Source organism: Peromyscus leucopus, chromosome 6, assembly GCF_004664715.2.
Source record: "Peromyscus leucopus breed LL Stock chromosome 6, UCI_PerLeu_2.1, whole genome shotgun sequence".
Classification (NCBI taxonomy): domain Eukaryota; kingdom Metazoa; phylum Chordata; class Mammalia; order Rodentia; family Cricetidae; genus Peromyscus; species Peromyscus leucopus.
The window spans coordinates 114,568,838-114,640,926 of record NC_051068.1 but is presented as its reverse complement, the minus strand read 5'-3'; the positions used below and the strand labels follow the sequence as shown (position 1 = coordinate 114,640,926).

The 72,089-nt window shown below is 38.5% G+C and overlaps 1 long non-coding RNA gene and 1 other non-coding gene across 2 annotated transcripts; both read right to left on the bottom strand.

Annotated features, from left to right (window-relative positions):
- Positions 1 to 25,553: 25,553 nt before the first annotated feature.
- Positions 25,554 to 25,660, bottom strand: LOC114709787. Its single transcript, XR_003736980.1, has one exon. It is a non-coding gene; the product is annotated as a U6 spliceosomal RNA (small nuclear RNA).
- Positions 25,661 to 26,921: 1,261 nt separating this feature from the next.
- On the bottom strand, positions 26,922 to 54,800 carry LOC119088137. The gene is made up of 3 exons (XR_005091710.1): positions 54,546 to 54,800; positions 54,016 to 54,095; positions 26,922 to 27,142 (listed from the first exon to the last, which is right to left on the bottom strand). It is a non-coding gene; the product is annotated as an uncharacterized LOC119088137 (long non-coding RNA).
- Between the last annotated feature and the right edge of the window lie 17,289 nt (positions 54,801 to 72,089).

Sequence of the window (72,089 nt, the reverse complement as noted above, 5' to 3'; positions counted from 1 at the left end):
GGTAAATTAAATTATTCTACATGAAGGCATTGGAAAAAGTCATTGCTAGATATTAAAAAGGAAAATGAGGAGGTGACAACATACAGATTTTAGATAAATATCTTCATTTACTACATGAAAGGTAAGTTTGATCGTGAGTTGGTGAATAAAATGAAGACTAAGAAGCCATTTAGAGGGTTATTATGGTAGTTCTGGGGACAGGCAATTGTCCTAGTTAGCTTTAATTGTCAACTGGATGCAGGCTAGAGCTATCGGAGAGGAAAGCCTCAACTGAGAAATTGTCTAGAGCAGATTGGCTTGTGGGCATGTCTGAGGGTGTTGTTGATTATTAATTGATGCAGGAGGGCCCTGCCAACTGTGGCCAGAAACATCTTAGACAGGTGATCCTAGACTGTATAAGAAAGGAGCTGGCAGATGAATAAATAAAGATTCCAAAGACTGAGGTTTCTCAGAATTTAAAGAACAAGAACCCTGAAAATGGCTTCCCATGATTATAAAAAGAGGAAGTTGTCACAGGAATAAGTAATGAGTTCTGAATATTTTCATGAGTGCTACACATAAACTCATAATAGTTCTGAATTCGGAGGGAAAATGGAAAGACTAGAAGGACTGTTTCAATGTCTCTAGTGACCATGAACCAAGGAGAAGTACACTGTAAAAGACAGTAATACTCGTGACCTCCGAGGACTAGGGGGGTTTAGTAGAATAAAGGAATATTGATTGACAAGGCACTCAGAAATTGAGAATACAGAGCCCATTCCCAGTTTAAGTCAGAAGTATCCCAAGTCTGAAAAATAAATAAAATAGAAAGTTATCCCAGTGAAATAGAAAGTGAATTTTTAAGACTCACTTCAGTTTCAGCTAACAAAAGAGGTAGAGAATGTATTTTGTGCATAGATTCAAGACGGAGTGGGACTAGAGAGATGACTCAGAGGTTAAGAGCACTTGCTGCTCTTGAAGAGGATCTGTATTTGGTTCCCAGAACCCACATGATGACATAAAACTGCCTGTATCTCCAGAGCCAGGAGATCTGAAACTCTCTTCTGGTCTCCATGGCCACTGGGCTTGCTTATGGTACATACATATAGGCACTCACAAATACACACAAAATAAAGTAATAGAATAAGTAAGTCTTATCAAAGCACAAGTAGGGAGCTATTTGTCCAGGAGACGTTCTGGAAGATGTTTGTGCATGTGATTCCTCAAGTGACTCCATGGTGACTGCATGATTACTAGGTCCGTTCTGTTTGCTCTAGAAACTCCCCTCAATATTGTGGCATGCTCATTCTGACCTCATTGCTCTCATCTCTAAAGCCTCAGCAAATGTTTCTACCTTTGTCTAAATCTTTCAAGGCCCAGTTTGAGTCATAGTTCTGTTATGAAACGCTCCCTGATTATAACCAGCTTTCTGGACTATTCTATTCAGTGCACCACTGTGCACTTTTGGAATGTATCAATGTGGGGTGCATCATTATAAACTGTGCATGAATCACTGTGTTGACTTTGCGCCTCTAAATAGCTTGCAAACCCTTTGAAAGCCTGATCTGTGTGGTAGCTATTATGTTGGCTTCAATTTACTGCCTCATCCTCTTGCTTTGAAGGAAGGGCCTCTTGCCAACTGTAGCTATATGTTTCTGTTGGAAATTGAGGTTGCTAGTTAAAATATTTACTCCATCCCTTCTCACAAAGAAATAACCGGGTAGCCAGATTTCAATTACTACATTCATTACCAATGCCTGGCTATCATGGTGGTTTGTCCACAGGATGATTAACAAGTGTCCATATCTAGAATTAGCCAAATGGAAGATGGGAAGGAAGGGAAGACTTCCTGTTTGTTTGGTTCCTATCATTCGGATGGAACTTCTCAGTTGATAATGGGTATATGCTATGGTGATAAACTCTGTGTATCAATGAGTGGGCCACAGAGCACAGAGATATTTGATCAAACATTGTGTGTGTTCTGTGTGTGCATGTGCGAGCTCATGTGTGTATGAGCACATGCATGTGAAAACCAGGAGACAACTTCTGTCATTCTGCAGAAGTAATTTACCTTGATTTTTTTTCTTGAGACAGGGTCTTCTGTGCTAAATAGCTTGCAGACTTTGGGGGCTGGAACATACTAAAGAGCCTAGGCCAGCTAACCTGTGAGTCCTGGAGTCTGTCTGGCCTTTATTCCCCAGTGCTGGAATGGCAAGCAAGCATCATTATACTCAGCTTTTGAAATGTGGATTCTGAGGGTGGAATCTGATAGTCCAATATTATCCCACACTACATAGAGTCGTCTACATGTTAGTACTTACAGAGTGCAACTCGTCTTTTCTGTTGCAAAAATCACTTTTTGTTAACCCTCTTAGTTTATATATATAGTGAATGATACTAGTTTGAAGTAATTAAGCAAATTGTGTGTGGCCACTCCCACACACACATTGTCAGATTTGAGTTAATTTTTGTTAGTTCATCAAATAGATAGTAAGATACATCTATAAGATAAGCTAGGTAGACCTGCTCTTCTCGCGCTGAGCGCAATTCTATTTCTGGCTCCTTGTAGTACTTCTTGGTGAGCCACCGCCATCAGTGTGGACAGTGTTTATGCCAGAATTGCTCTCTGCTCTTTAGGCGTAGAATCATAAGATTCTAACCTGTACCTCTTGTTCTTTTATCAAGTGAATTTTCTTCTTCTATATCCTCTGCACGCCTGTGCGGATCGTGCATTCTAAACCACCTTCTGGGCTTATGCTTAGTTATTGCACAGATCTAAGCATTTTTCGTATATCACCTCTCCATGGCATCAATAGTATTTCTCTCACTGAGACTGCCATTCTGGAGAACGAATCTCGGTGACAGAGCTTGTCAGAATACCTCCATGCTAGCTGTACACTCGCGCTATCGACTTGTGAAAACCTATTACTTGAATGATCTAAGCATAATGCAGATTGACTAAGAACAAGACAAATGCTGCTATCGAGAGGCAGAGAGGAAGAGATTCATAAAACTGTGAACACATAGGATTGGGTATATAGTCACTTAAGGAATGATATTAAAACTCTAAACTGCTATAAAAAAGACCAAAAACCCCATTCTTAGAATCTATTTATTTATTATTATTATTACACTGAGTCTAGATTTGGTAAAACGACACTAAATGATACTCATTCCATTTCATAATATATGCTCCTATCTTAAAGAGACTTGGTTATGACGTAAGTCTTTGAAAAGATTGATGCTTGTCGATATACCATTATAACCCATAGATCACTCACTCCATATAAGACAGCATCTGGTTTTCTAATGCCTTGTTACATCCCTTCGTATTACTATATACAATAGAGGGACGAGAAACAATGGCTGATTTCATAGGGGGCTAGGATGGTTGACTCTGATAGAATACTCTATGAGGATTTAGAGCAACAAACAGTATAAAGGTCTCACTAGGTTAGTCTTATTCACTGATAATAATCTACCCTGCTCATACGTCACAATAGTATCATACAGTTTATAATATAGCACTAAGTTAAAGTTGAACACAAATTTGTAATCCAGACTATCCACTAAGGAGATGGATCTCATACTATGAGAGATGTGGCAGTCACTAAGCTCTTACCACAAAAATAATGAGAGAATAATAGCACTGTACTGAATCATATTGGCTAGAAAGTGAACAAGATCGAGTAATTAAGCAGAGGCTCAGATTGTAGTGACAGGATTGTATCTGATAATGAGATTCTATTCTCCGATAGTCGCATCATAAGGAACGTGTTGGGGGCAAGTAACAATCAAATGAGATAAGAATTATATGTAAATTTAAAATTGGCGATATGTAGAATCTTAATAGATTCGAAATACGGAAGAAACGATAGGAAATGTGGATCATGTATATGAGAAGGGTGTCTGTGTTCACAGAAGTGAAAGACATATTGATAATCAGAATACCAGGGTCAAGTCTTATCTGTGAGTTATCTAGGGACAATAGTGATCTATGTATATAGTATCTAAGGGGTAAAGCAAGGTTAAGTAAAATCTTCAAAGTTGTGTTGCTAAAGAGTAATTATACTTATATAGGCGCACAAGAAGCTTACGATGATAATTGGGAGAGATAATAGTGCACTGAGAAAGATAGAAGTTAAAGGATAGCTTACAGAAGAGAAAATCTATATGCTACTTAGAATAATCAAATCTTATATTAGAAAGGGGGAAAGTGAAGTTAAGGTCAGATAAAGTTGTCAGATCTTAAAAGGATCCTAAGCTCGACGTCAATACAAAAATCTGGAGGAGCATATAGAGTGAGAAGGACACACCGGAGTGTAAGTAAGCGAATTCACACGGAATGCGGCTAGTTAGATACCCACTCAACTTTAATTGTAAAGTATGGAAGATGCGAGTTGACAATATTATGAGTTACATAGACAAAAAAATTAGAATCATTTGTATATAACCACTATTATAAAATTATTGCATACATCCTGTATAAGAATCTAAGAAATACTAGTTATAACTTTTCCCCACCCAATGCTCTCCGTATGATAACTTTAAGAGATGAGACATAGGAATGGAAATAAAGACATATGAGGGAGATTTTGTATTGATTTTAGGGAGTTACTTTGAAATCGAGTAACAATTGAATCATTAGAGAGATAATTGTAAGAAATTGTATGTAAACTCCATGTATCGATCTCACTGAGTCTTCCCCAATCACTACTAAAGCACGTCAGCGTAAGTTAATACGAGCTTTAGGCCAAGGATATTGAAAAGTCCAGCAAGGCGGCAGAGAGAGAGAGAGATGAAGAATACGGCTCTATTTTATAGTCGAGGAATACGAACACAAGTCTCTCAGCATGACACTTCGTGTGAGAGTAAAAACAGAAATTAGTCCTTAGACTGTCCTATTGTGGATAGAGTGGCACATAAATGATTAATCTGATCATATTGCATCGATGTCCTCATGTCCTCAGGCTTCCTCATGCAGTGCACTCACCTGTATCCATTAGTCCTTCATACACACACATTGCACACACATCAACTCAACAGGTCACAACCATTACACCAGACAACTACACATACACAAGCCTGCACACAGAACTGTACAATCAACTATAGGAAAGAAAAATGTCAGAAGTGGAGAAACAGATAAAGAACAGCAAAAGAAATGATGCATTGCTCTTTGATACTAGTTACTTGTATATTACTGATCGGTAGAATTTAAGGTTCTTTAGCGATTGGTATAAAACAACTATACTGATTGGGCAATTATAGGTTTTGTGTCTTCGTATCTATACAGAGGAGGAAACCAAACATGACTTTGGTATCGAGCTCTTTACAGGCGATTCGCCAGCTGACAATGAGCCTTAAGCAGAGTGTCATTTGTTTTGTGTATCACCTTGTCATGGTGGGGATGTATATAGAGAACAAAGATGAGCTAGATTCCACACAGGAGATAAACAAGTATGCTCGTCTAGACTATTATAGTGGCATGGAAGCCACTATAGAGAGATGAGGCACGATCATATCAGCTTCTCACGCGGTCACAGAGTAATAGGCATGACAAGCGATATTTACCAACACCTTACTCTTCGCTCTCTGGAGAGGGTTGGTTATTGTACTTAGATTAAGGAAGAGCATAGGATGAGAGCAAATAGACTGGGAGGGTATTTTATGTTTCTCAAATCGGAGCACATTAGCATAAGCATTAACCAATTGCGCACGAAAGCATGAAGTTCGACACTCTATGTATTCTATATATTTAAATTACACCCAAGACAATATTCTCTTGTATTTGGAAAAACCATAACTCTAAGTGAGGAGGGGTAAGAATGGGCGCCTATATTGAGTTCAATGAAATAGCGCCATTATCTAACTTAAAGCTTAGGTATCCTTATAAACATTTGCTCAATTTCAGTCACATTGACACTATTTGCACTCACGCATTATGTTGAGTAAGACTTACGTAATTTGTTGGTGGATGTCGAGTGAACTCTGAGGTCTTCTACAATTCACGCTAGAGCATATTCATACACTTACATTGTGGCTGACTTACAGAGTTAAAATCCACAACAGAGTAAGTGCATGTATATGGCTAACACTTTGTGCCTTACTTTCTAACTGTGCTACCGGAAATCGCTCATGAATTATGCTCAGGAGAGTATCTATAAAGCACTCTGGGTTACCCAGTAGGGCCACGGAAGAAAAATGGATTATTCTGAGGCCATTAACGAAGCAGGAGGGACATGACAGAGAAAGAGCCAGGTCCATACTTCACTCTCAACTACCTGTCTTCCACCAGGACTACCTTTGTCCATGCTAGGAATGACAGTTGACATTGGGTAGCCCCTGAAATAATGAGCAGATCTAAAGACTTGAAAGAGATGGCTGTATGGGCAAATAATTGTCATGGATGCGCAAATCTCATACAAATCCAACTATAATTTCACACAAAAGGGGAAGACGTATCCCTTATTTGCAATTGGTGAACAATTTTAGAGAGGAAATAATATACATTAAGTTGGAGGGCGCGATAAGACTAGTTCCGATTGAGGATAGAGAGGAAAGCAATACTTGAGCTCATGTAATCGCAAATTCATGTTGCCACAAGAGTCCACTTCATAGGTGCTCTACACTTGACTTTCAAAGTGGACTCTATGGTTGTAAAGTGATCTGGAGTTCATTGTCCTGATTACTACTGCAATTAATGTAGTACAAAATTTTAATAAGATAAGAAAATTGGAACACCTATTGAAAAGGATTGCTCCCTGTCGTATAGTTATTTCCGTGGGGTACAAAGTCTTCGAGGTAGGAATCAAATTAGCAACAACTTCATAATTAAATCATGTTTTTCAGAAATGTATCATGGAGATCGATTTCGCGCTTTCCGCACATACTCAACACACACACCACCCATAACTATCACACACCAAACTCACAACACACACTACGATACTACTTTTTCTTATAAAGCCTTATAGTGAAATGAATAAAAGCCAGATAAGTTTGGAACAACCACTAGATCACCATAAGTATTCTATCATAAATAGACTAATGATCAGCTAGCTCCAACCTAATCACATATACCACATAGTAATGAACGACTACATATACCAACATCTCAGTTTCACAACAATTCTAATTAATTTGGGATAATCCATCATAAGCATCCTAGAGATGATGTATAGTCCGCATAGAGAAAACTTAGGAATAAAATTGATGGCAGGTGTAGGTCTGTAGGAGGTGAGATTCAATACTGAGTGGTTCTATAAAAATGTACTGAAGACACACTTGGTGCACTTATATCTCACTACGCGTTCACTGCTTTGAAACACAAAGTGTGAAGGAACCTAGCAAAAATACAAGAGAAAGGATACAGACCACAGTCATAGATGAGTCGAACACCAAAAGATAGGCGTGATAGATAGACTTGCAGCTCAGTAGACTAGTATGTGTATACTAGTTAGAGTTGATATTCACAAACTCATAGGGTTGAGGCTGGCAGATAACGTACGGAGTATAAATATTAAAGAGATTTATAATAGTAAAGGCAAAGTTCAGATGGTTGCTCGCAATCGGATCGAGAGGTCTTGAGGGTTCATTCTGGCATTAGAGTTCTTTATCCTTGTTGTTGAGCATGGTCTCATTTGACTCAGATTTCTCTTCTTCCTCGCATAATCAGTTTTTAAAATATGATTACATTAATACAATATTCCACGAATAGTATTAAAATTCGTGTTCTGACGCACTGTATGAAATGTGTCAAGTCAAGTGACAAGATATCTCTTTATGTCCGTCTCAGTATGTGTGATATTTGTTATCTATCCTCTTCCTACATGTTCTTCATTTGCTCCACTTCTCTTAAATCTCTGAGTTTCGATATAATTTCTTTGTTATAAGCATCTGTACATCATCCATACTCTCTAGTGAAATCTAGGCGGGAGGTAATGGCAATCTTGTTTTCATCGCTAAAAGTGAACGTATATATCATGCACATTGTGTCTAGTCTAGTTAATGCTTGCCAATATTTTTGTTTTCTTTCACCGTGTTTTTTATTTGTTTATATTTATCTGCCGATACAACTTTTATCGCTGGATTCAGATCTATAATTCATAGGACACTCTTACTTCCTGGAAATAAGCATAAGAATACCAACATAAGTGTAGACATATAGAATAAGAAGAGTCCTACTGTGATCGTTTATATTATCTTCTACTCTATACAAGTTTATGTCTGATATATTCAAAGATGTGGGATCGCTTCTCTGAGTTGAGGATCCATTGTGGCGGTGTGGCTGTATTTCATATGCGTGGCTTACTCTCTATTAATGTTAGGAATAGATCCATCGCATATACGGCTACAAATTGGAGTTGCATTCTCCTTTCAAACATCGAGATAATCCGGGGTTATGATACTGAGAGTGTAGACCTAATGTTTGGCTCTAAGATTGGCCATTATATCACTTTTTGAATTCCATCATACGGAGGTATATTGGGATAGAGAGTATTGAGAACTGTATATTACACAGCTTCCCTATGCCTTAGAAAGGCAGTGGATGTTAATGGCTAGGCCACTACATCCCTGTAGGTTACTAGATAAGCTGGACATATCCATTGTTCATATTGTCCTTGCAAATGAAAATGTATGATACTTTGATTCGTAGTATCCTAAAATAATGAATATTTTGAAAGAACTAATCCTCGTAGCTCTCCTTATTGACTATATGTCTGGCTACCCTAATACCCTAAAATCCTTTATATGAGATTGGCTTCAGTTGGAGTGATATGCGCAGGGTGATGATAGGGAGCAGCAATATCTATTTAGTGGTCTTCAACATATTTAATCGCTGTCTCTCACTAGATTGAATAATAACTTTACTGTAGTGTATTTTGTGTTTGCGATTAATTTTAACAAAGGAGGACCGGTTTACAGAGTGTCTGGAATACAGTGTGGTATCGCCTCAAGTCCGGTCCGGGCGGTGTTTCTCTGGAGAACTCTGCTTGGTCCTAAACACGTCTACCTACATCCAGCGGCACACAAAGAAGCAGCTCCTTTCACATAATTTCCCTGATATCCTTCACTAACAAGCTCCACGTGATCTTGACCCATAACATAGAATTGGTTCTCTTATGTGATGTGTCTTACTTGAAGCCTCTAAGCGGAGGCGTGGACTCTTCTCAGTGTTCATAAGTGCTGCTAACACTGGCTTGAATCATGCACACTCATAAGATACATATGTTGTAAAATCCCAGGAGACACTTATATGTTTGGGTCGGTGTGTGTAGAGGGATAGAAGGTTTCCATAACTTGTGTGAGAAGGCACTATTTCTCCGAGAGCTTCCAAACATATCAAGGCTATTACTTGACCTCGCTTAGCAATATTAAACTATAGCAGCTATGGATTGAGAAGCATTTTTCTTATTAGTACAGCATTATTCGATCATTATAGTCTTGTGAGACAAGACGTTTTATCTCTACTCATACAGATAATCTTAAAAGTATAACTAGAGAGTATTCTGAACGTGGAGTAGAGAAATGAACACAACAGGTATGGAGACGAGTGTTGATAGAATGGTGAATAGCTGAAGGCCTAATGAGGTAAGAAGCAAAATATGACAGCAAACCCTAATTTAACACGAGTAAGTCTAATCAGAGGGCAAGGTTATATCTAGTATTTGATCCACTCTTAAGCTATGAAGTAGAAATGGAGGTAAAATGAAAGATATTGGAAGAAGAGGCAATGACGCATGTTAGAGTTCGAAATTTGAAAATCTCGCAAAGAATTCAATCTGGAGCAATGTAAATCTCTGTACGAATAAGTATTATCTTAAGAATAGGATGTATACGCATTTGTATTACTAATGGTTATAATATCAAGGTGCTAGTACAGGATCAGTGCTGACCTTAAGTATAGAATTTTCAAAAGTGTAATGTCTTAATTCTACAGGAAGAGTGGTTACCTGAAAGAATGCGATGTACCACACGTGAGAAAAGAAACACAAGATATGGTCATAAAGTTTGTAGCTTGAGTACAAAACAAGGAGCTCTACAACATTAAGGTAATATAGATAAACTAAATAATAGTCTATAGAGTGTTAGTTTTATTGCTATATAAAGCCATACGCATAAAGGTTTCACATTAGTCTATATGAATAAAATACTTATCAAATTTGTGAGAAATTTATGAGAATAAACAGAGTGGTATGTGGTGACTCAATCTCTGATTTATTTTTTTGTGTTATTACAAGAGTGTTGTGTGGACTGGTATTAAAATATGTCTAAATATGGTTTGTAAGTGTGGGTTCTCAAATAGAGTGCACATCTTGCGACATCATAACATCTATAATGCAAGTTACAATTTCTATCAACTATTATTCTCAATTGTTTAATTTTTAATTGAACAGTGGACTCTTTCACTATTAAACTGAAATAGCATATGTGAATATTGGCAAGACCTGTGTGTGCTTCGGAAGGAATGACTGCAATAGCCTATTATGATAGAGTGGTCTAAACAGCAAACTGAACAACCACAAGGATGGTGTATTAGAACAATTACTAAACTTAGAATGCTATATACCGTAGAAAGTATATCGATTACTCTTAATTCATTGGAATGACTGGAGATCAATAGAAGACTAGTTAAGATGCAAAAACACAAACTTATTGGCTGACTGAGAAATTAATTTAGTTCCATTCTAAGTTTCTATTTCAGATACTTATTTGGGACAGAGGTAACATATGACTACTACCATAACAGAGAAGTGGTTGGCTAAAGTCTAATTATTTATATACACGTCTCTCTTTTGATAGTCTTCATAATGTAGATTATGTATACTGAGTGTAATGGACTCTAGTGAGAGGTAATTAAGTAATACTGCCTGTTCACGTATCACTATATGTAGGGTGACAGTATCTGACTGTAGAGAGTGCGTACTCTGTACACTCAGAGGTCAGAGCAGGATGTTGGATGTCCCACTCTATCACTCTCCATCTCATTGTCTTGAGACAAGTTCCCTCACTAAACTAGAGTTAGGCTGCTAGCCAGCCAACCTCAGCGATCCTCCAGTCTCCAACCCTCACAGCACCAGGGTTACAAGTGAAGCGACAAAGTGTGGCCTTTTATGTGACTGCTCAGACCTAAACTCAAGTTCATTTGTGTATACATTAAGTGCTCACTCTTAACCTCCAAGCTATATCTTCAGGTACCCTTCCAATCCCCGAAACTACAACTTATCTTTTAAAAGACACTCAGACCCAGGTGTGTTGGTACACTCATGTAACCTCAGAATTCAGAAGGTGGAGAGGTCATGGAGAATATGGAGTTGAAGGCCAGCCTGAGCTACACAATTGCAAGTTGCTGCTTGGGAGTAGATGGTAATGGGAAACATATCACAGACAGGAAACCACTCAAGTACTATGGCAATAATCAAAAATTGAGGAAGTGGTGGTGTGAGCCCCTCCAGTGGGGTAGGAGGTGAAGTAGAACTGATGAAAGCAGTTGTGGTTCTATTTGGACATAGAGTTGATAGAACTGTTGTACATCATGAGAATGTTGTACATCATGAGAAAATGAAATTCAAATCAAGGATGAATCTTGGTTTGGGGACCTGAGTGAATGAGGAATGGATTTGGCATTTGGAATTCAGGAATTTGGAAATCCAGGAAAAGAAGGTGGGGAGGGGATGTGTTTAAGGTGAAACTAAGCTTCCTGTATGAGAGTGAGATGCTAATTACACCATTGGGAAATGAGCATCCTGGGATGTACCCACACAGTTGGGAAATGAATCCTTGGATGTAGAGATCTGGAGTTTAGGGACAAGTCAAGGCTAATTTGTAAGTATGGAAGCTGTCAGGTCTAGCACTCATTAAGAACACATGGCTAGATAAGTTTATGAGGGAAGGAGTGAAGAATGAAGAAAGGGAGGTTCTTGGAAGGGAGCATTAAGGTGTTTCCTCCACTGGGAGGTTGGGAACGTCCTATGACTGGAAACCAGCAGACAGCATGGTTGGAGGAAAACTGAGAGAGGAGTGCCAGGAGGTTGTTCAGAGAAACTGGTCTGGAGGAAGGAGGATTGAGAATCAGCTAAACAGCCAGTGTCCTCCAGAGAGCAGGAAGGAAGAAGGAGACGTCCCAGATTTGACATCCCAAGACCTAGTTCCTTGAGGTGATGTCTACCTTACAGCAGCCCGTGGGTCAGTTCTTCCCAGGGCTCCCGGTCGGTCTCCATGTTGCTCCTTTACTGTTCTTCCAGGCTGACAACTTCTAGAACATAATTACTTCTAAATAAAGAATAATACTAAGTGACCACTTTAAGGGAAGAGATGATTAGATCTTCACTTAATATAAACGTCATCAGTGTTATTACATAGGCATTTTGGTGCCTTTCTTGTCAGACCTTTTCTGGTAGCATCTACAGGAGCCATCGAAACAACATCTGTACATACACACCAGTTCCCAGATTGGCAACCATCCAAACCATCCACTTATTTCACTTCTGTCTCAGCATGTGAGAAAACTGAAATGGCAAGGTAAAGTGCTCACTGGCAAATGGAGCACCGGGACCCAAGGTGCTTAAACCCAGAACCTCTGATCTTAATCACCTCCCCACTTTTGATTTAGTGACTTTCGTGTGCCTGGTGCACCCTCAGTAAAACAAATTTTATTTTATTTAAAGCACCCCTCCCCAAGGGCACGCATTAATATTCTAAGAAAAAAAGTTGTAAATCTTCCATAAGTCCTTATGCTATCTATCTCTCTGAAAAAAAAATTTCATCTAATTCCCTCGTTCTTAAACTCCTTTAGATATGAATGTAATTGTGCACTTTTATTCCCATCCTCTGAGCAAGAATTCTCTCATTGTTTCCTGAAAAATGAGGGGGCTTTGGGTTTGGGTTTTGGTATGGGATAATATAGATATAATACAAGCAAACCTATGGTTTTCATTATGATATGATATACATTTCTTTACTGTTTACATCACTTCTCTGGTAAAGCTTTCATGGCTTGTATCTATAAACTTGGTTAAAAGCTAAATTATATTTTTATATCTGAAAGTGAGAGATGGCACTCTACCCATTACCTTTACTACATTTGAATCTCCAAAACTGTTAGGATCTGCCATTTCTACCCTTGTTAAATCACTGTATCTATATAATGTTTACACACCTCAAGTTCTATTTGGACTACATTGATCATTTTTCTCCTATGTAATATATGTGGTACAAATACTCTTAACTAGAGGGTTTAATATCATAGATTTTTAGATTCAGTTCTCCAATTTCAATGGTAGAAAATGAAAAAAAGAGATTTGTGTTTCTTTTAAACCAATGTAACTGGGCTCAACTCCATTTACCTCTTTAGAAGATATCCATTTCACTTTTCAGCTTAATGAAAACCAGAATAATATTTTAGTAGCCATGTAAATTGGACTCAACCATTATTTTTGGTTAATAAATGTTTTTTATTCTAGTTGTATGGTTTCTATCTCATCATAAAATGTACATTTTTATTCCAATGACTTTTTCAGAGACTATCCCTCAAAAACTAATAGGAACATTCTCATAACTTGATGGGTATTCAAACTCCAACAAGCTTCTCACTTTTCAAGTTGTTCAACAAATATGATTCAGAGCTGCCATCTTGAAATTGCCTTTTCAACATAGTGAATAATTTGGGAAGTTAAGTTTTCCTTATAAATTTTACAAAAGCATAACAGCAGATTTCCAGAGTCCAATGTGCCTGCTCTAAACATCATGTATTAAAACTGATGGACAAATATAAAAATATAAACCATAGCACATCTATAAATTTATATAACTAAATTCATCATTAGACATAAGACTATAGGTCAGATCTAAGTATTAACTATCCCCTGATTGTATAGCCATTCTCATCTCTCACCCTACCTTTTACCTCAAACGTTAGTTTTTATTTTTATTATCAAAATCACAAACAGTCTATATCTCTGGTTGCATTCATCTCTTTCCACTTCCCAGCTATCAATGCCCTCACCTTTGAGATGTTTACCAAGCACTTAATCTCTCTGCAAAGTCTGCCTTGGTGTCCCAAGTAGGAGCAGGTTAGAGACCACATAGCACTTTACAATCCTCTGATCATAATATTTATTACACTTGAGCATCCTGATTTCTTTGACTTCCATCAACATCCTAGTTTGGATAATGAGGACAGGGATTTATATTACGTATTTCATAACTATGTGTAAAAAATGAAATGTGTTGTTAAAACAGATAGATAATTAAAACATTTATATGATGTTAGAGTCTGATTTAAGAGTTCGGGCTTTCTTGAACTGAAAGAGCTGGCTGGGTTCAGATTTCAGCTTGAGCACTTAACTAGTTTAATTTATTCACCTGAGTAAATTACCAATTCTATTTGAATTTCAGGTCTTCTTCTATGAAAAATAGAGATGGAAATATATAATGATTTTTATAATAATGTGTATGTAGCACTATGTTTGGGATATAAGGGCATTCAGTAGATACCTATATTTCTGTACTATTGTTAATATACTGATATTAAGTAATAAAATATGCTTACAGATCAAGGTGAGAATTAATTTTGTAGTAGCAGCTATGAGTTTCAATGGTAACCTCAAAAAATAACCATGGAAATGTTCATTGAGTAAAAAGAGAATAACATGTTGAAATTATAGACATAGTTAATTAACAAAGATTAAGATATGGGTTGTCATTGGCCAATCCTGATGTACTCTTCTAAGCATCAAGGAGAATGAACATTGTCCCTTTGTGTTAATTATTGTTAATTGAATAAGTACAGATTAATTATATATACCTAAACTGAAAAGCAATTAATGGCAGCATTAAAATGAAATTACTTCAAAATAGAGAAGCTTACAAAAAATGTATCTAATCCAGAGAGACAAAGAAAGAAAACATCAAGGTAGACAGAAAAAAACAGAATTCACATAATATGGAAAACTTGAGAGCAAACACACACATCACAAATCATATGTATGGTATTAATTATGAACACAAAAAGATTTAGAACCAGCTAGAAACCAAACCTCTGGGCATGCCTGTGAGGGCTCATCTAGATTAGGTTAGACTTTGAATAGTCTTCAGAAAGGTTTTTCTAGATTAAGTTAATTGAGTTGAGAAGGGACATCAACCAATGAGCTGAAATCCTGGGCACAAGAGAAAGGAGAACAGTGGAGTACTAGCATTCACCACTTAGTTTCCTGACTGTGGATGCCATCTCATCAACTGCCTCAAGCTCCTAACACCATGGTTTCCCTTCCATAGTGGTCTGTACCCTTGAACTGTGAGCTCAAATGAGCCCTTCCTTTCTGAACTGCTGTTGGCGGGTCTTTTATTGCAACAAGCAGCTAACACAATATGTGACTACGTTGTGCATCCTACTAAAAAGAGACCTCTGAGAGTGATAGCTTTAGAAGTTAATTCCACTCTCACATAACAAAATAATTCTATGTGTATGAAAATGGAGGTCATTAACAATCAGAGGTTGTCTTATAATTTTAAGTTTTCTACAATGGACAGTTATTACTTTTTTAATTAGACAGAAAGTAGATTGAGTTAATGCATGTTAAACTTTCACTGGAGTACCTGTCATAGACTAAGCTCAACCTAAGCGCTGGCTTATAGTCCTGGTCATTGCTATGGCTGTGCCAATAACTTCTGAGTGGTATGTCAAAAATCAAGATATTAGGAATAGCTTCACAAGGCTTTACAGCATAATTGGTCATATTTGTGGGCAGTCTCTAGGGTGAAATCCCATGTAGTGATTTCAGTTACATGTGGTGTAACTCATTCATCATCATCATATCCCTTATTTGGAGACTAATGAGTGGCATATAGTAGATACTTACTTCCATTATTTTCACTAAAAGAGCAATAATGACATTTAAATTGCTCTGCAGTTTATAAAGTGACTCCAGCTCTATTTTGTGAGATAATAGAAAAATTAAGCAAATTATCATTTGTATTCTCTGTCCTCCCCATCGTGTACATTCAGCTATTGTGTTGATTTAATTCAGTCATTGGCTTGCATGTCAGTCCCTTACCACCTTTCATGGACACATATAAAGGTGAATGAAAGTGTGTGTGCTTCCTGTCCTCTGAAAGCTTATTTTTTATTAGTAGACAAGAACTAATGCTTTGCCCAAACTGGAGAAAATATGCTGAATTTAACCGAGCTTATGGTTTCAATGGGTTAGATTCCACAAGGCAAAGCAAAGGCATGACATTATGAACTAAGAGGTCACATCTTGACTCAAAATAGCACGTCTTTTCAAATTTCAATGCCTGGCCTCAGGGACATGCATTCTCCAACAAAGCCCTACCTTCTACCCTTCCAAACAACTATTAAACAGAGACCAAGTATTCAAACCTATGACCCTATGGGAGCCACTACATTCCACTCCCCAGCTCCCATAGGCTTATGATCATAGCATTATGCAAAACACATTTAGTCCAACTTCAAAAGTCCCCATAGTCTTTTAGTGCCTCAGTGCCTTTTTATATCTTTTCTGAGACTAAGTCAATCTCCTAATCATAACTGTTGAAAAAATCAAAAGCAATTTACATACAGACTTACAACATTCAAGGGCACAGAATAGACATTACCATCCCAAAAGGGAGGAATGGGGGCATAGTGAGGAAATACTGGACCAAAGCAAGACTGAAACCCAGCAGAGCAAACTCCAAATCCCATAACTTCATGTCTGATGTGGAAGGGCTTGTACCTCGCTCTACCTTTCCAGCTTTGCTGCCTGCCAGATTCATTTCTCCCTTCTAACACTGGTGAAATAGTCTCTTAATATATAGTATCATTACCTGAGTGTTCACGCTAGTTAGTAACAGTACTTACCATGGCCCCAAAACATCAAAGTTCTTTTGTGTGTATGGTGTGTGCAAGTCCGTGTGCATTGACACACACACATGCACAGAGACACATTATGGATGATATAAAAATTAACATGAATTATTATTTTTAATAAAAATCATAACTCAAATGTCTAACTCAAATGATAAGCACTTACTTAAGCATATAAATTTAAGGAAAGATTTACTCTGGAGACTGAAATACACATAAATAAGTTTATCTTTCTCAGTAAATCTCAATTACTTTATATATCTATTCCATTCTTAATGGCGTATGCAGAACCCGAGTATGAGCTGCCCTTCTGAACTGATCAAGCCCGAGTTTAAACCTTCTCCAGAGACTGCCTGCATCTGATTCTCGTGTCAGGTGTTCCTCACAGCTTCTCTCGCTTCTGCATTGCAACCATACATTCTACTGGGTCAGCTCTTAGGATAACTCTGCTTTCCCGTTTGTAGAAAACAGGGTCAAATATTCCTGTAGTCTTTCGAAATGTATGGATTTCTTTCTTCCTTTCCATCATGTAGGACCAGAAAAAGCAGTAGAAGAAGCACAGATGACCCACCCCTTCCCTTGATGAAATTTCAGAAACTCCTCATAATCACGTCAAAGATGTTCAAGAAGTACTTGTCTGTTTCGTGTCTAAACACAGAGTGAAGCGAGAGCCACCTGATATGCTGTAGTCTGTAAAACACATTCTCACTCACCAAATGGAAGCTTCTAGCATGTATAACAACACAGCACAGAACAGTTTCCGTAAGCAACAACTAACAGCCCTGCTTTACCTGACACATGGTTGGGTTGCTCTGTTGTCAAATACTATCATGCTATTACAAAAATCTTAAATGAATGAAGTGAGGATTTTCAAAGCACATTACCAATGGTTATCTGCTGGTATCCATGACTGCCCAGACTCTTCTTCCAACTAGCCAGGAACTTGGTTGTTTTGTACCTTCATTATTCACAAGCAAATCTGAGCCATGTTTCATTCAAACTGCTCACAAGAGGGGATCTTGGGAGGCAATTTTCAACCCTGTGATTTTAGAATCTATTAAACCTCTTGTTCTTATAATTATCTTCACATTTTCTCCATTACTTAATATAGATGGCAGAATAAAGAAGCTGCAATTTTGATTACAAGATTGTTTTAATCTCATTACTTCTTCATATGCACGTTTTCTCTTTAATTTCTAATTTGAAACATATTAAAATAATAAAAAATTTTCAATGATTTTAATATTAATTATTTGACAGGTCTAAGATCCTAATCTTTCAAACATCTTACTTATGTCAATGAAGCACCTACAATTTTAAGCACTATGAAAAAAAAACAATTTTAATTTATCGAATAAATGAAGAACATTATATTTAATTTGATAATGCAACAGTTATCAAACTGAATTTCAAGAGGAGAAATAGCACATTATCGGAACCCCTAAAATAGAGTTTCCTGCTCTTTGCTATACAGATAAACCTGGCATCATTCATTTCACGTTCATGGTACACACTGTGAGACAGACATGTGCCTTTGTCACACATGACTCTGGTCCGGGAACTGTATCATATTCTTAGACACAAAGGTCAACAATATGCTGGCCTCAAGAAGCCCACGGGCCATAAATTGAAGCATGGCTGACATGGTGAGGCGAATAACCGTGTCTGTGTCTCTGTCAGACCATTTTAGTAACCAGTGCCTCTTGCTGAGTTTGTTAGAGTGAATGGGAGTTCAAAGTAGATGTAGAAGTACATTTTGATGACTGTGGTATACAGTTATTTATAAAAACTTTTGAAGATTATTTGCTCTGTATAGATATGTGCAGTTTCCTCTGTTTTGATAGTTGACATTTGTGAGAGGTTGGCATGAGAGGGAAGGTGCAGGCCTACGAAGGTTCTATTTTCCTCTTCTGGATTCTGTGAAATACCTTCCTCTACTTCAGCAGCATAAGGTCTTTCAACTATATTTTATACATGTGCTTGTGTTACAGAATGAAGTCAGTGTATGCTCTGGCTTGCAAACTCAAACTGCTGTGCATATATGTGTATGTGCATATATGTGTGTTCATCTGTATCAAAGTGTATATGTATGTATGTATATATATAGTGTCTGTACATTCATTTAATTTTAACTATACTTATATGTAGTAATAGTCATAGAGAATTACATACAATCAGAAGATTCAAGTCTTGAAAATAGGGACAAAGATTCTCCAGTATATACTTCTTTCTACTTTATATCAGAAAGTTTGCATGCAGCAGAAATCAGAAGGTCAAATATGAGTAGAGTATATATCTCTTTTTTTTACTTATTAAGACAGTGAACTTGCTAGTGCTATGGCATTTCACAGTTCAAATTATTCCATGAAATTGCAGGGTTTGATTTATCTGCTCTTTTTTTCCCATAATTTTTTTTTATCATACTACAATATTCTTAAAACCAATCCAGAGATCCACACTAGCCTTAACCATACTTTCTCAGACTTTGAAATATACCTTGACTCAATCAATTTCATTTTCCAGGAAAAATCCATTACTGGTTTTAAGGAAGATAGGTAAAACAATCCCTCAGGGTCACCACATAGAAATTCTCTTTGGAGCAGTAGGATAAGAGCGGGGAGAAAATGACACCAGTCTCCACTTCATGTTATCTGTGAGATTCCCACATTACAGAAGTGATCAATGTATTAAATGCCATAATATTTTAAAACTCTGGCTATTTAGGTTGAAAAACATTTTTTTTCCAGGATTTCCACCAAACGACTGAGGAGATGCCAGTTTTGGCTCTATGTGTGGGAGCACACACATTTTTACTCACACAGGCTTTGACTCTCAGATGGGAGGGAGGGAGAGAGGGAGGGAGGGAGAGAGAGAGAGAGAGAGAGAGAGAGAGAGAGAGAGAGAGAGAGAGAGAGAGATCAGAGATGGTCACTAATAAACTTACTATGCAGGAAAAAGAAGAAAGCAAAACTCTTGGTTAAGGAAACTCTTAGAGAAGAAAGATGTTGTAGCCAGACTGTTCTCACCCAAGAAAAGGAGGCCAGGACAAACTATGAATTTCAAGTTTTTGCTGAGCTGCATAGACCTGGCCTGGGGTGCACTTTGGACTACCAGTCTGGAGGCCCAAGCTGAGTGAGCAGGAGATTTGAAAAGGTAAAAACCACAAGTTTGGTAGCTCCTGTTGACACAGCTGTGATGGCTGTTAGTGTGCATCACAGAATATGAACTTGTAATAAGTGTAGGGCACAGTTGCGTCACCATGGTGTAGCCATCAGCCAGTTCCAGTGTAACCGGAACAAAGCTTGCTTTAATTTGTCCCCAATTCATGATTGTGGTCTTCTTTCTTGTGTCAGTGGGTTTGATATCAGCATCTTATGTGGAAACTCTTTTTTTGGATTGGGTGTGAAGAAAGGAAATAATTCTGCCCATGAAATCAAAAGAAAAAACTGAGGAAAGGTGTAAAGCAGAGGGAAGAGTGTCTTCACCTGCTCAATGGATGAAACTAGACCCAAAGGACAGGAGATGCTTTCTAGAATTGCTAATAATTAAGACATTTAAGAACAAAGAAACTGATATTTCTTTTATAAGCAGATCATAGCACATTGGGATTTATCCACCTTTCCTCCACTTCATCTATGACTCAACTTCTCATAAATTCTTACATGACTGTCAGTATGTGAGGTTTTAAGAGGTTATTCCAGTGTTCAATTGTGTGATACAGCATGGAATAAAAACAGTTATGCAGGTGATCAGATGTAGAGAACTGAGTGAGAATGTAGCCGAAGCAGTAACCTATAGGAAAGAGGAGCCTTTGATCTCCAAATCTAAGAGCATGAAGAAAGAAAGACTGAAAATCCATTTCTAGAGAGACATGGCCAAGGTGACTCTAAGGAAACTAGACACTCAGATAGGACAACTTGACTCAGACACTTTTTTTCCATCATGGGCCCAATGTTTCATTATAACCTTAGAAATCAGTAGAAAACTAAGGAAGAAGAAGAGGAGTCAAAAAGAGAGAAAGGAGATCTTCAGCACTGACTTGATCTCTGATATTTTGGGATATTTCTTAGAATCAGAGACTTAATATATCATCCAACACTGCTCTCAAGACCCATTCTCATATGACTCCAAAATGTCTCTTGAACTAAGTCTAGGTGCATTATTCTCAGGTGGTTGGCTGATACCCTAGTTTGTGATAAGACATTCCTCTTATTACTTGAGGAGGGAAGGTTTATCTCATCTTAACAGCCTAAAACTCAACATGAAAGAAATTCAGGGCAGGAACTCAAGTTAGGAACCTGGATGCAGAAACTGAAGCAGGGGCCATGGAGGAATGCTGCTTACTGGCTTGCTCTTAATGGCTTGCTCAGCTTGCTTTCTTGTATAGGACAGGACCACTTTTCAGAAAGTGACAATTTTGCCATTGGGCTGGGCCCTCTCACATCAATGGTTAATCAAGAAAATGCTCTATAGAATTGCCTACAGGCCAGTCAGAAGGAAGCATTTTCTCAATTGAGGTTTCCTCTTCCAAGATAACTCTTGACTTGGGTCAAGGTGACAAAAAGCAAACTAACTGACTAACTAACTAACTAACAAACTAACTAACTAACTAACTAAAATAACTAACATGAATAACATGAACAACTGGTAATCCCATGTTATGTGGCTTTCTTCCAAATTGGAACATTTCCTCCATGAAGAAAGTTCATGAAGCCAATGAAGTCAATACATTGTACAAGACTCAGAAAGCTCTCAAAACTCATGTCTCCTCCCCAAGGTTACAAAACAGTCAAAAGTTGCTGGGGAGAGAAGACTGTCAGGTGGAGCTGACCAAATGTTGTTCAGGAGCTCTAAAGATGCACACTTTGTAGTGATCCAGCTGTTTGAGGGTCATCCATATTCCTGTAAGTAACGTCTCACCTATGTGCCAGTAAGTAACCCCAATAAATAGTGATCGTTTATTTGGTTTGTCTTTGGTGGTCTATGTGAGGTGCTTATGTGTTTGTTTCCATCTCTTAGGAAAAACCATGCAGTGTTCCAGAACAAGCTGATATGGGACCAATTTGAACTGGACAGACTCTCATCTGTTAAGGTACCAAGAAAAAGAAATCTTCCAGTGACCATAGCACCAAAGACACCAACAGTCATGTCAAGAACCATTGCTCCTTTCTTGTTTAGTACGTGCAGAATCTACTTATCACACTAAGAAAATTGCATTACCATCTCAGGGGAGGAAATCAAAGAGTGTGTTCGCTATAGTTTATCTTAGTTATTCTTTGCTGTTTACTGAATTGAAGAGTCAAGAATATGACTTTTTTGTCTCTGAATTTTGTCTTCATCAATATTGTGGAGACTCATGTTTATGACCTGAATAAGAGAATTGGAGTGAAAAATCAAACTAGTACCATGAAGAGATACATTGGTCAGAATTTGACAAAATCATGCTCATCTTATCAGTCACTGAGAATTGTAATTAACTCAGCTACAAGGATGTAAATCTCATGTTGTTTGTTCTAAAGACTGACAAAGCAAAGGCAGAAAGTATAACATTGTCCCTGGCCACAGTGTCCTTTCCTCCACCACCAGTTCACTCAGAAGGCTAAGGTATGCATAGAATTCCAGCCCAGTGAGCTTGCTCCCATCTTCAGGCTCTTATATCTCATTTATCTGACTCATTGGAGACTTCACACTTCAGTATGATATTCTCTGCTCTGACACCTTCTCTAAAGGGTTTTCCTGTCTTTCTATTTAAAATTATTCCCCAAATGTTCCAATGTACACAGTTTTTTATTTTCTACCTAGCATCTATCATCATTAAAAATTCACTTCTTTATCAACAATCTATTGATATTGTCTATATCTATTATCTATTGCTCTTACTATGTCTACCTGCCTACTTATCTTCTATCATCTATCTATTTCCATCATCTCTATCTGACCTATCATCTGTGGATCTATGCATCTAATTATTGTGTAGCTATTATTTTCAACTATATCTACCTACCTATCATTTGTAATTATCATATCATTTGTCTATCATCTATCTATCTATCTATCTATCTATCTATCTATCTATCCATTTGTCTATCAATCATTTATCCACCCTATATCACATATCTAACTTTCATTTATCTAGCTACCCATCTAATCTAACAATTATGTTTCTCTATGTAAAATATCCCTACTAGAATTTCTAAGAAGCATGGGTCTTTTCTGTTCTATTCTCAACTCAGCATTCATAACAGTATAACTATTATATAGTAGCTGGTCATGAACAAACACATACATTAAAGAGATTTGGGAGGGGAGGTTTCAGGGTATTGTTATTTGTTCCTGATTTCCTTGCTAATAACCAATGATTGCCATGCAACCCTCAAAACTAAGGAGTGAAACCTTCATCTAAGATAATTTTGTTCACTGTTTAATGAAATTCTGCTGGGAATGTAGTAAGCTTATACATAATTTTTAAACATTGCAAACTATATGAGTTTTGTTTTTCTTTTTTTCTTAATTAGGTCAGCCCTTCCACAAATTAAGATGAACTATTACATTTTTAGGAATGTAATGATGTATGATTCACCAAATATCTCAGACCCTTTTTCTTTGTTAAATAAAATCTAAAGGAAATAACTAATTAGTCAATTTGAATGATTTCCAAATAACATCACCAGTCTGTGTTTGTCTACACTATCAAGGTGAATAATTCATTAGCATTTATGAGAAGTGCCTGGAGAACACTAGCAGTGGGAGTAAAACAACCTGGAATGGTTTTTAAATGACCTTCCAAACAGCTTAGATTAACACGGGCATTATTCTCCCTGTACAAATCAAGTTAGAATTTTCCATGTGTCAGGTCTCAGAAGAAGGCCATGAAGAGGGCTGCTCACAGAGGAAGTGACCTTCTGCCTAATTTAGCAATTAGATTCTGCTTTGTTCCGTGTGTGTGTGTGTGTGTGTGTGTGTGTGTGTGTGTGTGTGTGTCCCCGAGTGTGTGTGTGTGTGTATGTCCACAAGTGTGTGTGTGCAATCATGAGTGTTTGAGTGTGTGTGATTGTGTGCATGCCTGTCTATCTGTCTATGTGAGAATCAGAGACAGAAACAGGAAGGCAGGGGGACAAGACAGTAAGAGTGAAGTCAAATGGGACACAGGAAAGAAATAAGACAGGCCTGAGAGAGAAAGAGATCAAAAGAAAAGGAGACATGGGCTACATTAAGGGTAGAAGGGAGAAGGCCAGAAGAAACAGAAACAGATGTGAGAAGGCAAGAGGAAGAAAAGGACAGAGGGAGGGGGGAAGGAAGTCACTGGTGACAGAAATGACAGCTTCTCCCTTGAGTTGGCACACCAGGTTGCCAAGCTCCCAGGAGTTCTCCCAGGTGTGCAGGGTCACCTGACTTACTGCTGATTAAAAGTGTAAATTGCAACACAAAGGGGTTAAAAAAAAAAAAAGTAATTGTCACGTTGTTTCTCTCCTGTGAGGTCACACTCTCTGGCTGTAGCTGAGCCTGCTGATAGGCACACCCCTCTTGTTTAATAAAATTGTATTAACTTTATCCCTGCCCTTGATTTGTGGCTTTCTCACGTTGTGAGGAATAAATAATAAATGATTGTAAAGTACTTGTACATATGAAATGCCACATAAATGCTTAATAATAATCAGCTTAGTCCAGGAAGCCAGGGGGCTTGAATAGAAATCATTGCATACGCCCATTCCTGTTTATGTGGCTAAAATCATCATCCTGTATGCCATGTCTCCTTCCAATCCCCCAGAAGATTTAATTGTCGCTCATTCAGGAATCCACTTCTCTGCAAACTAAACAACCTTTGTTCCTCCTTCCCCACAGTACTGTGACTCTGATAGCAGAACATAACTGCAAAGATTCTGCCTTTGCTCTCCAGCTTCAGCTATTTTTCCAGAAGTCCTACATTGATCTCAGTTCCTCCAAACCCCTACATGTCTGATTTTCAGAATCTTCATCCCAGGAATGCTTATTTCCCTCTGGTTACTTTTGAGGAAATATCTGCCACCTAGTCTTGGGTTTCCTTCAGTTTAGTTCGGGACGAAAGCCAGGTGGCTGAGTTGGCCTTTCCCCCATCATCTTCATTTCTGTATTTCTTGAACCGTTCATCCAGCAGCTGGGGATGGAAGGTTGTGCTAAGTGCAGAGATGCAATAGAGCTCAAGACTCTGTGAGTTTGCACCCCAAGACAAACAGATTAGTCCTGTTCAATGCATATAACTCCACAACCAGGGTAAGGTGGCTATCTTTAGGAAGGTAAGAAATGTAAGAGGCAGGAAGTACGATGTTTTGCCAGGGTTTGGCCTACTTTTTTTTTTTCCTTAAGTGTCTGTGTATATTCAATTTAATTTAGCTCAAATTCTCGTGACTGGACTTGTGACACAGGTATGGGAAGGACTCGGTCCCAGGAAAACAGCCTACGAGACCCTCAGCTTGCCGTGTGATGGTAGAAGGAGACCTTTTGCTACTTCTGTCTGCCAGAGTCTGAGCTTCGGGTTGGCAAGCATCAGACACTTGCTGATACAACTGATCATGTGGACTTGGAGAGTGTAATTTCAAAAGAAAGATGTTGTTAAAAGTTTTGTTAGTGTATTTAATGGCAAAATAACATTTGCTTTTTTATAGGGAAAATAGTGAAAATTAATAAAACCAAGAGACAAATGAGAAAACCATTTACAGTGACCATTAAAAATATGGAAAGCTTCACAAATTCGCATGTCATCCTTGTGCAGGGACCATGCTAATCTTCTCCATATCATTCCAATTTTAGTATATGTGCTGCCAAAGTGAGCACTGCAGTGACCATTTTTATTACAATATATATCACTTCATGTTGTTTCTCATTGTTTATATCATATATAGATGTGACTTAAGGCATGTGTCCCCTAAACCCTTAGTGTTACATTCCTCATGAATGTGGTTTTATTTTATGTTCTCTACTCATATCTATTGGTTTATAAGTTTTATTTTGATAAAAAATATCAAATATATAATTTTTATAAAATGATTTTATCACACTCTAGTGATGGTTTCATATTTTATTATGCATATGAATTATTTCAAATATTTACATATATATATATATATATATATATATATATATATATATATATATATATAAATTGCCAAAATAAACCTCCTCATGGGAGAGTTGCTGGGTAGAGTTATTACCTAGATTAAGGCTTTTGTTGCTTTACCAAGCAGCACTGATGGGAATTGGACTGGTTTGCATTCTTATCTCTGGTGTGTCAGACCTCTTCCAATACCCCTACTCCTTCTGATGCCCCATACACCTCTTAGTCAAATGAATTACTCTCAAGAAAGATGTACTGAAATGCATCGCTTTAACATTTTCCTCTTCTTTCCCATTTCTTCCCTCATGGCACAAGAATTAGTGAGCCTTGGGTTTTCCAACAGGTGGAGAAGGCTGAAGGGTGGATAATTGCTTTTGGTGTAACCATCAACATCCACGTTTAGTTTTTCCTGCTCCACTTCCTCCAATTCAATTAGCCTGTTCTTACCAGGGGGAGAGTTTTCAAAGCATCAGATGAGGTGCTACCTCATGATTAATAATTCATGACAAGAAATGAGGATTGGGAAAGGTAATAATGTCCTCCAAGCTGTTTTCTCTACCACTCTGTCGTTCTTATTTGCATTAAATGCTCTGTCTCAATCGATAAAGTAAACATGCATAGTTACACTGCCCCATAAACCAAAGATCCAAAACAGGTATTTGTAAGCTTTCTGAAGTCCTAAGTTCCTTCAAGAATCTTGCAGAAGGCTACAGACTCTCTCTTAATGGCAAGACTTGAGCTAGTAGCATGCACAACCCAGAACAAGCCCCTAAAGAAATTCAAAGTAAGTCAGATAAGACATTGGACATCTATGGACTCAGTCTTCTGCACGCAAATTCCCTATGAAATAAAGAAATTTCTTCCAAAGTGGTGTAATTATTTAGTCTTTTGTAAGTAGAAACGTGAAGATGGTTAATATAAGAACACTGTGATTTGGAAAAATGAATAAATTATAGGACAAATAAATTACAGGTGTTGAGGCATGGTTGATGGTGGAATTTATTTTGCAAAGCTACAGTCAAGGATGCATATTTTTTTCTTGCCAAATACTACCAGCCATAAAATGTCTTCAGCACCAGTCACACCCACTGCTTCATGCTCTGTTACTTGGCATTCTTTTAAGTTCTTCCTCAATTGTCATATCTCCACAGGCCATAACAGGGGACAACAGTCAGCAGCAATTCAATTTCAGCCTCCATCTGCTGGCAATAAGAACATAAGGGGGAAATTAATGTACACTCACACACTTGTCATTATAACATCCCAAATTTGTTTTTATAGTAGGGCTTTTCTCCAAGGAAATTAAAAATATATATATTCTCAAATTTCTGATCAACAACTCACCTTGTGTATGACTAAAATTATCTCTGTTTTGAAGATGTAGAGATGCTGAAAACATCCAGTCAAGGCAACAAAGCATTTCCTGGTGCAATGTAAGTATTAGGAATCCTCTCTGGAAAGCATAGTGGTATTTCTTAAAAGGCTGATAGTCAATGTCCTAGCCAGAAAGCAGGCTATATAACAGATCACCATGTTATAAAAACATACAATGAAATATTTGCTCTTTTACCCAGAACAGCATCTCTTTTTTTTTTCTTCATGTATGTAATTCTCCTCTCCTAAGCACAATACCTATAATCTCCCCAACCAGCCTTGTGATTGTGAGAAAGTTGGTTAAATTTACTTGCCTCTACTTCTTCCTCTGTGAAACAGAAATAAAGATAAAAGATCACTCACAGATTTGCTCTGAGAATTAACCAAAAAGTTCTTAGAAGACTCCATAACATACAGAGTGGTCATAATCTAGATGTTTTAGCTATCATGAGTGTTTACGAAATATTATCATTAGTAAGATCAACATTATCATTACTTATGGCAGCTTAAGTTTAGAAGAGATATTTGAGACTCACCATTTCTCTCTCTCTCTCTCTCTCTCTCTCTCTCTCTCTCTCTCTCTCTGTGTGTGTGTGTGTGTGTGTGTGTGTGTGTGTGTGTACACTTTGGATGTGCCTTATGCATGGATATGGAGACCAATGGTGAGTAAGCCTCTGGTCATTTCCACATATATCATCCATTTTGTTCTCATTGGCCTGGAACTCACTGATTCAAGTATAATGGCAGCTAGCAAACTCCAGAGATCTGCTGTCTCCTCTTCCTCAGCTCTCTGGTTTCAAATGCATGTCATTGTCCCCTGTAGCTTGAGTTTTCTCCAGTCTCACTTGGGCCTGCAGCTTCTCAGACCCAAATAAGCACACAGAGACTTATATTACTTTTAAATTGTATGGCTGTGGCAGGCTTCTTGCTATCTAGTTCATATATCTTAAACTAACCCATTTCTATTAATCTCTAAGTTGCCATGTGCCTGGTGACTTACCTGTACTTTTACATCTCGCTTCTCATGGTGGCAGCAGTGTCTCCTAACTCAGCCTTCCACTTTCCAGAATTCTCCTTTCTGCTTATCCCACCTATACTATACTTCCTGCCTGGCTACTGGCCAATCAGTGTTTTATTTATCAATCAATCAGAGCAACACATTGACAGCATACAGAAAGACATCACCATCATTCCCCAGCTTTTTTATGTCATTTCACGGAATCAAGCTCAGGTCCCCATTGAGTTTTCAATACTTTGCTGATTGAGTTTTCACCCCAGCTCTGTTTATATTTTTGGAGCAATAATTTTTGCTCCAGCTAGAAGGGCAAAGGAATCATTAAATCACTAGTGAGTACTAATGATCCATATTTACCTGGGGTTTATAGACCTTTTCCTTCAGTGTGTTTACTAATATGCCCCCAATCTTTTAAGGAAACACAAGTCATAAAAATAAGCTTGCACCATTTCATAACTATTCTCCATATAATCAAAGAGTTTAAGGCCCTGAACTGAAAGTGGAAATCTGTCAATCTATTATTTTCTTTCCATTCTCAAATCAATATCCTTTCTTTAAAGAGATATTAGATCTAAAGCTGACTTTGCTTCATGAAAATAGCATACTTAGGGCTGAGGTAATTATACAAATAAGCACATATCTTCATATGCATACAATAATAACAACAGTTTATTTCTGATGGCTTGCATTGTGCTCTCTGGAGAAGATTTTATGACAGATTTCTGATAAGCAATCCCATAAAAAGCAATTATGAACCAATTATCCATAGGACAATCTTGAAAAGCCTACTTGTGTTCATTCCTAATCAAGATACAAAGAACTTTTGAAAGAGAAGAAGTGTGCATATTATGCAGACAAATAGTATACATAGCATGCTGTACTGTCAAGGAGACATAGTCTGTCACAGTTTTCAGGTTGATCTTTATTCTCCAGCTCAGACTGACAGCTGTGATGCAATGTGATTTAACAGGAGGGTCAAGAAGATCTCTTTTCAGTATGTAAATGCACCTTGGTGTCAACAGATGTGACCAAGAGGAAAGAGGCCAGAATTTCAAAAGCAACACAAGAGTGCTGCAGGATGCTTCCAAAACAAAGCCCAATTTGGAGAAGCCCAGATCCTCTATTAATCTCGTATTTAGCAATTGTATTTGAAAATGTCTTTCTTCCAAGAATCTAAGGCTGCTACATAGAGAGAAACTACATATTTGTAATCGGTCAAATCCTATACTTGCTGTGAACTTGGACTCTGCAGGGAGTCAGAGTGTATAGAAATTAAAGAACAGACAAGAGCGTGAGGATGGAAACTGTCCACAAACACTGCTGGTGAGAACCATACACATACACACAAAGATCAACCAACCAGGATGGCTCCAGTTAGTCTCTGCAAGCATTATTCTTAGCTTGTAACTAGTTATGATTTTATCAATACCTCAATTTCAAGACAAAAGGCAGAATTGTTAAGTTATATAATTTCATGAACTGAGAGAGAGAATATTTTTGAAGAAGAGATTTCAATATGGATGGAAGTATAGATCTAAGAATGGAGGGGTAGAAACTGAACATGGGCAAATACTGATAGCACTGATGACTCAGGAATCTGAGACAGGAGGATTGCTTGTGTTCGCCACTTTAAGACAGCCCAGGCAGCACTGTGAGATTCCCATATGAGGGAGAAAAAATTAGACTATCTTGAGATAATAATTAGCTTTCTAATGGAAAAGAAACTGACATACTAAATGAATATAATTTAGGAGAGTTGAAGAGTGGAAATATTTACAAAGACGAGGGTAAGGTTTAAGGAAACTACAAAGGATATTGTTAAATATCCTAAGGAATAATAAGTACTAATTAATGATGAGACTTTCCTTTGCATGTGAAGGAGGGAGAAGAGGAAGTGACTGTTAGTTGTAGCAGGAATCTTAGAGAGTCTTATTAATAAAATCAAACCCGGAGCCAGTTATTGGGGTGAAATGCTGGATGGTCAGAGAGACAGAACAAGCCATAGCTAACCTCACCTGGCCAACTTCTCAGCTGATCTTCTTTCCTCAGACTGGAAGCCTCTGTGTCCTCATATCTGAATGGCTCTCAGCTGAACTGTGCTGCTAGAAGTCTGAAAGCTTAACCAGCCAAATATTTCTAGTTTCTGGTCCTCACGCCTTATATACCTTTCTGCTTTCCACCACCACACCCTGGGATTAAAGGCTCGCTTTCTGGGATTAAAGGTGTATCCTGAACATATGGATTTCTGCCTAGCTTTGCCTCCCAAGTGCTGGGATTAAAGGCGTGTGCTACCACTGCCGATCCTCTAGGTTTAATATTGTGGTTGTTCTGTCTCTGACCCCAGATAAGTTTATTAGGGTGCACAATATTTTGGGGAACACAATACCACCACAGTTAGTAAAACAGGAAGACTGGACAGGGAGAGCACTGAACCACAGGCATTCACAGGGAAAAGACAGAGAACCAACATGCTAATCACGTTGTTGTATCCTCTCCTGATTTGCAAGCATACTTAATGATACTGACGGTATCTCAAGGTTGGAGAAAGCCTACAATGGCCAACATCTCCTGTGTCTCTGTCAGCTGAACTAACAGCTTTATGTTTAAGAGGGAAATTTAAAAAGTAAAAATGGGCATGGCAAAATGGGGCTTCCAACAGACTGGATTTTATCCACAAATTTATTTTGCCGATTTCTACTCTGCCTTGTAAGGGCCAAACATTTGGGAATGATTGTGTTTATTTCTCTCCTTAATTTAAAAACACAGATTGTATCAATGGTTCTCATGTTTGAAAACTTCAATTTGTATCCTTATAATATACACCAATAGCTACAGTTATTATCAGAATTTATATCAATAAAGCTTATCAGTGCTGATATATCATCTTGAAACCTCAATCACTATGAAAGTAAAATTTGACAGGAATTCCCAAATTTCTGAAGATCTTAGGAAGATGATCAATTGAAATAGGATGGAGAAAAACTAGAAATTTTATTTACATTTATCTTGCAGCACGTTTGTTTTAAGTTTCTATTTTAAAATGTTTTATGACAGACTTCAATATTATTATATTGAATCTATATTACAGGGATTGAAGATATTTACAAATTAAATAACTATTCAATTTATTGGAAAGTAGTATTGGTGAAGTGAGGTTTGCCAAAACTCCATCTTTTCCCTAAAATGAGTAAGAACACTGCTAAGCAGTTGTCAGTCATCTTTTTAAGTGCTCTAGGAATTAACCAAATGCTCCTAGTATCTAGAAAGGGTTTATTTAAGAAATTTGGTTGACTTTCAATAGTGTCACTCAACTTTGTAACATTTAAGCTTAACTCTAGTCCTGCATCATTCTTCCTATCACTAAAGTGCTGAAAACCAAGAGGTTTTAACGGGGTGCTAAATATGAAACACAGTGATGGAGAAGCCATTGGAAGGTGGAGAGCATTTGGAATTTCTACCAAAGTCCTATTCCTGTAGAACTGTCACAATCAGAACTGCCTTGGAGTCACTTGGAAAAGGTCTATCCTCAGAGCCTTTATGTGATGACTTAAATATGAAGGAGTAAAACAAGTTGTACATCTGGGCATCTATATATCCCTCCTCACAACAGAGTTAAAGGGAATTGATGAACATCTTATCTATTTAGGGTGTTCAGGTCACTTGGAATAATCACAAAGCCCCAAAATTAAAAAGAAAATTCTGGGTCCTTCATAGAGGAGTTTGTACAGTTCTTACATATTCCTGGGAAACCCAGAAAGTCACTTGCATGGGCAAAGCTGTGTAAATGTTAAGAAAAATCTTAAGTCCTATCTATTCTTATCCATGTCAGGTGAGACCTGAGATTCTGTGTAATCTTGTCAAAAAATTATACTGGAAGAACTAGATATCTTCATGCCAAAAAAAAAAAAAAGAACTGAATTTCCAATCCTATATCATATATACAAATCAAATCAAACTGGGTTGCCATCCAAAATATAAGATTTGAACTTTAAAATCCTTAGAAGAAAACAGACTGAGCCTTACTGTCCTTGAGCCAGGTAATGCTTTTAAATAAGACACTAAAAGTGAATTTGTAAATGTTAAATTGAACTTAATCAAAATGTTCTAAAACCACTTTGGTCCTATAAAACATATCAACAATATAGTGCAAGGACAGCCTGTGGAATGTCAGAAAAGTTTCAAGTGAGAGCTCGGATAAGAGTGTATATCTAGGTTATAGAGCAAACCCTTGCAATTTAAAAATCAAGTGAAAATTACCAGAATTTAAAAATAAACCAATGAATTAGAAATTTCTCTAAAGAAAATATGTAAATGGCCACTAGGCATATGAATATTCTCATCCTTAGTCTTTAGAGAAAATACAAATTAAAAGCACAATGAGAAATCCTTCTTACACACTAAATAGCAAAAATTTAAAAAAGGTATTGCGAAAAACATGGAAAAATGGAACTATACTATGTTACTGGTGAGTATGTCAAACAATGAACCCTTCTTGAAAGTTTAGCGAACCTTCCAAACATTAAACACAGAGTTAACATATGATATGACTCCACTTCTCCATCCCTAGCTATAAAACAAGAGACATGAAAATATTTGTCCACATCATTTAAATTATAATGACCTCATTCTTAACAACCCCCCAAAAAAACCACCTAGATCAATTTACATGTTCATCATGAGCTAAGGAACAAGACTACAAACTATGGTATATCTATACAAAGGAACACCATTTAGCAAAAAAAAAAAGAAAGAAAGAAAGAAAGTACTAATGTACAGACAACACAGATGAACTTTGAAAACATTGTACCAAATGGAAGGGGCCTGTTACAGATCATACCCTATTGTTTCATTTTCATAAATTATTTGAGACAGGTAACCCCATATAACCAGGAACTAGTTAAAGATCTCCAGGAGTTAGAGGCAATAATTGTTAAGGAAGAGAGTTGCCTTTTAGGGTGATGAAAAATTAACAATAGTAATTATCACAGAGAACCTAGCACAGCTTATTGTTATATAACTTGCCACAATGCTGAATCATACCTTCTTAAAAGGTAAACTTTATGATATGTTACTGCATCTCAATAAAATTGTTAGAAATTTATTGAAGTTCATGGCATCTTAAAAAAATACTGGCCTATAAGATAAAAATAACTTGAAATGGGTCCTCATTACTGAGATGTAAATTCTATCAGATCGGCAGTCTGAAATATATCAGATTCAGTGTTAGTTAATGTAAAAACAAAACAAAAAGCCAACTTCAAACAAAGTCAGTAAAAGTAGACAGATTGTGAAAAATAAAAGATAAAGCGAAAAAAGAGACAAAAATAAGAGAAAACAAATAAAAATGTACACAGATTTTCAGTAAAAAATTAACTAGAAATGTGACTTCCATGAGTTGGATTTTGAATTGTATGGATTTTGGCCTGAGGACATAAAGAACCACAATATTTGTTCTGTAGAGGTGGGTGGAGTCTAGGGAGTCAGAGGTGGAGCTGCTGGACAGTGAAGGGGAGAGGAGAGGAGAGGAGAGAGCAGCTGGACAGTGAAGGGGAGAGGAGAGGAGAGAGCAGCTGGACAGTGAAGGGGAGAGGAGAGGAGAGAGCAGCTGGACAGTGAAGGGGAGAGGAGAGGAGAGAGCAGCTGGACAGTGAAGGGGAGAGGAGAGGAGAGAGCAGCTGGACAGTGAAGGGGAGAGGAGAGGAGAGGAGAGAGCAGCTGGACAGTGAAGGGGAGAGGAGAGGAGAGAGCAGCTGGACAGTGAAGGGGAGAGGAGAGGAGAGAGCAGCTGGACAGTGAAGGGGAGAGGAGAGGAGAGAGCAGCTGGACAGTGAAGGGGAGAGGAGAGGAGAGAGCAGCTGGACAGTGAAGGGGAGAGGAGAGGAGAGAGCAGCTGGACAGTGAAGGGGAGAGGAGAGGAGAGAGCAGCTGGACAGTGAAGGGGAGAGGAGAGGAGAGAAGAGAGCAGCCTGACAGAAGTGGACTGGACAAACAGTGTGGACACTGGCTGATCCCTGAGTCGACACACTTGAGACAGAGCACAGAAACATGGCTGGAATTAAACATGAAACAACCAAAACCGAATGAATGGCACTAATAAATCTTAACTGGCATTTGTGCTGCTGCACACAGCATGGGAACACACAGTCAGGCCTGACGGCTCACTGCTACATCCCAGCACTCTGGAGTCGGAGGCAGGACAATCTAAAGCACATGCTCGGCCTCAGATTCACAGGTCGTTTGCAGCCAGGCTGCACTAAAAGGCCCTGTCACACAAGAAGCAACAACAAAATCAGTCATGTTTGCTGGCCTCAGCAATAACCTAGAGACCTTCTTTGAGCATTTTATTGAAGCCTCAGAAGAAACAGGGGAGTAAACAAAACAGATTTCCAAGACAATGACAATTTTTTCAAAATGGGAAAAAGAAGCACAAAGTTATACAAACTTCTAAAATCAGCAAACAGAAAGAAATGAAGAAACTAGAGTTGTAGGCGTAACAGACAACTTCACAAGACCAAAGGAAAAGGAAAGCATTGAAAGTGACCAAAAAGCCTCAATTCAACATAGTGTGGAAATGCTAAAAAAAAAAAAAAAAAAAAAAAAAAAAAAAAAAAAAATCATTCTATCATTAGAAGCTGAGGATCATAAAATTCTGGCCCAGTGTCATGAAGGTGTTAAAAGAAAACAACACCAGCAACAATAAAAACAAAAAACAAAAAACATTTCAACCACATCTTTTGTATTCAAACATTAGTAAAACTACAATCTTGGATGAAAAGTGTAGGGAAAATCAGTTACAAGCAGACATAAAGGAAGAGAATTTTGGAAGGAAGCTCCAAGGCTGAGGAGAAATAAGAATTACTGAAAAGTCCATCCTCCAAAGGAGGAAGTTCATTGAAGGGAAAAATGTGTGTTAAAGATAAGTGACTCTCTTGCCGGGCGGTGGTGGCGCACGCCTTTAATGCTAGCACTCGGGAGGCAGAGCCAGGCGGATCTCTGTGAGATCGAGGCCAGCCTGGGCTACGAAGTGAGCTCCAGGAAAGGCGCAAAGAGAAACCCTGTCTCGAAAAACCAAAAAAAAAAAGATAAGTGACTCATTTTTTCTCTGTATTTCTGTAAAATTGTTGTGAGTGCTCAAAGCACAATTTTATCAATGTCTCTTGTGGTTTATGTAGTATATAGAAGCAAAATAGATGTTGACAAGGTTTAAGATGTGGCACACACACACACACACACACACACACACACACACACACACATGCCCAGTATACAGACAAGTTTTATTAAGTCCATGAGAAATGATACAATATTAATCCTAGTCTCAGTATAAAAAATAAGCAAGTATATGTATTTTCTATATAACAATTACTAAAAATGTACAAAGACAGTAATGTAAAAGGGAAATCAATAAAACAAATAAATTGACCCAATAGATTAAAGAACATATATAAAGCAGGAAAGACGTGGAAGCAAGGGTCTGGGAGGGGGTAGGGCAGTTTTCTCAAAGGGGCATAAAATAATGAAGATGTGAATCATCTTGTGCTTGATAAATAAACTCAAGCAACTATCACAAGCTTTTCCCCAAAGAAAACTAGCAGTCTTGATAGATTTTGATTGCACTCAGTCAAATATGTAAGAAGAAACCTTAAAAAAAATTTAGAGAAGCAGAATGATTACTAGCTTAGCAGTAAGACCAGTGCAATCCTAGTTGACAAAGACATTAAAGGACAGTTACAGGTTAATCTCCCTCATGAGCAAATATTCAAAAATGCTTACCAAAAATATTACAGGATTGGATTTTAGATTTATTCACAGTATCCAAATGATAAAAATATTCAGGTACACACAAATAGAACATAGTCAATGTGGTATGTTCATAGAATATTGTTTAGCAATTTGAACAGCAAGCTATTGAGAGACACACAACATGGGTGAATATTAAACTACACTGCATGAGAGATATCTAACACAACAGGACAAGAATGGCAGATTCTCATATTAGAGATTTAAAACAAAGAAAGAAAATGTGATGAATATCTGATGAGCAACTTCAGCCCTTAGATCACAAATGCAGGAATTAACTGATAAACCCACCCACAGAATTTTGTGATGGTCTGTATTTCAATAAGGGCTTGAACTTCACTGAGGAAGTAAAAAATCCGGAAAGTGTTTTTATACTTAAGATCCATGAATTGCCTTCTACATTAATTTTACATTTAAATGTGCCCAAAATATTGACCTCTGTCAGTGCCACAGATATTGAAGTATTTTGGAAGTCATTGATATGTGAGCCCTTTCAAAGAGTAAAATGAATGGATGAATATTTGTATGACCAGATTAGAAACTACAAATGATTGAAAAAAAGTACAATGAAATATCAATTTAAAATACACAATAGGTCCCACTGCACAGTTTTTCAACTTTACCTATTTATTACTTTTCCTGATAAAAAACGATGGGAAATCAGTTGGACTTTCCAAAGTTTACACTCAGGGAAATTTCTCCTTTGGGATTTGAATGACTAATAATTAACATAGTCCTGCACAAAAATGCACTTATCTGAAGAAGGCACACTCTGTGCATCCATTATGCAGAGACTGGTATTGTAGCTGTGGAAGGAACTGTGCCAGCCTCCCTCTCACAGGTCAGGACTAAAGACCCAGTGCATTGCCTGCTTCATTCTCCTCCCTTAAATCTCTCATCAAATAGACCATTTGAACAATCGACTCTGGTTGTTATTACTTCTATGCCATTATCACAAATTTCCTCTGGGCAAATGCTCATTTTTAAAGTAAATGCACCAGAAAAAGTGTTCTGCCAAAAGTTTCTGGTTGTTCCCATATTCCATGAGCTTCAGAGTCCCAGCTAACTTGATGAGCTGCTAATGCCTCTTCTCCTTCTTCCAATTTAGTCCATACAAAAAGAGAAAGTTGGAGGAACAAAAATACCCAACTCAAAGAAATGAAGGAAGAAATGAATAAATCCGATTTTCCCAAGGCCAATAACCCAACCCTCAAATTTACCCTTTAGACTTCCAAAGCTTTGGGGCTCAAGAGTGTGTTGGCCTTATGTGCAGATGGAGTCTAATTGCGACTGTTCTTAGACTTGGAGACTAAGCAGGAATGTCTCTACCCAAGTATAAGAAAACAGAAAAGTTCAACATGTAAGAAAAAAAACAAAAATTGAAGTATGGAAATGTGGATTCTACAAATGACTAGATCTGGAGGACATAGAGAATTGTCACAAAAGCATTACTTGTTTTGTGTAGAGACATGGCAGAGTCCATAAACTGCTTGCTGTACAAGTGTGAGGCCCTAAGTTTGAATCCCAAGCATCTGTTTAGAAAAAACAAAGTCAGGCAAAGTAGCACATCCCTGTAATACAGCACTAGATAGGCAGAGGCAGGCAGATCCCTGGAGCTCCCAGCCTCATTCTACTCAAGTCAGTAAGCTGCGGGTGCATTGAGAGACCCTGTCTCAACAGTAAAAGTGAAGAGTGACCAAAGAAGTCACTGGAGGTTGACCTCTGGCCTCCACACAAATGTGTGCACACATGCATAGGTCTCTACACACACACACACAATATTTGGGCTGCATTCTCAGTGTAAGTAGATATTAATCATATCTTCATATTTGTGTTCTCTAGCACCTGCCACAAAATAAAGTTAAGTATCATTTTGAATGAGTAAATGGATTTTTCTTATTTTAAAATGTAACTTTTTAACAATTGGAGCATAAACACAGACATATTATACCAGGTTGGGATTGAAAAAATGCTAATTGATAATGCAAAAATAAGTAAAACAGCCAAGTCAAAAACTATGGCTAACTCCAGCACCTGAGGGACTGTGAAGTTAATGGGTGTCATTTTCTCTAGTGGTATAGTGACTATTAAGTTGCCTATGTTAAAAACTAAACAAAAAACCCCACTCAGGCTTACAAAAGCAACCCTAACTACTAATCTCAATTGATTAAGGCAAAGAGGCACTCAGTGTAAGATGAGAGACTGGAGACTCGGCAGTTAAAAGCACTAGTTACCCCTGCAGAGGACCTGGCTGCCATTCCCAACAGCCCCCGGCAGTTCTTAGCATCTGAAACTCCAGTTCCAGGGGATCCAACTCCCTCTTCTGGCTTCTGTGGTTATTGTATGTGCATGTACACATACATACATACATGCAGGCAAATACTTATACATAAAAAATAAAATATTTTTTAAAGTAGGAGAGGGTTTGCTTAGAAGAAAGATTTCAGTGGGAAAGATAATGGAATGAGGGAAGGTGTGAAGGGAGTGAAAATGACCAAATTTTAGCTTTTACATTTATAAATAAAGAGTAAAAATTTTACACTATGGTTGGAAAATATTTGTAAGATGATGATGAAAAGGTGACTTGAAATTTAAAACTGGAGGAAAATTTCAGACACAAACGCAATCGGTGCTGAGAAGGCTGAGGCATGAAGCTTCTGAGTTCCAGGCCAACCTGGGCTACATAGTACAAAACAAGACCTCTCGTCAAAGAGGAGGAGAGAAAATAAAGCAACAGACAAAAATATTAGAGGAAGAATACAGTGAACTAGAGCTTCTAGATTTTATAATAGAGTTTAGAACTAAAACAAGATGGAAAAAGATTAACAGAGGGAGATCCATACTTCAGAATATCCTGGCAATTTGTTTACCTTTAATAAATGATTATCAGCTTATCTCATGATTTAAAATAGCTATTGATCCATGTTATGGTTCACCCCTTTTCTCCACTAGTACTGAAGACCCAAAACACTGGAAATTTTTATTTTCTGTGCTCTCTTCATGCTCACTACCTAAAATTCCGTTTGATACTGACTGAATGAACTCATTTTTGATTAATTTAAAAGAATCTGTGTAATATTCAGAGGTGATGGTATTTGGAGGGAGAAAGCCATCTGTATTTTTAGAAAAGCAATTAAAACCCATTAGTCTCAGATTTCTCCTCTGATAAAAACAAAAGCAGTACTTCCCCTAAAAACTTGTGGAATTCCAAAACTCATTAGTAAATAGTTTTCTTCTGTGTAAAGAGGGACTAGAACAAAATTTGTTTATCCAAAGTCTAAAAATTACTGCTCATAGTAATATCTTAAAGAAATGTTTTGTTAAATTGGAAATTTTATCAAAATAGAGCTCAAGAGGATACAAATAAGACAGTTAAAAACAAATAACTGCCAATCTGAAAGAACTAAAGAATAAGAAACCAGGTAAGTTCAAAATCAACAAAAAGTAAATAGAAGCACATGAATGAGAGGGATGTTTACCATAGAGAAAAATGACCACCACTGCTCAGTGTTAAAGGTGTATAGAAATGACTCAGAATATACTAAACAGGAATAGGAAAAAGCAAAACTAAAAGATTTGGTAAGATGTTTCAGCTGGTAGAAGCGCTTGCCTCCAACCCTGATGACCTACATTTGACCTGGATCCTACTTTACAGAAGAAGAGAGGCCATTCCCTCAAGTTGTCCTCCAACCTCCACCCACTCATCATGGCACAAGCATAACCACATACACATAGACAGACACACAGCATACCCACATACACATAGGTAGATAGATAGATAGATAGATAGATAGATAGATAGATAGATAGATAGATAGACAGATGATAGATAGATGAAACATAAATAAATGATAGATAGACAGATAGATGATAGATTGATATATGATGATAGATAAATAGATAGATGATAGATAGATACAGAGATAGAGAGATAGATAGATAGACAGATAAAAAATGTTAAAAAAGTAATTTTGAAACCCTAAATAATAAATAAATATGTATACCTGTATTAGTTATGTATAATGTAAGCATTTCGATATTAGTATTTGTGGATGACAGATAGGTAGAGAATAGATAGTATGTGCTCTCATGAACAGATGCGTGTGTGTTTGCTTTAGTATTTTGAACTTCAGAATAACCAACTTAAGACTGGAGTGACTTGAGATGGAAAAGCAAGGCTGAACTGGAGCAGAATGACAGCATTTTCTTAACAAAGTCAGCATTTCTCTTGCTTCCAAAGTGAAAACAAAAGAAAACTGAGGAAAAGCTCCATCAAATCCCATTTCTTTCATCTCACTCCAAATTCACTGCTACCTTTTAGGTTCTCTCCATTTCCTCATGCACTACTTCTTTTTGCTCAATATTAATAAAAATGTCGCTTTATTAGATATTTGTGGTGACTTTGCCTGGTATGGAACTCATGTTTCTTTCTAGTACAAAATGTAAACCAAACATCTGCATCCGTGTAAGTTACTTTAGAGTTGATTACAGGGAGCAGAAAGGACAAACGGGAAAAGGACAAAAGAGAGAAGACAATAGAAGCCTACATTGTATAGGACGATGAAGGATGAAGGGGGCTCAGTCTCACCAAGAACACCCCAAGGAATGGAGAATATCACTCTCTGAATAATGTGATGACATATTATCTCAGAGAATCATCTGTCCGTCAGCTTCTCTTCCCTACTCATGAGAAGACACCCCGGAGGGCATCAGCTCCAGGTCTCCCTCAGGTTTCTCAGGCTCTATTCCTCCCAGCTTCTGTGAATGAGAGAAGCCAGGGCAGAAAATGAAAGACATGCACACACCAGGTCTGCACGGAAGCATGACATTATCTGTGAAAGCCTCCAGGATTTGTGGAGGCTGAGGCTGACACTGAAACCAGAAGGGATGAGAAAAGTATACTGCCCAGATCTAGGTCTTCTCTTTCTTTGATAGAGTACTTCCAAGTTTATAAGCTGAACAGCCATGGTAAACTCTTTTCTATTCTTTTTTTGTAATCAATTTGGCCAAATTCACTTTGACAAAAGTGAGAGATATTTCTATTACTGGGATTAAGAGTTTATATAAGTTAAAAAGAAATCTGTTATTAAAGGTATGAAACATAAATATATTCTATAGTTTATGAATGTGTTATTGAATATTATATATATTTATTATATTTATAATTATAAAATACAATGTATTTATAATTTACATATGTATTATATATTAGGCATGTGAATCATATCTTATTTATATCTTGTACTCTAAAGTCCTATTCTTAAGCTATAAATTCTTAGTTTCTTAAAGAATAGGGTATCACCAAGTGGTGGTGGTGGTGCACTCACCTTTAATCCCAGCACTAGGGAGGCAGAGCCAGGTGGATCTCTGTGAGTTCAAGGCCAGCCTGGTCTACAGAGCAAGATCCAGGACAGCACCAAAGCTACACAGAGAAACCCTGTCTCAAAAAAACAAACAAACAAACAAAAGAAGTAAAAGAGGAAGGAGAAGAAGAGGAGGAGGAGGAGGAAGAAGAGGAAGAGAAGAAGAGGGTATCATCAACAAAAAATAAAAAGTATGGGGGAAATGCAGAGAGCAGTCTGTCTGTCTGCTGTCCAACTCTTCATATCTCCTCAAATTCATATTGAAACTGAAACTTGATCCCTAAGATGAAAATACCAGGACGTGTCACTTTGAGGAAATGATTAAGAAACAATCATATGTGTGTGTGTTTGTATGTGTGCATAATCCTCTATCAGCTACCAATTTTACATGTTTACTTATGCATTTGTGTATATATGTGTGCACTTGCCATGGTATGCATGTGGAAGATGGAAGATATAACTTAGATGAATTACCGCTTTCCTTTTACTGTGTGGGTTCCTGGGGTTGAGCTTATGTCCTTAAGCGTAGGCAGGGGCAGGGGGCAATGTCTTTACCCACTGATCCATCTTGTCCTTTATCCATACTCATTTCAACACACACAACATATTTTACATATTGTACATAGCTTGTATATATATGTATGTATAATTTGAGTTATGGAATGTCTTTTTAGAGCATTCCTTCTTTATGCTTGATTCTTTGTTAACTGGCATGTATATTATGGCACTCATTTACCTCTTTGGTGTAAGCTTCTATTCCCATCATCTTGTGATTTCCCAAATATCAAAGAAGACTAGAAGTCTACACAGTTTCTCAATCGTCCTCAAAGGTTTCTCAAGGTACTAGTAGCAAATAAGACAGTGGTAAAACAATTTTTCCTTCTTCTGGATCCCACTGTATGGTAGTTGATGCATTTACTGTAAGTAGCCATCGTAGGAGAGGATGTGGGCTTATGCCAGCCTCCAGTGGAATGGATGCACAATCTCCATGATCTCTGCCTTGATCCAGGCCACACACCTTTGACAGATTTTTTCCCAGCTGCAATGCCAACTCCAGCATGCTGCAGAAAGGTCACACTCATTGTAGCTGTCCACACAGTCTAGCAGGCTTTAGATCCATTGTCTTCATCCTTTTACACCCGTTCCTCTATCCCTTTCCTCTTTTTTTTTTTTTTTTCCTGTCTGTTGTCCAACTCCTGGAATCTCCTCAAACTCACATGCTAAAATTTGATCCCCAAGATAAAAGTACCAGGAGGTGTCACTTAGAGAAAATGATTAGCAACTAGGGCTGTGCCCTCCTGGAACTAATTGTTTTATGAAAGGGATTCCAGAGACTTGTCCCTCCCGCCTGTGACTACATAGGGAGGAGATAACATCTTCACATTAGAAGTGCTCGCTAGACAGTGACTCTCCTTTCTGGAACCTTGCCTTTGGACTTCCAGCCTCTCAAATTGTGAAAATAAAATCCTGTTGTTTCAAGTACCCAGTTCACGGTGAATTACCCTAGCTCTCTAAGTGGGTAAGACTTCACCCTAGTGCCTCTGACGCACACTCTTAATTCTTCAAACAGAATTCTTCTGGAAGTAGCTCTGATTCTTTCCTTTCCCAAGTTGACCTTTGTTTATAATATACATATGTTGGGGAGGGGGGAAGTACTTTTTGTTTCTTTTTACTTCAAAATTTTGTAGGGAATTCCAGAATATTTTTGTCTTATGAGAACAAAATCTAGAAAGTAGCATGTCTTTTGTCACATCGTATTTCCTGTTTTCTGTTTTTTTGTGTGCAGGGGGGAAGCTGACACTTGCCTATGTGAACCCCCTTTCTTTGCCTTCTTCTCCCCCAGGTTTGTTCATGTACTTCTGAGTCTCCCACCATCACTGTCTACACATGCACACAGGCAAGAGCCTTCATAAATCTTGTGCACTTAAAATTCTGTTTTGGCATCTGTTTATCCAAGAATCTGAACCAACACAGCAAGGAATGCAATTCTGAAAGATTATTCCAGCTTCTGATTAGAAGAATTTAGTGGAAAACACATCTGAAGGCAAGGATATTCCTTCCAAGATCTTTCTCTAAAATGTGCTGTTTTTGTTACACATACCTGTTCATGTGTGTATGTGGATGCGCATGTGAGTATATGGGCATACAATGAAGACTAGTGGTCAACATTAGGAGTCTTCTTGAATTATCCTCCACCTTTCTTTTTTTGAAGCAGAGTCTCTCACCAATCTGGAGGTTCATTGATTCAGCAAAGCTGGTTGGCCAAAGAGCTCCTGGAATCTGCTTGTCTCTGCCCCACTTTGTCACCCATGTGCTGAGGTTACAGACTACATACAAGCTCCTTAGAACTAGGTGTCTGCATGGTGTTATGTAGCTGAACTCAGTCCTCATGCTTGTGGGCCAGGTAGTATACTCGCTAAACCATTTCCCTAGCTCCAAAATGTGCTTTGAGTAGCTTTTCATTGAGTTAAAAATTTGCTATGGAGGCTCTTACATTCATAACTTAAATAAATTTACCTTTTAAAATAAAGTTATAAAGCAAACCACCACACATTCAGGAAAAAAAAATCATAAAAAGCAAAGCAGGATTAAAAAGAGAGCATCAGTTCATATTAAAAGCAAAGGAAGAGAAGAAAATACTAAGATCACAATAAGTAAAGAACTAATGTACAAAATGGGCCTGACTTCATAAGGCAAACAGTTGATTATAAGGTACTATGAAATATTGCAACCAAATATACATTAATAAATGAATATATTAATATATAAATAACTATATAACACATATTATAGAGTTACTTTTACAATATCTCTCCTACACTAGTCAGAGCTCAGCAGAAGCACGAGGCAGAGGCTAGAGTTTCACACTTTTAAGGATGGTTGGATGCTGAGGAACAGAAGGACTCACTCTTCTATCCTGTGCCATTGTAAGTCTCTTTTTCCCAAGCTCCCTCTCACATGAATGTGATGTCTACGGGAAGGCACACTCTGTGGTTGTGCCTGGTTAGCAGGTCTCGGTGAAGGCATAAATTCCTTTCTCAGTGGAGAACATATGGAGCCCAAAGAAAGGAAGAAAATATATTGGTTGAAAAACAACTAATTAAAGCTGGTGACTGGACCAGAAATATCTTTCAACTTTTCACTAAATCATTTAGAATTAGTCTCTGATAGAAAGTAGAAAACTTAAAAATCCTTCCATGACTCTAGGAGTTATTTCTTCTGTTTTTGCTTACACATGATGAAAATGACACAGAACATACAGGCTAAAACTAGCTACATTTTATGAGTCTGTGGCTTCTGTTAAATTTCCCCAAACTCCATGAAACTAATGTATTAACACAAACTTGTGTCCTCAGAAAGAGAAAAAAGACCAATTCATCAATGAAGACATTTAGTATAAGTGCAGTATGGTGGCACTGGGAAAACACTGGGTAGCTAATCTTGGGTACTAATATCACCTTTCCAGCTACCGGATCCAGAAAACCAACAGCTATTTAAGCCCTTCTTCTCACCATAATTGATCTGACTCTACTTTGTCAAGTCTTCCTAAATATCTCCCTGAACCTCATCTGCATTCCAGCCCCATAGCCTCAACTCAGGGGTAGACCACTCCCCATCTAGATCATTAAAATAGACTTCTAGCTGAGTGTCCTGGTCCTCCACTATCACCTCAACAGCCAAACACTGACATGGACACTCAAATTATCTAATTCTTTGAACGCTAGAGTCTGAGAGCTACAATGACTTCTCATTGGCTCCCAATGAAAGAAAAGGCTCACCAAGCCAACCAGTGAAATGAGTTTGACTAATACTTGTCAGCCTTTCTCAACTCTGATTTCTGCTCCCTCATAAACGTTGATCAAGTGATGTGCAATTTCTATGAAACTTTGTAGTAAAATCAACAGGTAAGTCTAAGCTGTGTGATAATGTTTTTAAATTACAGAATTGATTTTCATATATGGGTCAATTATCATTGGCTCTTTCACTGTGTATATGCGTTTTACATAGTTGTGTAGTATGGTATAATGTGTATATATATATATATATACTGTACAATACATATATTAATATATATCATATATATTATATATATACTGTACCATATATTTTAAGTTTTAATATCAGGTTAATCTGAAATCTAAATATATCACTGAAAGAATATTGATTGTTTTTTAAACAAAATAGGTACTTTAACATTCATATTTCACTTTAGAGAATATGAAAAATTTCAGAATGACAACAATAACAGTAATAAGCATCATACTGAGACAATCATTGTTCACAGCTCAGGTGTTTATTCTTGGTTCTCTTTCTTTTTATTATTATTATTATTATTATTATTATTATTATTTTATTTTACAACACCATTCAGTTCCACATAATAGCCACAGATTCCCCTGCTCTCCCCCTCCCGCCCCCCTCCCCCTCTCCCCAGCTCATTCCCCATTCCCACCTCCTCCAGATCAAGGTCTTCCCTGAGGACCGGGATCGACCTGATAGACTCAGTCCAGGCAGGTCCAGTCCCCCGCTCCCAGACCGAGCCAAGCGTCCCTAAATAAGTCCCAGGATTCAAACAGCCAACTCATGCAATGAGCCCAGGACCCAGCACCACTGCACAGCTGCCTCCCAAACAGATCAAGCCAAATGACTGTCTCACCCATTCAGAGGGCCTGATCCAATTGGGGGCCCATCAGCCTTTGGTTCATAGTTCATGTGCTTCCATTCATTTGGTTATTTGTCCCTGTGCTTTATCCAACCTTGGCTTGGTTCTCTTTCTAAATGAGAGATAGCTCAGCTAAGTGCACATACTGTTCTTGAAGGGACTGAGCTGCAGTGGCTCATAGCCACCTCAAACTCCAGCTCCAGGGGGTCCAATGTCTTCTTACAGTCTCTGGGATAGCTGTACCTAGGTACACATATACACACCCAGACACAAAAACATAACTAATAATAAAATGAATTTTAAAAAACTGTGGTATTTAAAAAATGAAAACACATGATCATCTCATTAGATGCTGAAAAATCCTTTGATAAAATCCAACACCCCTTTTATCAAGACTGATAAAAGTCTTGAAGGTATCAGGGATATAAGGGACATACCTACACATAATGAAACCAATATAGAGCAAGCCCATTGTCAATATCAAGCTAAATGGAGAGAAACTCAAAGCAATTCCACTAAAACCAGGAATAAGACAAGATTGTCCACTCTCTCGATACTTATTCATTAGTGCTTAAAGTTCTATCTAAAGCAATAAGAGAACTAAAGGAGATCAAGGGGATGCAAATCTAAAAGGAAGACGTCAAAGTGTCATTATTCACAGATATTATAGTACATCTACAGCTGATAAACACCTTTAGTCAAATGGATAGATGTAACCAGTCTTTCTCTGTCACACCTGCCAGCTCCCAAATAACCACATGAGACCTCTTATTAATTATGAAAGCTCAGCCTTAGCTTAGGCTTGTTTCTACCTTCTAACTTATATTAACCCATTCTATTCATCTATGTGCTGTCACATGGCTCATGGCTCTTACCCCTCTTCCTGCATATCTTGCTTCCTCTGCAATTGGCTGGCAACTTAGCCTTTTTTTCTTCCCAGAACTTTCTCTGTCCCCAGAAATCCTGACTAACCTCTTCCTGCCTAGCTATTGACCATTCAGCTCTTTATTAAACCAATCACAGTGACACAGCTTCACACAATGTAAAGGAATAAGATTAATTTTTTAAAAAATCAGTATTCCCTCTTGAACAAAAATATCCTGATGTAACTTTAACCAAACAAGTGAAAGACCTGTATGATAGGAACTTCAAGTCTTTGAAGAAAGAAATTGGAGACGATGCCAGAAGATAGAAATATCTCCCATGCTCATGGATCAATAGGATTAACATAGTAAAAATGGCCAACTTACCAAATGCAATCTAAAGATTCAATGCAATCCCCATTAAAATCCCAACACAATTCTTTCAGAGCTGGAAAAGACAATACTCAACTACATATGAAAAAACAAAAAAACTCAGAGTAGCTAAAAACAATCCTGTACAATAAAAGAACTTCCAGGAGTATCACCATCTGTGATTTCAAGGTCTACCACAGAACTATAATAATAAAAACAGCATGATATTGGCATAAAAACAGACAGGTGGATCGAAGGAATCAGATCAAACATTCCGATGTAAATCCACACACCTATGGACAACTGATATTCGACAAAAAAGCCAAAATTATACAATGGAAAAAGGAAAGTATCTTCAACAAATAATGATGGTCTAAATGTACACTGGCATGTAGAAGAACACAAATAGACCCATATCTATCACCCTGCACAAAACTCAAGTCCAAGTGTGTCAAAGACCTCAACATAAATCCAGATACATTGAATCTGAAAGAAGAGAAAATGGGAAACAGCCTTGAGCAAATTGGCATAGGAGACAACTTCCTGAACAGGAGACCAATAGCATAGATACTAAGATCAACACTTAACAAATGGTACCTCATGAAACTCTAAAGTTTTTGAAAGGACACCACCAATAGGACAAAATGGCTGCTTACAGAATGGGAAAAGATCTTCACCAGCCCCATATCCCACAAAGAGATTATTTCCATATATATATATATATATAAACTAGATAAACATCAACAAACCAAATAATCCAATTAAAAATGGGGTACAGATATAAACAAACAATTCTCAACCGAGGAATCTCAAATGGCTGAGAAACATATAAGGAGATTTCCAACATCTTTAGCTATTAGGAAAATGCAAATCAAATGACCCTGAGATTCCATCATATATCTGTCAGATGGATAAGATCAAAAACACAAGTGACAGCTCATGCTGGAGAAGACATAGAGCAAAGCAAACATTCCTCTACTGTTTGGGGGAATGCAAACTTATACAGCCACTTTGGAAAAGAGTGTGGCAGTTTCTCAGAAAATTGAGAATCAATCTACCTCAAGACCCAGCTATATCACTCTTGGGCATATATACAAAGAATATTCAATCATACCACAGGGATATTTGCTCAACTATGTTCATAGCAACTTTATGTATAATAGCCAGAACCTAGAAACAACCTACATGTCTCTCAACTGACAATGGATAAAGAAAATGTGGTACATTTACACAATGAAGTATTATTCAACTACTAAAACATGGATACAAAGGAATTTGAAGGCAAATGGATGGAACTAGAAAAATCATCCCAAGTGAGGTAACCCAGAAAGACAAACATGGTGTGTATTCATTCATAAGTGAATATTAGTTGTAAAACAAGGATAACTATGCTGCAATCCATAGACCCAGAGAGATTAGAAAACAAGGAGGGTTAATGGAGGGACTCTCAGATCTCCCTGGGAAGGGGAAATTGAAGAAACTCTGTGAGTGGACTGTGGGTGGGTGGGGATGGGAACATAAACCATCAGGTTGGGAGGAAGTAGAGGGGGAGAGTACTGAAAGAGACTACAGGAAAGGGGGACATTCCTGAGTTAGCTAAGAACCTGGTACAAGGGAATCTCCCAGGAATCCACAAAGATAACCCTACCAAAGACTCCTAGTAATAGAGGATACATGGCCTGAACTGGCCATCTCCTGTGACCAAGCAAGACTTCAAGTGGAGGGAGTGAGAAACAAACCCAGCCACATAACCTTCAACCTACACAGTCTGTTCTAATGGGATGTGCTGGGGGAAGAGTGACCTAGAGATTGAGGGAGTGGCCAACCAATGACTGGTCTAGCCTAAAACCCCTGACACTGCCTAGAGCACCAGGACCCTCAGACTGGATGACTCAGAGACGTAGAATGGAACAAAACATGACAGGAGGCAAAAAAAAAAAAGTCATTGTAATGATGCCTAATGATACCTGCTATACTCATAGATTAGTACCTAGCCCAACTGTCATTAGAGAGGCATCATCCAGCAACTGATAAAAACAGATGTAGACCCACATCCAAATGTCAGGCAGAGTTTGGGGAATCCAGCAGAAGAGGAGGACAAAGGATTGTAGGAGCCAGAGGGGTGAAGGACACCACAAGAAAACTCACAGAATCACTTAGCCTGGGCTACTAGGGGTTCACAGAGACTGAACTGACAATGAGGGAGCCTGCATAAATGTTACACTTGCACTCTGCATAAATGTTACAGCTGTGTAGCTTAGTCCTCTTGCAGGACTCCTAACAGTGGTAACAGGGGATGTCTCCGACTCTTTTACTGGCTTTTGGGACCCTACTCCCTGTACTGAGTCTCCTTGCCCAGCTTTAATACATGAGGAGGAGCTTAGTTTTGCTGCAACTTGATATGCCATGTTTTGTTGATACTCATGGGAGACCTCCCTTTCCTAAACAGAAATAGAGGAGGAGTGGATTGGGGGTGGGAGAATGAACTGGGAGGAGAGGGAGGAGAGCAAACTGCACTGTGACTGGGATGTAAAATTAAAAAAATTAAATCATATTATTCATGAATTAATTTGGTGTAGCTCTATGTATGTGTTCACACTATGGCATGCACATGAAGGTCAGAGAATTCCTTTCAGGAATTGATTCTCTGTGTTCATCCCGTAGATTCCAAGGATCAAAAACAGGTGGTCAGGCTTGGAAGCAAGTACTTTAACCTGCTAAACCAACTCAATCAGCCCCATTAAATGCTTTATAAATGCATTTTATTAGGGATGCAGTTTATTTAGTCACTCTCCTATTGTTTATCTTTAAACATCAACTAATCTTTAACTACAAACCTAGTTATTGCTTTATTGTAGATTTCTACCAATCTGGGCTGGAAGAAAAGGATACTTTTTTATTTCTGTAGACTTGGTGATGATGTTTTCAGGAAAGTGTACTGTCCCTATAGGAAGATGTTTTTCTCACCAATATTCTTACAGGGCCACGCACCATCTTTATAGAAGAGTATTTGGTATTTTAGAACTAGATTTACTTTTTATGAGTTGAGCACTTTTTCGTAGGGATATTGCTTCTATGTTTCTATTGTGAATTGTCTAGCCATGGCCCATTTTTCCATAGGAGTATGAAATAACACATATTTTGCCAGCAGGTTTCAACACACATGGGAAAAAGCTATATTCATGGAATGTGCCTTTGAACCTGTATTCAAAAAATCTCAGGCAGAGGTTAGTGGAGAATAAAGCAGAGTTGCTTTTGCTTAATGACACAGGTGGGGAAAGAATTTGTAGAACATGTTTTTCTTGAAAATAAAATATCTGTGGCTCACCATGTGGGCACAGGAACAAATCTACAAATCGGCTCAGAAGTGCTTTCATAGCTGGAGCTGCTGGGTGCATGGTATAAATATCTGCCTTTTGTATCACAACATCCCTCTAGAAGGGAAGAACTAACCGTGCTTTCAAGACTAAATTTAGGAATTGATAATTCATAGAGCAGAGAAGCTAGAAACTTCAGAGACATCCTTGGCATATCCCCTGCCTGATTGCTAACCGGTTCCTGGCAGTTTTTCCTGAGTGTCAATGCAATACATCCTTCTGGAACCATCCTCTTGCCGTTACATTAGGCAGAGTTATGACACCTCACCAAGACCTCTGCAGGAGCTTCCTGAAATCTAAAATCACTCCCAATTAGTGGCTGTCCTTGAATTAATGAAGAATTATACTTACTAAGTATGATTGTTTGCCCTCAAATAGAGCAGGAAAAGCAATAGAGAAGATGTGGATAATAGAGTATGCAAAATGTTACACATAGTTCATGAAAGAAAAGCTAAAACATTTCTTTATATTCTACCAGTCTTTCCACTTAAATAAAAATGGGATCACCCTGCTTCTATGCAGAATCTCTGCTATTTTCAGGGCAGTGTTGTTATTGTAAATTGTGTATTGTCTTAGATATTTCTTTATGAGAATTTTTGAGTACCTATGTGCCATGATATGGGCATGTAGGTCACCTGCAATATTTGCTATTATAAGCAGTGCCACAGAAAACATCTTCATAATTACTTTTTTCAATTTTTTCTTTCACTATTTAAAAATGTTACTTTTTACTTTGCTTCTAAAGTAGCTATGAGGGGCCTGCTGTCTATCCCATTCTCATCCTGATGACAAGGGAGCAGCTCTTATTTACTTTTTGTCTGAATTATTTACTCCCCATGTGAATTTTCTTTACCTCTCTTGTTTGGTGTTCTATAATTACACATTCTTGGGTCCCACACTTTTCAAAACAGCTGGGACATTTCTCCCCATTATTTCTTTAAATAGTTCATCATATTTTTCTCTTCCTCCTGGGACTTCAGATAATGGCGGTTCTGTCTTCTATACCACTTTGCTTTCTTGGGTACCTCCTCTTTATTCTTTCCTTCTGCCATCAGGGAGAGTTTCTCATTCTGATCTTTCAGTTCATTAGCTGTTTCTTTGGCTGTGTTCATCGAACTCTACCATATCATCACCCTTGCGACTACTTCCTCATTACATGTTTTTGTCTCACACCTGTTTTAGACTCCTTGTCTGCCCTAAACATGCATTCACAGAGATATGCGTAATGCATGTATTCCATGAAGCTGATGAGTGCAACAGTTAGACACATCCTTACAGACCACAATTCCATGTCTTTTTCTGGTTATCTACCACTCTGCTGTTGTGTGCGCAGTGGAAGAACAGAGGTACTCAAGTCCTACTTCAGATAGACCAGGGAAGTCTATGAAAGGGAAGTATGAGCCTAGCGCATAGCTGCAAATAAACACCCAGTTGTTGTCGCCCACTCTATTTGACTGCAACCCCACCAAGAAAGTCCTCTCAGAAAGTCTTCCCTTAGTAGCAAAGCCAATGGAAGAGTCAGCATCATAGTCCACCAGGCGTGGGGCTCAGATGGAAATGCACATGACTGAGCGAAGAAAGCGGCTGTGCAGGAATCTGTTCACCCATAATTCTTTAACCCTAGGGAACTTTTGCTTTCTCACCTTGATCTATATCTCAGATCCAGATACCCAAAGTCTGTGCCAACAGTTAAACATCAGGCTTTCATGGTTTGTACATGGTAGCAGGAAAGATCAAAACAAAAATTAAAACTTTCACCTGCAATTCATGTTTTCACATCCATAGCCAATCACCCTGTACCTCTGGTGATGTCACTCATGCTTTTTTTGTATGTATCCAGCCAATGCCAAAGGCTCAAAAGTCAGATCTCCTGCATGCTCCCACACTGGTGTTGCACAGTATTGTGATATTGTTTGCCCCTGGAGCCTGTTTCCCATTTTTTTCTTATTGTCTCTAGGACTGATGTTGGACAGAATGTCCAGTAGTAGTCCTTCTTATTTTCCATCTTGATGGACTACAGAAGCTGAAAATGCAATATTGATTCATATCCATGCCAGATTCTCTGAGATAAGTCCCATGGAACAGCATGTGTAAGTCATTAGGGCTTGCCAAATGGCCAGAATTATACATTGAAATAAATATATTGATCAGTCTTTTATACCTAATCTTGTTTGTTCAATTTGGTGTCTTCATAAAGAGACTGTTATGAAATCAGGTGTGTCATAGCCAACTATACTGGATATTTCTCATACAATGAACCACCTCTTTCCTATCTCTGCTCTTGTTGCTTATGATAGCATTGGCTTTGTTCTTTGCTAGGTTTCCTTTTAATATAGATTATAGATGCTTCCCCTAATCCCCAGTCACTCTCCACTTATATTTTGTGATTTCCACTGTACAGCATTTTGGTCATAGATATATTGCAGTAAATATGTTTTAATTACCAACTTTTATACCTGAAGGGTCCCCTACTGTAGCTAGAGTTTTCCTGCCTTGCCCACAGTCAGGACAAATCTTTGTCACCTGCCAGTCCCACAGCCGCTCAGACCCAACCAAGTAAACACAGAGATTTATGTTGCTTACAAACTGTACGGCCGTGGCAGGCTTCTTGCTAACTGTTCTTATAGCTTAAATTAATCCATTTCCATAAATCTATACCTTGCCACATGGCTCGTCGCTTACTGGTATCTTCACATGCGGCTTGTCCTGGCAGTGGCTGGCAGTGACCCTTCTGCCTTCCTGTTCTTTCTTTTCTCCTCTCTGTTAGTCCCACCTATACTTCCTGCCTAGCCATGGCCAATCAGGTTTTATTTACTGACCAATCAGAGCAACATATTTGCTATACAGACCATCCCCCAGCACAGCAAAGTGCAGACCATCTCAGACACCTGCACTCAGGCCGTGGTCCTAGTCATCCTCTATGCGGACCTGCTGGGTAAAGTCATGAGGAACCCAAGAACCGGCTCCCACAGGACATACAGAACATCCCATACAGGACACACAGCACCCTACCCTGTGACACTCTTCTGGGTAGAGACTGTCTCTGTCATCTTAGCTTGCCAGGACTTTGAGGTTGGCCATCTATATTGGCAGAACCAACAAATGAATTTACAAATACTCAACAGAGCCCAGATATAGTGTGTAAAACACTTTTAAGCATTTTTATTCAGCTTTCAACACTACTTGTGTTATCATCTCTACTTTGTAGATGTGACATCTGAAGTTGTAGAGAAGAACAGGAAGCTTACCCAAAGTAATGCTAGGATGTGAATTCCTGTGAGTTCCAAGGTTGAGATTTGATCACCAGGCCCTATAGTTCTTGCACGTTCTGTGGATAGAGAAACTTAGGAATATTAGTCAATAAAGAAGATTGACATTTTTCATTGGCAGCTGCTATTTCCAGTATTTGAGAAATACTGGCCAGCTATTTCAAAATGAACCTGAAACTAAAAAGATTAAATTATGTTCATTGTGAGAAATAAACTAAACGGCTCCTTTTATAATAATCATACTGAGAGACTATCAAAGAACTGGCTTGAAAACATTCATTCTCCACATGTGACCTGCCCATGTGCCCATTTCACAGTCCCACCTTCAACTGCCCTTTAGCTTGTAGAGAATTTTTGTTATTTCATGGTAAGGGACAGGATGGAGATCTAGTGCTAAAAGAAAAACAATTCTAATCGAACATTACTTGAGGTAATAAGTTGAGTCCTGACTATGTGCTCTTTCATCTCTGCTACTGCCCCAAGAAATTTGAAGTCAAAATGATTCTCACCAAACAAAGTGCACAGGAACATCCTGAAAGCATACACTGGGTTGTCGAATTCTGATGTCCTGATGGATACTTATAAGATGCCAGACAGTATTTCCAGGTCAAGTTTTCAATGGTCTCTATCATCTCCTGCCTGGCCATCAACCAGACCAAGAAAGTGGAATGGATGGCCTATGCCACCTGATCTGCTCTGCCATCCTCTTGTTTTTACAGGCATGGAGACATAGTCCAAGGTAAATGTCACTGATATGTATTCCCCTAAAGCTGAATAAAAACAAAGGCAGAGTTTATTGATTTTTTAAAATTAATTTCTTTCTGCCAGACTTCATTTAGGCTCATTGCCTACTTACTTTGAGACCACCTGGGCAAGCAGAAATTTCCATAGCAGATTCGAAACATGGGGAAGCAAAACAATAAAGATCTTTAAAGGGTACATGTCGATAGCTCTACTGGCTAAGGGGAGAAACAGAACTACTAAAATGTTCTGGAGGTACATGGAGCTTGACTAGACTTGGCTGTCACTGTCCTGCCTGAAGCTGGAGATTCTTGTTTTGGAAGATTCTTGGTCTGGTCACAAATTTCCATTCCCAGTTATATACTGTAAATATCCATTGCATTAAATGCATGACATTCAGAGCACTTTGGCAAAATATATGTTGGGATTATTAAACACAAAAGATAAAAAAAATCCCATCATCTTGAAGTTTCTTGTAAAAAAAAAAAAAGCCACTCTTAGAGAATAAACAAAATATAATGGCCACAAACACAAAGTTCAAAGGCTATCCAAAGTCGAAATATGATTCAACCTTATGATTTAGTGTAAACATTTAGTCAAGGGTGTTTTGACTTAGAAGTCAGAAATTTTTCAGATTCAGAGTGTTGTGAATCCTGAGTGTGTGTTTCAATTTGAAAGTCAAATGTAAAGGACCATTTCAGAAAGAAGACAGTTGCAGGAGAGGGGTCACCATCTAGTCTTCTTTCTTCAGGAAACATTGTAAAACTAACCTCTGGAGCCCTTCTCCTTTGCTGCGTCCTCTAATAGAAGCAGTGACAATGGCCTGCAACAGGTCCAAATTGTGTCACTTGGCAAGATGAGAAGTTGTGATTTATGTCTGCTCAGGGAGAAATGACCCCATGGATGGTACAAACCTTCCGACTCCTGGGTCCTGATCCTGAGAGCAGAGATAAACCAAATTAGATGCAACCTAATATGCAGAACCTGATGCCTGTGCCATGCATATTACAGGACTGAATGTTTTACTTTATTCAAACCAGAGAATTTTATTTAACTAAAGCTTTTTATCTTTCTTTCTCTCTCAACGCCCACACACAGAGTGTACGTACACACGAACTGTTTTTAATAACTTAGAAACAAAATGCAAACTTCAAACTTGTATCGCAATATCCCAAAGATGGCCCAGTCTGGTTGCTAGGCAGATATCCCTGTTGCCTATGCAAACGTATGGTAGGCCACAATTGTTTTGTGCAGGAGAACAGATAAATGACATGGATTGAAATGATGGTAAATTTAAATTGATGGCCTAATTAGTATTATCTCTTTTTGTATTCGTTGTAAGAAAAATTATCCAGGAGGAACTCATTTTGCATTAATGTTGATATAAAGTGTAATTCTCCAGGATTTTCATTGTAATTTGGCATTAATTAATGCATCATTATTTTAAAGTGTTAATTAAATTGTTACAGAAAGGGACATCTGCAGTGGCTCAGAAAGGAAATCACATGAACAATTAGTTTTGCGGCGGTCTGGGGTGCTGCATCTGAGATCACACACAGGGCAGCAGCAGAAAGACCAAAGGACACTTGGACAAGAAGAACCTTGCCCGGTGTGACACTGTGAGGTCTGAACACCCTGTGACCACTTCTCCTTGGTCACTATGTCCATGGGAAGTGTAGGCAGTCTCTAGTGAATGGAATCTTTACTCTGTGCTTCAGATCAGATTTGTGTCAGGAATATAGCTCTGGTTTGATTTTTCTGGGCACTTGGCAGATGTCACTCACACTTCTCTGTGTCAATAAAAAGAATACATGACTCCTTCTGGGCACTAAGTGAAGGTCTCATACAGAGGCTGTTGCAGACAGGCAGGTTAATATTTTTACTAGTCATAAATTCCATACAAAACAGTGACAACTAGAAGGGGAAAGAATCTGTGGTGAGTCCTGATGTAGTGGACCATCATTATCAAGACATCTGGAAGTCATTGAATGCTATCATGGCTTAAGATACATAATTCCAAGGAAATTCCATCCAGATTTCATACACCAAGGACTCATGGGAATTAGATAGCAGTGCAGACTTTTGACTCAATGTATCCTAAAATTTAGAGGCACTGTATAAAGTGGACCCTAAATGCCCTGTCATCATAGACTTATAGGACACTGACATTTGGAGAATCTGTTAGCAATATTATCCTAATTTTGGTCCCATGGTACACTGCTCCCTGAATAGGCAGTCTTTGTTAATGATTACCAACCAAGACTCACACAAGAATACTATAAAAAGATACTTTTGTTCATAAGCATCTTCCTTTTGTAGACACAATAGGACCCTTGAACTTTTCAGTTTCGGTTGTGTGAACCGTCTCTCATGGAGAACTCTGTTCTCTGAGTATATAAGGGATAGATTCAAATACCGATGGGCAAATAGAAGCCCAACCTTCCATCAGATGATGACGTAAACAGGAAAGATTAGTATCTCTCTCTGCTGGCTTTTCAGTTCCCTTTATAGAAATACAAACAGTACATCCCTGTGTTCTTGCACTCAACTCTAAGCTTAGGGCTAGATGAACTCACTAAATGGTTCGCAGATCCATGAAGTTCATGGCAATGGCTTTCCTAAACAGAGGCAGCCACAGAACAGTCAGTTTCACAGTGTTGTATTTGGAAATGATTCACTTTTAAGACCAGCCGCTGTTCACCAACCCAAGATGCTTGTCCGTGGCTCGACTGCTCAACACAAAAGGAGCTACAAGATGGGAGGGCCTTGGAAGTGAGCCCCAGTGACATGCAGTGAGGAAGATGTGGTGTGTGCAAAAAAAAAAAAAATTCTAGACCGCTGTTGGCAGAAATAGAACGCTTCCCCAACAAAACAAACAGAAAAGAAGACAGGGTCGGAGGAGAAGACAATTCAGGCAGGACAAGAACTTATTCTGCAGCAATGTCACACAGCTCTTAGCTGATGTGGGTAAGAATTTCTGGAAAGAAGCTGTGTCTACAAAGGCTAACTAACTAAAACATCAGTGACTGTGGAGAAATTGGAATGTTGCAGATACAGAGCCCACTTACAGTTTCTTGGGGTTATCTTTAGCCCCTAAAGAGCCATTCCTTGCCCAACTCTGTACCAGGACTTACAGCCTGATAACCACATAAAAACAACTGAAAACCCAATTCTCTACAAATCAAATGGCTAAATATTGCCTGATCTGAGGCCTGTAGCTGAGATTCCTCTGCATGGCTGTAACCCACCTCGGTTTAGACCTTTGTTTTCTAAAATGCCTTGGTTTTGACCTTTGTTCTGTTAGAATAAAAGCCCCATGAAACTGCTTCCATGTTGGAATACGGAACTTGGAATAACCTGAATATGTGTTCCCCGGGGCCATGGTCCCTCAGATTTGGCTTCAGAATGAATTGTTTCTTATTCCTTTTGAGGTGAGAGCAATTTTTTTGCGCCAGCAGTGGTGATAGGGGGTATTCACTCTCTTCTGTGAGACTTAGATTATTTCCAGTAACTGTTCAGTTTGCTCATGCTAATGATTTACTTTCCTGTAACTGTTTATTTCAGTTTAGACTCCCAATTTGTAAAAGGCATGGGAAATAAGACCAAAAGGCTGAGTTTATAAGACAGGAGGGCCGTCTAAATTTGGATAAATGCTGGCACATTCTCAAAGGTCACAACCCCCTAGCCTTACCAGTACAGGGCATCTTCCTGGCCCTCTCCCCCTCCTCCAGGGCCAGCTCTGTGCTCTTCCTAAGCCCCAAACTTTCTCCCTCTTCTTCCTCCAGGGACCTCATCACCCCAACACAGTCCATTCCTTCACAGAGTTGTAACTGCTTCTTTGTTTTGCTCAGGCCTTGCTATCTTGCCCCAGGCCTTACACTCTGAACCTCAGTGGGGCTGTCAAGTTAATTTTGCCAAACAAAAGGCTATTTAGGCTCTCGTAGGAAACAGAAGTAGCATTCAGCTGTGGGGTTTCAGTAAGTTTCTTCTTCTACTTCTTCTTCTTCTTTTTTTTTCCTTTCCTGGTGGGTTTGTCATCCTACAGTTTCAGTGGTTATCTCGGGCTCTTTAGTGACCCCTGGTTTCTTTGTTAAGAATGCTTCTGCCACTCCACCAGTCGGCAGATGCCAATCCTTGCTGCAAAGAGCATGTGTCTGCTTCCCTGTGTCAGTGTTTGTAAGAGCCAAGAGCAGCTCTTCTGCCCACTTTGGGCAGAAGGTAAATGCTGCTGAGAGCTACAGAAATTCATGGATGACACGGAAGCATTTCCAGACCTCAGATTTTGACGTGGGCAAGAAAATGAACACAAGAGCGATAGCTGCCTTCCCAGAAATGAGGGGACTCCTGAAACCCCGAGGAGCCTGTTTTAATTTTTAAGCATCAGATGCTCCACATTCCTTGCTCTAAATTTAGTGTTGTGGTATTCAGTTTAAACCACCTTGTGTCCAATAATATACTTCCTGGCCTGCCCCGAGGTGCTCAGGAAGCATTTTATCTTTGATATAATTGCCAGGGTGAATCCCTAGTTATAACACACTCTACAGCATATAAAATAATTGTTGCAACTGAACCCATCACATAAATATTAGTGATTGAAGAGACTGGTTGGGATAAATCAATGCGGGTGACATATTTAATAAACTTTGTATAAACATTGTTTGCAACAGCTATAAATAAAAATTGTCTTTAAGAATTTTTACATATTGCACAGTCCTCTATTTGAGGAGAGGGCACTAGCTTGATTTCTAGCTGCAGGAAGTGGCAAGCAAACGGTTTAAAACCTGCCCACATTGGGCAGGCAAGCTGAGTCAGGCCATGAGGGTGCCGTTGGCGAGGTGAGCGCTGAGACCTGCCCTCTCTTTGGAGCCATCCATTTACTTGACTCTTGCCATGTGAACCAGCCTGGGTCCAGTACAGCCTCTAGTCAAAATTCCTCTTTCTTTCTCCCCCCACTTCCCACGCCTCTTTTTTTCCGAAAGAAAACCCACACCATAAATAAAGCATGATGGAGATGGCATTTTACATTCACACAGATTTTGGCATAAATAAATAAAAGGGATTTTGTTCAAGTTCTGTCATCTTTACATGCCATTTTAAAATTATCTTTCCCTACTGGTGGATCATATTCAGTTACACCGTCAGAGTCCTGCTGGCTCCCTCCAGTGGCTGACTGAGCTTTTATGAAAGACGGGGTATCTCTCAAGGCTGTGTGGTCTAGTGGTTCAGTATGCAGTCACTTACTGGGGAGAAAGCATGGTCAAATCCTCTCAGGAATTCAGCCTCACTTTTAACACCCCTCACCATTTTGAGAAAAGTTTGATGGATGCATTGATTTCAGTTAACTAGCTTAGTCATTGTCTCTGATTCAAATCGGTACATTCCACTGTCCCAATTTTATGGACCAAAAGCAAACCATGAGGAGGCAGTGGAGTGACCAAGGATGCTGGAAAGTGTGTGATGCCTCGCATTTGACCCCTAGGCTGTAATACTTCCACGATTGTCTCTCAGCCTACAACAGGCCATTTCATGGTCTCTAGTTAATTGTTGTTATATTCCAAAGGATGACAAATCATAGAAACATTTAAGTCCCTTTTCTAAAGAGGTCACACATAATATAGTGTGTTTTGAGCTTTAATTTTAATGAAATGCCACATACTCACTTAAAAATCCAGGTATGGACTCTGCACTTCCATTGTTTGAAATTTACAACCTTCACATTTATTTTTATTAGTAATATTTCAGTCCCTCAATATATTTCTCTGACATTAATGGAAAAAACATGGTATCTTCAGGAAGCCAAAATAATCTTTCTAAATTCCCATTGAGTTTAATCAACGGCCATGAAATTTAATGGCTAAAGTTCTTGTTATGTATTTCTGGTGTGCTGAGTTCAAATCCCATTACATTGGGCTCTAATTAAAATTCATCTAAACTATTTTTTCATTGTATGATTGTTTTTAATTCTTAATGGTTCACATTAATCTCCTTTTTATTCAGAAAAAAATGAAAAATTTAAAAAAAAAGACAGGAAAAAGAACAGTTGAATTAGAGGCTGATATGATGCCTTTTAAAAAAGCAGCCTGAGAATTGAGTTTGCCCTACAGATGATCATGAGAAGACTTAATTGGGGCTCAACTGCTCGGTTCATAGTTCTTGGGTCTTTATAAAAGCTATGAGTAAAGCTAAATTGCGTGTAATTTGCCATTATTTTTCCAGATAGCTCTTGCTGAAGCATTATTTTCCACTTGCTTTTCTTTCTTCCTTTCGTTTTTCTCCAATCCTGAGAGTGTGGTATCAGGCCTTGTATATACAGCTTGCCACTTGCCCGCTGTCAGAGTGAGAAGAGACAACACTTGTCACTACCAATCTCTTCATGTCTGGTCTCATCTGAGCGACACACACCGCCTGATTTCCAGGTGTTTGTTGAAACCCCGAGTTATATAACATGTCGTCCTTGTACTCAGAATTGAAAACGGCAGCAGCCCAAGGAAGATGCATTTTTAACTTTCCAGGAAACTTGAGTGTGTGCAGCACTGATTTAGCCTGCTCTGGATTACTTCGGGGCAGTTTGGGTATAGAACCCTGGAGCATCACAAAGCTGGGGTGGGGCTAGTAGAAAGGGGTGTCCAAGCAGTACTGATAAACATTTTTTTAAACAAACTTTAAAAAAACAGGGCGATATGACCACACAGCTTAAGGTGTCAAACATTTGTAAAATGACTCCGTATGAAAACAAGCCAGAAGAAAACCTTGTCTCTCTGCCTATACTTTCAGCTTACAGAGCAAGGGAAAGCACATTTCAAAACTCTCCAATGCATTTGCTACCACCCACCTCTACTGTGACTTATCAGTTTTAAGCACCATCGATTTCTGATAACAGAGGACTAGGATTTTAGCTTTTACACACATAGATGCGCACATACAATCTCTCTCCTTTCCTGCAATGCTTTTATACATTTTACAGTTTATCAGTTTGGACTTAAGGTCTTATCTGCAATGTTGTTGCTAGACATACGTATTTTCCCCACAAGTAAACCAGTTGATCCTGCTTACGTTTATTTTCTTTCATTGTGTGTGCAATGAATGCAAGCATACATATTTCTTTTTGTGTATGTGTGTGCATGTGCACACACACACAACATACATACACACACACACACACACACACACACACACACACACACATGCGCGTGCATCAGAGGCCAAAGGTTGATGTCCAGTTTCTTCCTCGGACTCTCTCCCACCTTATTATTTGAGTCAGGGTCCCTTACTGAGCCTACCACTCACCTACTTGTTTACTTGGTGGGTCAGCAAGCTTCAGGGATCTTCCTATTTCTCCCTCACCATCACTGGCATTACTGGTGTGCATCACCATACCCAGTTTTTCACATTGGTCCTGAGGACCAAATTCAGGTCCTTGTGTCCATATGTTAAGTATTTACTGACTGAGCCAGCTCCCTAACCCAGCATCTATTTTCTTATACAGCTTATTTTCTTCATACAGTATGCAATTTCCTTTGCTTCTTCTAGTCACTGAGCCTTGCCACAAAGCACAGTTTCTCCAGCTGTGTGTCGTCATCCCACAAGGGAAGGAGAGAAGTATCCTAAAACAATGGCATCAGTACACTTTCTCAAAGCCCTCAAACCAAAGCTTGTCTGAAAATCAAACAGCTAGTGTGAATCAGAGGTATTTCTGATAGTGCTCACCTGTGTTGTGTCACACAAGTCCACTGCAACCTCGGTTACACATGCACTATGCCATGCAGTACACTTTACACTGTATATTCTGCTGTGCCACAAAATAGTTCTAAAGCTCCTTAGTTCACATTAAAGACTATTGTATGTTACAAATTACATATTTTTTACTGCACATGTGAAGTCCCACTCTTGTAGCAACATAATGATTTCATTACCAAAATACAAAGACAATATTTATTCTACCATCATCCCTCAGCACATAAATATCAAATTAGTTGATCTCTGAATTGTATTATGTTGGAATTTTTATTTTAATAATTACTGATTGCAAGTATTGGGTGCACACCTTTAATCCCAGCATTTGTGAAGCAGAGACACATGAATCTCTGTGAGTTCTAGCCCAGCCTGATCTGATCTATGCAGTGAGTTTCATGTCTGTCAGGGCTGCATAGTGAGAGCCTGCCAAAAATTACTGTTTGAGATGCTGTCTTAAATTCATTTAAAAATCATTATTGAATTTTGTTTTACATTAGGACAGAATTTCCAACAGTCTGAAATGGTCATTTTATGCTACATATTTATGCCAAGTGATGTTCTCATCATTTATGATTATAAAGTCAAAATATCAATCAACTATGAAATGTGTTGAAGGTACTCTGTGCCCACAAATATTAAGTATTAAGCCAAGATTTAATTCTTTATTTAAAAATAAATAAGCACATCTATCTCAGTAGTATGAAACTACATTATAATTTCACAACCAGTTGGGTTCACATACACATTAGACTTTATTTGGAGGTCCTAATCAACAAATTAAAAAAGTACCTTCTATGTTCTTATCTTGCTATTTTAATTTTTCTGGCATTTTTCACTGAATCTTCTCAAATTTTCATTATAATGTTGGATGATAAATATTAACATTTTGTTTTTTTCATTTAGTTTTCATAACTCACAATTTGGGAAGCTGTCACTTATACCAAGGATCATTGTTCTTTCTCTCTTTGTTTTGGTAGCATTCTGTTTACTCATTGATGACCCTTTAAATCTACTTATTCTAGGATAAAGAGACAACTCATGAGTAAGGCATTTACCATGCAAACATGAAGACTTGTGTTCAAATCTCTAGGATTTACATAAAACCTGTATAACAGTATATGCCTGTATTCCCAGCCTATTTACAGTGAGATAGGAAGCCAAGACAGAGACTCTCTAGAGGCTTGATGGCCAGCTAGCCTGGCGTAAGCAGCAACCAATAATAAGGAGACCAGGGCAAACAAGGTGGAGAAGAAAGAGTGACATCTGGGTGTCCTTGCACCTCACATGTCAGTGTGGCATGTGCAAACCTGTACTTTCACACATGAATATGCATACACAATACACACATTATACACACTCATAAATATACACACAGAGAGAAACATACATATACATGCAAAAGAAAATTTTATTCTTCCCTACTCCAAAGTTCTGATTTTTTATGTCCTTGTTTCTCACTATTAAAGAGTTTGATGACTTGAGTCCCTCTGTTCACTTTAAACATCAAAGAGTTGGTGGAAAATTATGGTTTGTGCCACTTTGAACTAATGATCTCAGTAGCATAAAATGTAACCAGTTGAGTTTCCACCATTCCATACAACTACTGTTATCTGAAGGACTGTGGTTGTTTAATCTATGAATAATGATCCTTCAAATTCCCCTCTACAGCCAACATCTGGAATTAAGCACAGGGATTATGCTAGTGTGGAACTGAGAGAGGTAGTCTCAATCTTCATGTTACCAACAACAACCTTTGGTTTTGAAGTTTACAGTTCCCACCCCTCTCAATTCTCCTCTGCTCCTAGTGTACCTGTGAGTTCATTATGGGTGTCCTCTTATATTGGTCTTGGTTAGGAGAAAGTTCTATTGCCGTCAGGTAAGGTATTCCCACTTGTAGAACTAGTAGAGAAGAATGTATCAGCCAAGTCACTCTTTACTCGAACCTTAATGAATTCATTTGTTTTCCTTCTTTTCCTTCTACAATCACCTTGAGTAGTTGCAGGGCAGAAAGTAGAGAGAACTTTAAATTTTGCTCCTATATCCTAGGGCAGTACAGTATTATTCAAACCCTGGGATTCAGAAGTAGAAAGAGACGTACTTGAACCCATTTTATTGTATTTCAATACCCTCATTATTAACACAAGCTAACTTGTCTGAGATTCTATATAGCCAGCAACAATGGGATAAATGTCATTTTAAAATATAACCAAGATATGTATCATTACATGAAAATTGCATTGCACATAATTTTTTAAATCCCAATAGGTAATTTTTTTTCAGGTAGGATTAAAACAAACAAACAAAAAGCAAACCTAAAGCAACTGTAGCTAGACAAGATTAAGGTGGCCAGCTCAGTGTTTAGTGTGATACAGGCTTTTTCTACCTTTCTATTCCAACCCTCAAAAATGGAGGTATCAGTAATATTGCCATCACTTAAATAATAGAAAGATGAAATGCATGTCAAGTATTTGTATACAAAACCATGACAACTTCCCCTTCAGTAAGTCCAGTTAGTCATAGCTAATTATTCAACGAGAAATTTGGAAATGTATGATGTTTATCACAAAGCATGGAGAATGCACCCACCCAAAACCAGGTGCTGTACTTTGACTCTCAATCTTATAGAGTCAAAACAATCAACTTGGCAATTCAAGCAAGATCTTCAGTAACAAATCTCTGGCTATTGCAACTTAGGATCATTCTCCTGGGTTAAACCTTCTCTCCCTTAACTTCATGGCTTTTGTACACGTGTTCTTGTGGTGCCTTCCTTACACAGCTTGGCAGACAAACTAAATTCCTTCTAAGGCAAAATTGTGACAACTCAAAGATTAAAAATGTCTGACTTTTCCTACTAAGTCCTTCACAATTTTTCCCGGAATGCTATACTCAGATTCTTCTGAACAAATGGTAAGTGAACAAACAGTACATGAAGGAATCTGCTAGAAAAACCTCAGGGGATTTTTTTATTTTTGCTTATTGTCCTGGAAATTTTTATTTCCCAAAGTCTTTTCAGAATCTATGAGAGACACTTAATTCATTAATGTGCCCTAATCCTTCATTGTTCTCTATGTAAATTGCTAAGAGCAACATTTTCTATCTGACATATGAATGTGTTGATTCATAATGGCATATCACCCCTGTCATGCCAGGCATGATTTATTCCTTCATAATCCCAACCAAAGAGAGCAGAGCCAAACAACCTGCAAAGTCCAAGTTTATTTATACTGTAGAGCAGTCAATTTCCTGTTGGGTTTGGTATTCTCTTTCCTGAATGATGGGCAGAGAGTGAAATGTGCTATATATATGGAAGAGAGTCATCAGTTTGAGAATGAGTTTCCTTTGAAATTATGCCCAAATGAATCATGAGCTAAGTCCATTTGGTCTTCTGAAGTTTCCTGTGAGCATCAGTGGCCATAAAAATCTTTCATTGTCAATAGGATGCTTTGCTTGGCAATGAAGCTGCTGTCCCTAAAATACAAAATCTAGGAAAGATTCACATTGGGGTGGCAGGCAAGGTCAGATGACTCATCAGTAAAACACCACAAAGGGCCACATGTTTCACTTGCCCATGAATTTCTCTACTTCTTCCTGGGTTAACAGTGGAATCCTTGAATAGGTGCCATGTTGAATAGAGGATTCCTCTTCTCCACCCACCTGAGTTGTCTAAGTTCTGTGAAAATAGGTGACTTGTGAGGGAGACAGCTTTCAGATAACTTCCATTCTACACAGGTAGAACATACCCCAAGAGCAATGCATTCACTATGTATAAGAATGACAGAAATGATGGAGACATTGGGCAATGTGTTTCACTGCTGAGTCTCTAGTATCTCAACAGTATCAGGCTTGCCGGAGGCAGCCTTGGAAGAGGGTAATCTTTGTATAGGAACCCAGGTAAGTGTTTGCAAGCTGCCCTGAGAGTGACAGAGTAGGCTTCTCGGGATCTTAAAGGAAGAGTCATGCATGTTAGCATGGAAGAAGCTAGCATTTTGGCTTTGGGATTTTGGTGACATGATTTTAAACAAAATGTGTAAATTCTGGAGCCTGGCCTCTTTATTTCTGCTAATGCATCCTACACTCTCATCAAAGTACAAGAGCCTCTCTAATCACTGACTGTGAGTTTCCTCAGAGTGTCACGGGGCATGATGCTTGTGGGAATAGATAAGAGGAGTAAGTGAAGCCTTTAGCAAATGGGATTCTTTACTTCTGCCCTTGGGCATGGTCCCACAGGGAAACCAGAGGTTCTAGGGTCAAATTCAAGCTTGCTCTTGCATAGTCTCACTGTGTTCAGGTGCAACGTAGGAGAACAGACTTATCAGCTCTCAGCCCCTGGACACAGCAAAGGTCTTGTGTGAAGATAGCACCTGACTAAGAAGGTGGTGGGAACCATGCAGAGGCTCTGGGATGGAAAGCATGCCTGGACTTGCAAGAAGAGACAGAGAAACCTCCCAATAGCCTGCCAAGCTAGACATCACTGTCTCTTAGTTTTGCCTTCCCTTTTCATGCTCAACAAGGTTAGCTCATGGTGTCAAGATGTCTTCTCAGTAGTGGTGACCCAGTACATGCTGAGACTATGGGCTCAGAAAGTCAGAATGGGCCCTGCTAGGGACATGAGCTGCTTCCCTAAGGATAATCCTCTTCAGCAATAGCATCCACTGCTGTAAGCACAAACCCAAACCAAACAACAACAACAAAAAACTTGAAATAAAATGTTTGTTCATAGACCAATAATTTTCTTAAATCTACACAGAAAATTAGCTCCAATTTGGAGACAGACGAAAGATCTAAAATAATAACTTCCCAAGGAATGTTTCTCCCTCATTTCCTCTAATTTCAAAATTCAAAATGATTACCATTTTAAAATTTTGTTCTGTGTGTACATATGCAAGTGAGTGCATTTTGGGGCGTCTGTATGTGTGTGTGTGTTTTGCCTATAGTGTGTATCAGTACATTTCTGTTATTTCCCTGTAAAGGAAAACAGATTGGAGAGAGAAAACTCTCAGCTGACAATATATAGTTTTGTAAATACAACATGGAACGATACAAGCATTTACCAACAGGCATTAGCTGTAACAATATGAATTCTGAAGGCTGAGCAGTATAAAACATATTTACAGCACTGCTTTACAGCATGCCTCTGATGTCGCAGGGTCATGTTTATTGAGATGTACACAGTGAAACCCAAGGAGCTGATTGTGTGTGAAAGAGAGGCATCTAAATTGACTTCTCCAAATTTTCAATGCTTTTAGGTAATAAAAACCTAACACTCCAGACTCTAAACCAAATCTCGATCAAAATGGATGGTTAGCATGAGATCTAGTCAAAGACACCAGCCTGGGAAAATAAGTCGGCAGGTTTTTTGTTCTGGTGGTAGTTTCTTTTCTTATTTCCTCATATAGTTGTGTTTGTTTTCTGTTCTCCTTGCTATTGATACATCAGGCGTCCAATCATGAAAAACAATGTCCATGTCACTAAAATGGCCTCTAGGCATCCAGTATATCTACATTGGGGTTAAACATCTATGTGGAGATGTGACAGCACACCCTATAAAAGGTATTATTGAGTAATATAGACTTTCTGTAATAACCAAACAGTAAAGAATATAGCTTTTTAAAGGTCTCCCTGTGGCTGATCTCATGACTCAAAGATAAGACACTATGCTGCAAGCTAAGTAATAAAATCTGGTGGATACTCTGGGCTAGCTTGTGACAAATCATATCAAAGTATTATTAAAGAAAGAACTTGAGACCCAAGACTATTATTGATTCTTGACAGAATTTCTTATAAATAAAGTGTTGCAATCAGGCCCTGGACTTGCCAAGGTCCTGGTAGAATTCTTCGTATTATAGGAGAGGCTTCAAAATAGTAACACTCCATTAGTGTGAGCCAAAAACACGTCTGTGCACAATGCTACAAGGATGGGTCATGGTCAACAGGCTGCCAATAAGAATACAATTTCCAAAGGCCTTTTAAGACACTCCTTGCCGATCCATTTTTTGAAACGGGTAAAGCTATGTGCGAGCTGCCATGCAATCTGGTCTGTGTCCTGACTTTGTTCAGGAATGAATCTGTGACCCTCTAGGGCACTGAGGACACACCTCCATTAGTGTCCATATTCTTCCAGTGAAGAGCCTGATACAGTCAACTGAAATGACAGGGTGATAAATATAAAACCACTCTCATCAATAAGAGTGGGATGGAAAAGCACTTAGTTTCAGCCTAAGTAACTCACAGAAAGTTTGGTTTCCAGAACCAGCGTGTCATCCATCACAACTCTACCTTCTGTTGACAAAGTAATTGTAAGATATCTAGAATGGAGGCTCAATGTGAGCTGACATTTCTGAAAGGAGGAATTGTGTGCCGTACTTACTCATTAAATGTATTTTTCCTCTACTAAAGATGTTTCCTTTTTTAGTTTATGTATGAATAACTTTAACTAAAGTTCCCTTGACACGCTGACTTTGCTCTGAATAGCACCTATGTTCATTAACATAAAACCTGAAAGAAAATAATTTTAATGTAGTTTTTTTAACACTTCAAAAGCCTCTAACAAATTGATCGAGCACAATTATGCATTCTAAGGGGAATTATAAAGAGATCACAGAAGGTTGAAAAGTTCTAGTAAAAAAAGAAAACTTTGTGGTAAAAAAGAAAATAGGCAGTTACTGTGCAACTTTGACAGACACTGAATGAAAGTAAACTTCCAATGTTGAGTTAGTTTTTAATGTTTTTATGAATGTGGTGTTCATAGAGGAGAATAAACAAGGACCTGCAGCACGATGAGGCTTTTGTAATTTCCCACATGAGACACCTTAACATGAAACATTCACTTTGGAATCAATTCAGAGTTTGAATTTCTTCCGCATTTCTTGCTGTCTTCATGGTGATGGGCATGTTGCCATTTCTGAGACTCAGTTTCCCTTGCTCTTTAAGTCTTGTTTGTAGTCAGAGGGTAACAGAACACAATTGTTTCTATATTGAAACAGGTCACCCTGTCATGACCTTTCTTCCAGGCCCCCAAATCCTGGTCATGCAGATGAAAGCTACCAGCCAGGCTCCAAATGCAAGATCTAAAGCCTGAAACCACACTTCCTTGCATGCACAAGGCATTCAACAACTGCATCCTTCAATCTCCACCTCCAATTATGAGAATGTTTGTTCCATTTTTCTTAAATTCCACAGAGTGATTTCATCCAGGGTGGGATGACCTGCCCCATTCGTGTTTCTGTGTAAGAATAAGATCACATTCTCCTAAGGTGGCTGGATCAACTCAGAATTGATTCTGTTCATCCGCAAGTGAAGAATTCTTGAGCTATCATTGTTTCATGTGTTCTCCTCCCAGGAACCACTGAACAACCCTTCACTTGGAGGGCCACTGTTCTGGTGCTGTATCATTTGACTCAATTTCCATGAACTGTGAGTTCCTGAAGGGTGAGAGTCATCTCCTCTTTGTCCTCCTAGTACCTAGCACTGACTGGTCTTGAATGATGATGAACACACACACACACACACACACACACACACACACACACACACACACACAAACAAAACCACAGGAAGTGTCAGTTTGCAGTCATAAAACCAAGTTAAGGTACAGAGTCCCAAAACTTAACGTGAAATTCCTAAGCATCTGAACCATGACCCTAAGTCCTCCTACAGTTTGCAAATTTAGTCATTGTGACCACCATGCAGAGTCACTGAAATTCAGGCAGTCAATCAAAACCATTTACTGAGCCCCAAAGAGTCATAAGCAGGGGTTGTGCAAGAGAAGTAAAAAGCCATCCACCAACCTTTGAGAAACTCACTATCTCACTAAGAAAATATACATGAGGGGGACTGTGAAAAACATACCACCACCATATGTAGGTTATAAATCTTAGACTGCCAGGCAATAAACCTCAGCGGATGTGTTCCCAGTTGCCCCAAGCCATTGTATATAAGTTATAGCACAAAGCGTGTATCAGTAAAACTCTATTGGACCTGTTGCTCCACATGAGGTTAGATTTATACTTATGTAGCAAGAGCAGGAGACCAGAACAAATGTCCTTTCTTTGTTTCAAATTCAGCCTTTTCCTAGTGAAGGATGTGAATGCTGAGGACATCAGCCTAGCTCAACTTGGCAGTGTTCATCTACCTGTTAAATTCTTAGGTGAGTTACTTATAACTCTTTATATCTTGTTTCACTCATCTGTAAAGTTGGAATACAAATAGCATCTTTCCTTTTAGGTTTTTGAGAGATGGGCAATTAAATGTGGAATCAAGTCAACAATACCAGGCACACAGTGGGTACCTAATACTTAGAACAATACAAAGCACGGAGTGGGTATCTAATCAACACTGGTTAGCATCAGTGGTGTGTAGCAGGAATCTTAAAAGTTCTTATTAATAAAATTAAACCTGAGGCCAGTTATTGGGGTCAATGCTGGTAGATCAGAGAGACAGAACAAGCCACAGCTATCTCACCTTGCCAATTCCTTAGCTGGTCCTGTTTCCTCAGGTTGGAAGCCTCTGAGTCCTCATCCAGAATGAATCTCAGCTGAACTGTATTGCTCCATAGCCTGAAAGCTTAACCAGTCAAATGCTTAACCAGGCCAAAATGCTTCTAGTTTCTGGTCCTCACGCCTTATATACCTTTCTGCTTTCTACCACCACTCTCTGGGATTAAAGGTTGGCTTTCTGGGATTAAAGGCGTGTCACCATGCTTGGCTGTTTCCAATGTGGCCTTGAACTCACAGAGATCCAGAGGGATCTCTATCTCTGGAATGCCAGGATTAAAGGTGTGAGTGCCACCATTTTCTAGCCTTTGTATTTAGTGGCTGTCTGTTCTCTGACCCCAGATAAATTTATTAGAGTACACAATATTTTGGGGAACACAATAGCACCACAGTGGTGTCTTGGGTACAGCACATCTGACAAAAACATCAGCTATTGTGTCTTCTGACTCAATGGCAAACTTAATCTTCCCAAAATGATCCATTCACACCTCAGCTGGGAAGATAGGCCCAGTGTGAGCAACTGCAGACCTCAGGCTTGTGGAGCTCCTCTTACAGTCATCTCAAATTTACATGCTTGCACACTTCCAAAAACTTGTCCTTTTTTTAATTAGTCATGGTTGGTATTCAGAAAATGGAGTCTCTGGAATGGATGAGGAAGCAAAAAGTATTAAATTTATTTTCACTTTCCACTTCTTTGAAGACCCCCCCCCCTTCCAACTACAAAGGAGTCCTCAAAAGAGGGAGAATACTGCTTTACCAGGAATCAGGTGCAGTGGCCGCCTTCCCCTGGGAACCAGTTAGAACCACGAGTAAACGTGGCCAGTGATCTAGGCAGCAAGTGACTTTAACCAGATCCAGTTATGAATCACTTGTCCCAATGAGAGAAAACCTGACTCCTCACCACGAAACCTCCTCTGCTCCAGTGCAAATTGTAAAAGACAAAAATCCAGCATTCCTTTGCTGCCGAGATGCCCTGCCGCTGGCCTTCTGCGGCAGTACTTGTTTCCCGGGAGCACCTGAACCCATTTATTTTCCATCTGTTTCTTGCCTTCCTACCGCAATCTTATTGCACCCCAGAAGGTTTTA